This window comes from Bombina bombina, chromosome 2 (assembly GCF_027579735.1).
Source record: "Bombina bombina isolate aBomBom1 chromosome 2, aBomBom1.pri, whole genome shotgun sequence".
In the NCBI taxonomy this organism is placed as follows: Eukaryota; Metazoa; Chordata; class Amphibia; order Anura; family Bombinatoridae; genus Bombina; species Bombina bombina.
This window is the reverse complement of record NC_069500.1, coordinates 198,741,447-198,813,535: the sequence shown is the minus strand read 5'-3', so window position 1 is coordinate 198,813,535 and position 72,089 is coordinate 198,741,447. Positions and strand designations below refer to the sequence as shown.

The 72,089-nt window shown below is 37.7% G+C and overlaps 1 protein-coding gene across 1 annotated transcript; it reads left to right on the top strand.

The window, feature by feature from the left end:
- Positions 1 to 35,784: 35,784 nt before the first annotated feature.
- On the top strand, positions 35,785 to 61,636 carry TMEM171 (transmembrane protein 171). Its single transcript, XM_053700463.1, has 4 exons — positions 35,785 to 36,030; positions 39,436 to 40,112; positions 57,282 to 57,411; positions 61,298 to 61,636. The coding sequence occupies exons 2-4, from the start codon at positions 39,485 to 39,487 to the stop codon at positions 61,563 to 61,565; spliced, it is 1,026 nt and encodes a 341-aa protein (XP_053556438.1). The 5' UTR covers positions 35,785 to 36,030; positions 39,436 to 39,484; the 3' UTR covers positions 61,566 to 61,636.
- Positions 61,637 to 72,089: the final 10,453 nt, after the last annotated feature.

Here is a 72,089-nt window from a genome sequence, read left to right as displayed (position 1 = left end):
CACCCACCAACGATCGGTCCCACCGCTGTCCGATGCAGAGAGGGCCACAAAGTGGCCCTCTCTGCTTTGGTAACTCTGCAACTCTATTTCTGCATTGCCCCACTCGTGGGGCATGCAGAAATAGCGCAATCTCACAATTTTGAGCGAGATTGCGGCAGAGAGAAGCCCAGGGTACAGCGCTGGTCGTTAAGGGTTAACTAAGAGCACTTTTTAGGGTTGTGTAGCCAAACTTACAATGAAATATGCATTTGAGGAGGGCTCATTGGAGCCCCTAACTACATATTAAAGTTGAATGAATACAACCATAAGCCCTTATCTGTAAAAAGGATAAACCCCTCTTTGAAATTCAGGTACTATTGAGGGCCTTAAATGTAAATTAACCAGGTGTATAGGTGAACAGTAGGGATGGGGCGAATGTGTGAATTTCCGAATTCGAATGTTCGAACGAATGTTATTACCGAAATTCGAATTATAAATCCGAATGTTGATAGGAACGAATATTCTTAAAAATTCTATAATTGAATGCTATTTACAGTTTTCGAATGTCACTTTCGAATTCGAATGTTTATAAATATATTGAATGTCCACATTCGAAATTTTGAATTTAACATTCTATTTAACAAATACTATTCAGAAGTTCAATAGTTCATGTGGTAGGGAGGGAATCTGGTAAATTGATACATAATAGATACAAATATATCATTTTGAATGTTTCTATATAGAATATTGCATAATTTGAATATTAAATTTAAAGAAAGCATTAGAAATACTATTACAAACATATAAATTCGAATTTTTTCGAATTCGAATATTGCATAATTTGAATATTACATTTAAAGAAAGCAATAGAAATACTATTACATATATAAATTCGAATTTTTCAAAACAAATATTTTCTAATGTAATCGTAAAATTCGAAACCGAACATTAAGAAATCGAATGTTAGAATGTTATATAAACATTCGAAATTCGATTCGAACTAACGTGTTAAAATTTGTTTCATTTTTTGAATGTTGCGAAACATTCACCCATCCCTAGTGAACAGGGAGAGCCTGCCTCGATGTTAAATGGAAGATGCCTTCACAAGCTCTCGTCAGTTATAAGATATCCCCTATGGCTACAGAAGAAATACTTGGTGAACTCTTTTATAATTACTTATTTTATACATACAATTCTGTGTATTGAAATGTAACCAAAATATGATTTTTTTTTCCCTTTTGATTTTAAATTGTGTATTTCTATAGAAAAAAATATTCTCCATTTCTGCTTATTTCAAAAAGGTTACCTAATACAATAGAACCACAAAAGTTCTGCAAAATATGTTTTTTTCACACATTTTTTGTAGAAATCTTATGTCATGTTATATGCATAAAATAATGATTTGAATCTGCTGGGAAAAAAGAATATATAAATTGGTATGGGGAGTAAAGGGATTGTAAACACTTTTATATTTACATATACAATGTTTACTTATGCATAATGAAACAACTTTGCAGTATATTTGTATTATTTATTTATTTTGCCCCCTTTTCACATAGTTTGGCTCTGAAATATTTAGCAATTTCTAAAACTCTGCACTTGAAGTGCACCCTGCTGACTTTTCAAGGCTAATTGCAAATAAATGCATTTTATACTGTCCCTTTAAACATGACTTAAATATGAGTAGCATCTAAAAACACAAAACCAGCTTAGCACAGGGTTGTGAAATGGCTCAGCTAAAAAGGAGTTAATAAATGCAATATTGATGATTATGACTAATAATTATGTTTGAATGCATTTTTTCACTTAACCAGTAACTAATTCACGTGTGCAATTAATAATATCCTATAATCTTGATTAATTTAATAATAACGTAATTAACCTAGTAAAATTATTTTATTATTTTTTTTTTGTTGATGTTTAGATTTTTTTTCTTTATTGCACAATTATCAAAAGCTATTTTGTGGCTTAGTTTAATGCAAAATGTTATATTTTTACATTCGAATGTCTCTTTAAAAGGAACATAATACTCAAATGCTAAATCACTTGAAAGTGATGCAGCATAACTGTAAAAATCTGACATGAAAATATCACCTGAGCATCTCTATCAAAAAAATTGACGATATTTTACCTCAAAATGTATTTAGCTCACCAAAGTAAGTGTTCTTGTAACAAAAAATACTTCAACTACTGTCCAGCTACAAGTTGAAAAAAAAAACAAAAAAAACTAAAACAGTACCCAATCAGCATCGGCAGTGCTGCAGTTATGAATTACTTTGCTGTGATCTCATGAGATATCACTGAAATCTTGTGAGATTTAATTGTAAACATCTTTAAACTGAATAGGGAAATAACATGACTGTGCCTGCACATACCAGATGCCCACTACCTTGCAAGTCCTGGGACTAAATTCCCTTTACTATGGGATGTGAATAAATATCTTTCTTTTTTACATAGAGATGTTCAGGTGATATTTTCTAGTCAGCATTTTACAGCTATGTTGGATCACTCTCAAGTGCTTCAACATTTAGGTATCATGTCCCTTTAATTAGCTGTTTTTCAAATAGGGACATAATATTTTTTTCCCTGTTCTACTTTAATAATACAAAACCCAGACAATTAGAAGAGAATAGCAATGGCTACATAATGTTTCAAATCTTAATTGCTGCCATTCATCTGTTGTCAAGTTAGTCATAAAATGCGTAAGTTATAGAAGTGCCTAGACCTGCTGGTAACCATGTGGGAGTTATTGCATTAGTGGCCATAACATTAATTAAGAGATAGGAACGGCGTTGTACGTGCATTTAGGAAGACATCACTGAAGCGGCTAAAGGAAAACTCTAGCCAGCTACCGAAAGGCATTGCTGTATTCTATACGTGGTAAGGAGATAAACTTGTTTAGCAACATTGTATTATTTATGTTTAGGTTCTACATTGCCTATGTGGCTAATGGTACATACAATTTTTGCTGAATCAAATGACAGATAATTTAGTTGATTATTGATCTGAATTTTAGCTAATTCCACTTAACATATTTATTATGAACTTTGTTCTTTCTTTGGTTTTAATTTAAACCAAAGAGGTTGCACCAACAATTCATGTATTTTTGTGCTAAGATTTTTATATTGTTTGATTTGTTGTTTTTCTTTTAATTTCACATTTAACATGTCTAAACCTCCAAACACTTTATTGTAATCATAAATGTACACAAGTTATATTAATTTAACCCCTTCCTGCCAGGACTTATTTGACTACATCGGAACCAATTCCTGATGTAAACAAATAAGTAAAAATTGAAATTACGCAATCGTTCAGGCGATCGCGTGATTTCAAAGATGGGATCGGGTCTATGATGCTAGGCACGCCCTCCAGCCCTCAATCCCATTTAGGAAGCGGCTTTGGCTTCAGGACAGCCAAATGGCCAGGACGTTCCATGCCGCCCTAACGGCGCTAAAGCCCAGCGCAGTTAGGACGGCATGGAACATCCTAACGGCGGGAAAGGGTCAAATGTTTGTTTCATAGTTTAATGATATGTGTACTTGAACTTTAATTTCCAATTAAGCAAAAAAAAATCTAGTTTATCAATGTGTGATCTGTGCATGCGCAATAACCTACGCATTTCGAGAAGAAAAAAACGTGCAAAGAAACAAAAAAAAAGAAGGAAGAAAATATCTATATACAACATGTAATAGCGGGTGTGGAGCATAATGCACTGCTTTCTACATGAGATGGTTCTGTCCATCTGTTATTAATTTGTCAGATCAAACCTCTACATTATTGATCTCTATTCTAAACAGTGATATTTGTTTAACCATACAGCAAGTGCTGTTACACCAACCATTGAAAGGTAAATACATTTTAAGCAACAGTTTGTAAAGCAGAGTTTGCATTGTAAAAGTGTTCCACATTATTCTATCATTGAGGTTTTATTATTGGATAGCATACTTATCTGCTGATATATTGGATACCAGAGTCTTGCAGTCTCAGTCTGGGAATATTGGATTATATATGAAGACATGAGATGGAGGTAATATAGGATATAGTTTAGTTTGTGGTTACCTTTTTGCTATGTCTCTTTTAGATGGGAAATCCTAGTACTCTTTGAGTGTTTGACAGCGGTGGAGACCAGACAATACCTATTTTGGAGATTGATTTTGCACAACCTTTTCATTTACATGTTTATTTTTCTTTATTGATTGTTATTTTTTTAAGTGGTTCGATCTTTTTTTACTTTCTTTGTTTTATATTTTTTGCAACTGATGCTTCTTAAACATTTATAATTCTAGAGCAGTAAATGTGTACTTAAAGGGACCGTCTACACCAGAATGTTTATTGTTTTAAAAGATAGAGAATCCCTTTTTTACCCATTCCCTTGTTTTGCATAACCAACACAGTTATATAAATACACTTTGTACCTCTGTGATTACCTTGTATCTAAGCCTCTGCAAACTGCCCCCTTATTTCAGTTCTTTTGACAGACATCCATTTTAGCCAATCAGAGCTGGCTCCCTGGAACTCCACGTGCGTGAGAAAGTGTTATCTATATGACACACATGAACTAACACCCTCTAGTGGTGAGAAACTGTCAAAATGCCCTGAGAGGAGAGGCGGCCTTTAAGGGCTTAGAAATTAGCATATGAACCTCCTAGGTTTAGCTTTCAACTAAGAATACCAAGAGAACAAAGCAAAATTGGTGATAAAAGTAAATTAGAAAATTGTTTAACATTACATTCTCTATCTGAATCATGGAAGTTAATTTTGGACTAGACTGTCCCTTAATAGTCTAAAAATGATTACATGCTCTAATCTGTTTGAGCGTGTCATTTTAAGACCATCAACCCTAGACTACTGTGTGTTTAACCCCTGCCCAGGGTTTAACCACACAGTAGAAATAGTGCCCAGGAATTGCAGCGCTAGTCAAGCAACTCAATTGTGGAACTGCAGCTGCTGGTTGGGTCAGCAGCATTTTCTGCTCAAAGCCAGCAGTGCTCTGTGATTCTCGAATGGTAATTCTACTGTGTGTTTAACACCTTAAATAATAGTCTTAAAATGACTCTAATATATATGTCATTTTTTTCTATTAAGGTACTTTAATAGGTCCATACCTTTTTTTATTTTGAAAACCAACACATGAACTGAACTGCTAATGATTGATGAGACCACTTTGATATGTTTGGTGTCGTAAAACATTTTACAAAACAAATGCTGTAAAACTTTTTCAAAACAAAAAAAATATGAATAAACAGAGCAAAATGTGATTTCCTTTGGTCCAATATATACATTTGAAAAGTCAAAAAATAATTGACAGACTGCAGGAAAAGAGTTTTTTGATAGATTGGAACATCGTTGTTAGATTGTCCCCATTTAAGGGATGGGGAAGTTTTGGAATCACAAATGCTTTTCAAAAGTGATAGATGAATGGGCTTTTCCATTTTCTAATATTTTGGAATGGATTAGAATAAAAAAAAAAATTTTGGTTGGAATCCTATGTATCACTATATACATGTCTTAACCCGTTTGCCGCAAAGAAAATGCAGCACACCATTAAAGGGACATAAAACCCCAAAGTTTTCATTCATAATAAACAATTTTAAACAATTTTCTAGTTATCTTCTATTATAAAATGTCATTCTTCCTCTTGTTATACTTCCCCAAATGAGCAGCAATGCACTACTGGGAGCTAGCGGAACACATCTAAATGAGCCAATCACATAAAACAAATGTGTGCAGGCACCAATCACCAGCTAAATCCCAGTCGTGTAGGGTATGTACATATTCTTTTTTAACAACAGATACCAAGAGAACAAAGTACATTTGAATATAAAAGGGTCTTAAAATAACATTCTCTATTTAAATCATGCAAGTTTCATTTTTACTTTCCAATCCCTAAAGTGAAAAGTGTTACATTTTTACAGAAATAAACTATTTTGTCTTCTGAGTCTTTTCTTTAATAAAACAGGATTTACTGCATGGTGTTAGTAAATATGTTCAGTTGTCTTGTTTCTAAATATCTTTTATCCAGGTTTGCTATCTGTTGTAATTATGTTCTGAGTTCAGTCTCTGTTCAAGCTTTAATTATAAAAGTACAACTGTTACATTATTAAAACAAGCAGATTGTAAAAGGCTAAATGACCTTGGATACATGTTTTATGTTGACATTGCAAACCTCATTAAAATTATCAAAGCTTCATAAACAAATATTGTATCACTAACATTTTAAAGACAAGGGAAAGTACTGGGGAAAAAACTAGAGAGGAAAAATATTTACTTACAATGCACAAATTTTTATGAAAACTTTCACACACACACACAGTAGAAGCCAACTGACGCTATGGGTTAGATTTACCAATTTGTGGACGGATAGGGTTCACATGTTGTGAACCTGTCCGCATTCCATCACAAGTTGTGGGGTGCATTTGTTCCCCATATTTATTGTTCGCTCGTGCAATGCTGCCCCCTGCCCTTGCACAACTAACTGCGTGATAGCAGGGCTTGTTTGTCAATCACCCCCGGTCAAATGTGTCCGGGTGATTTTCATCCGCCAACTGGTTTAGGAACAGCATTTTAAACCTTTGGGCTCCATTTATTAAGCAGCCTGAAACGGAAGTTAAAGTGAAAGTAAATTTTGCAATATGCAAAGAACACTATGGATTTTATACTACTTAAATACAGTATAGTCACTAACTTTATTTTTCTCAAAATGTTCATAATTTGTAAAATTTTATATTTTATAATGCATACCTTTTGATCGATTCCTCCGCCCCCTTGCTGTCTTCCGTGTTTAATACTCCTACACATAAGAGTGGTCCCACCCGCTCTATACGTCTTTATCCGTGCTCGCTCTCGTGATGCTAATTTTCTGCGCATGCACAATATAAGATCGTTCTTTGAAGGCATTGACGTCACTATGAGCATTTCTTTTAGAAGTTATAATGCGCATGCGGCTATCATGAATGCGCATCGGATAATGGATGAACTTCGTGGATAGCCGCATGCGCATAGCAAAATATGGGCGTAAAAAGAACAGTGTTAGACGCACATGGGGGACCAATGAGATTAATACATAGCTAATTCGTCACAATGACATGAATTATTTTTTTTAATGCAGTTGGAGGTTCGGCAAAGAAGTCTGGCAGCTTTCATGGCCCTAAACAGCTTTATCAATTATTTAAAAGAAAATTATGAATGAAAGTCTTATTCATTTTAAAAGATTTATTTAAACGTATATAGCTGTCTAATCAAGTTTACTTTCACTTTAAGAAGCAGCGGTCATAAGACCGCTGCTCCTTAACCGATACGATGGGGATGATTGACAGCCCCTGCTAGCGGACAATTGGCAGCCAGTGAGCAGGGGGTGGCATTGCACAATCATTTCACCAGAAATGCTTGTGCAATGATAAATAAGTACATCGTATGCTGTCTGCATTTAGCAATGTTGAGCGGTCATGATTCACTATAGCTCGACATTTAATAGAACTACCCCAAAATCTTAAAGAATGTAATGATTTCTGCCTGTATCTGCATACTATACATAAAATTCTCAATATCCAAAGATTTAAACATACGATTTCTCTATTGTATAAGTATCTGAGCCCTTGAAAAATCCATATGTGTCAAAGTAGGACTAATCTCAAATCTAGACCATTAAAGGGACAGTCTAGCCGAAAATAAACTTTCATGATTCAGATAGGGCATGTAATTTTAAACAATTTTCCAATTTACTTTTATCATTAATTTTGCTTTTTTCTCTTGGTATTCTTATTTGAAAGCTAGACCTAGGAGGTTCATATGCTAATTTCTTAGACCTTGAAGGCCGCCTCTTCTCGCAGGGCATTTTGACAGTTTTTCACCACTAGAGAGTGTTAGTTCTTGTGTGTCATATAGATAACATTGAGCTCACACACGTGAAGTTCCAGGGAGCTAGCACTGATTGGCTAAAATGCAAGTCTGTCAAAAGAATGGAGATAAGGGGGCAGTTTGCGAGGCTTAGATACAAGATAATCACAGAGATAAAAAGTGCATTTATATAATTGTGTTGGTTATGAAAAACTAGGAAATGGGTAATAAAGGGATTATCTATTTTTTAAAACAATAAAAATTCTGGTGTAGACTGTCCTTTTAAATTAGAAATGAGGATTGGCATTTCAAAGATGATTTTAACTAACAAATTAAGAGTAGTTGACAGGTAGGTTATAAGCTGAAGCAACATGTAATATAAAATTAAAAAAGTGTAATTTTTAAGTCTGAATCTAAACTGTATAATAGTGAGCACAGTGTGTGAGTTAAGCACTTGAAAATGGTCAATTATATGAAGTAATCCTCTTGATCCAGTAGCAAACGGTCACAATGTAGAATTTGTGTGGTAATATTCTATTGAAATGCCAGAATGAACAAGTCAGAACTTTAAAAAGCAAGAGCTATTTAGAATCTCAACATATTCATGTTGTCACCTCTTAAAGACAAGGTATTACTGTTAAAACCGGTGAGGCAGCATTTACCAGTAACTTTTTTACATTAAAATTTTCAGTCATTTTAATAGTAGGAATGTGTTTGAGTCAGGAGATAATAGACTGATCCGGAATATGGGATGGTATTTTTCTGAGGTAAAAGATTGGAATCTGTTATTTGGAGTAAATAGTGTATACTGTGGAAGGCAAAATGAAAAAAAAAAACAACAACAAAAAAAGAAATCTTAATGCAGCTTTTAATTTTTTTTTTGTTCTAAACTTGAGTAATCAAAATCTGCATCTTATTGCTTTAGGCTAGACTTATATAAACCATCATTTGTTCCAGATTTTCATCTTTGGCAAATTACCCAATCTTACCACTGCATTAAAACAAACAGCAAAACCATTTGTTTTCTTCGCTTTGCATACAGCTTATATCCCAGGTAATAAATCTCAGCAACAAAGTTTTGTTCAGCTTTAAGGGACATACAAAGAAACATAATTCTGCCATTCCTGCTCCGTGACTTCCTTATGGCAATCCATGTCTGTAACAATGTTACAAACACTGCTACCATACAGTACGCAAGACACATGCACACTCCTACCTCAGTATGCTGTCATGGAAAAGAGCAATGATTCAAATAAAAGAGGAAGAGATAAATTTTATAACAGCAGTAAAATTGGAAAAGTTTTTCATTTTAGTTGTACGTTCTAAATTAAATTTTCATGATTTATGTTGACTTTCATGTCTCTTTAAATCTTTTAAAGATATTATTTGTGTTTACATGATCCTTCTATATTAGCTGTTAATTACCAGTATGCATCTGAATAAAAGACATACATTTACTATTTCCCATACCTCTCTAGATGTAATCCATTGAGAATAGCGAGAAGCCGAGAAGCATTTACCAATTCCTATTAAATTTATAGTCATTGAGTGTTTGACTATATAGATCACCCACCTGAAGTTGATGACATAATTGACCTGCACAAATATCCACAGGATTCTTTTTTTTTTTTTTTTGCATTTATTGATCTTATGGATAGGGCAATTTACACTAATATCAAGAAAACTCATGTTTCAGGGCGATTTATACCATCCCCTGTTGGCTATGAAATCTATAATTCATAACAGCTGATCTGATCAATGATCACTATTGGCAGACTCTCTCAAGCTTTGCAGGACAGAGGCGCCATGTATTTTTTTAAAGCTGTAGCCTTGGATGACACAAGACAATGCTGAAGCCCTACAGCAGCTATTAGCAGAAGATTACTTTAGCTATGTCATTAGGGGGGCAGATACTAGTCCAAGACTAGTAAGAGTAATATTGGACTAGTATCGCTAAGTATGTTAATAACTTTGCCTGCACTCAGCACACTGTAAAGCAGCTCAAGATTAGGATACAGACAATTTCTGTAAGGTACATATGCAACTGTTGTTAGCCCACATGCCGTATCTTTATCCGGAGAAGCAAAGCACGTCATATAGATGTGTCGCTCTGAATATGGGCCTGATGATCTAAAGGTCTCTATTCTTGCAAGATTATCTATGAAGTCCCATCAGTACCTCAAAGAATTTTAGAAAGGCAAATTTTAGCTTGTGGCACTCTGGATGTCAAGAAGACACATACATTGCTATATAATGCTCAAAAAAGACCCCAAGAGTTTGCCCGATTTCTTGACATGCTGGCAATTTTTTGATCATCGGATCCTATGTGTTTAACCTCCCAGAACATTTCTTTAAACTGAAAATTCTCTAATTAAATAGAACATTTCATTTTTATACTAAAATGTCCCTTTATTGTTTCACTTCAAGTGCCTGCAAAAGTTTAAATTAATTATGTATGTTTTGTTTTTGCATAATTTAATGTTAAAATAACTTGCCTGTGACAGCCTAGTAGGAGTTCATATCTACAGAACTACATAAAGCTATACAGGACATGCTCCTGATTACTGGTTAACAGCAGGATAAAAATAAGTGCAACCGTGCATGGTAGCGCCTCAGTCAGGACTACTGAGATATGCTGCTATACAAACACTACAGACTATCTTACTGAAGGCTATGGGTCTAAATCTGCAGAACCAAACCAAGTCAGTTTAAGAGTAACATGAAAACAAAGCATAAATGATTAGATTTTTTTTTTTTTAACAATTTAAGCATATCTACAGAATCTGGAAATGAGGCATTTGTATTCATTTAACTGCAACCGTTTGTTATTACAATTCTTAAAAATCAGCCATCATGTATATGTCTGGAAAAAAGGTTTACTGATATTCAGAATGAAAAGACAATGGAAATATAAGGCCTGACTTTAATTCATTTGCTTATCAAATGCATTCATGGTTGTATTGGTGTTGTCTCTAGAAATTAAATGTGTGTGTGGGGGGGGGGGTGGGGGTGGGGGGCACTTCCAGAAGGCCCATCTGTAATTTGTGGGAGGGTGGCACCAGGTGTGTCATGGGTACAGCCAGGTGGAGCTGGGACAAGAAAGCAATGAGCGACCACTGTCTGAGGACACGTGGTAGTGGTGGTGGGTGGTCAGCCATAATGCTCCTGGTGATGCCACTGGGTTTTTATAAATGGCAACAAAAGTACATATAGTACAAACAGAACTAATAAGCTGCCTACTGATCTGAACTTCATAAGGAGCCCAACATATCTTCCTAGTAAACAAAATAAATGGTTTTTACAAAAATAGATACATACAATATACACAGTGTACTCCTGTTGACAACAATATATAAAAAAAATAAATGTATGTGCTTATATATTTAAAAGGACACTAAAGTCAAAATTAAACACTCTCATTTACGCCTATTATCAATTTTTCTTTGTTCTCTTGGTATCTTTATTTGAAAAAGCAGGAATGTAAGCCTAAGAGCCGGTTGGTTCGGAACCTGGGTTGCACTTGTTATTGGTGGCTAAATGTAGCCATCCAATCAGAGGTGCTAGCCAGGGTTCTGAACCAAAAGTGGGCAGGCTCCTTAGCTTACATTCCTATTTTCAAATAAAGATACCAAGAGAATGAAGAAAATTTGATAATAGGAGTAAATTAGAAAGTTGCTTAAAATTGCATGCTCTATCTGAATCTTGAAAGAAAAAATTTGGATTTACTATCCCTTTAAAGTGATGGTAAACTCCCCTTTTTAAAATCAAATCTGTAATGTTAGTGATATTTTAAGATGGAGTTTTATTCATCAGTTAAAATGAAGTTGTGCTATAACTTACTTTTTAATATATATAAAAAATTTAAATACCCTGTGCTCCCCCCACTTCAAAAGTACATTTTTCTGTGAGCTAATGGTTTGACTTGTTCTCCAATCAGTGCTCTCCCCATGTGGCACTTTTGCTGTAGCTAGAGTGCTGATTGGAAAACAATTCAAACCTTTAGCTCACAGAAAAATTGACTTTTGATGTGATCGAGGGGTGTTTAAATTTCATTTCTTTATTCAAAAGCAAGTTATAGCGCATCTTCATTACATCTGATGAATTAAACTCTATCTAAAATATCACACTAATGTTCCAGATCTGATTTTAAAAAGGAGAGTTTATCATCACTTTTATAAATGTTTTCTAACAAAAAATTACTGTAAAAAAAATAATATATATATATATGTTTAATCCCATGGCTGCCAGCAAGAACTGCTTTGCATGGACTTCACAATTATAAAATAGTTACTGCAACCAATGATCACTCACTCACTTGACTTGTGAAGACTGGACCAACTTGCTTTCTCTCACTGTGGTATAATCATGACCCTACCCTACTGTAAATTCCAGCAAACTTTTATGTGAGCCTGTCTAATTATTTACAAAATGCAAAGACAAACAGGATATAAAATAAAAGCTAATGATAATTTACTGATTCCAAGGTCTGCTGAAAACTCATTTGTTATTGGTAACAAGGAGGAACAAGTATTTCCTGTTTTATAAATAATCATGTGGTTACAAATAAAAAACTAAGATGTATGAGATATAGGCTGGGGGTAAAGCCACCGACTAATCCTGGATTTACATGGCATCTTTCATTTGATTGGATGATCTAAACTCCATTGTAGAAGATCATTATGCCAGATCTATTTGACCTTACATTTTCTACACTATTACATTTTTTTGTAGAAACAAGTACAAAATATGTTGGCATATCCAGTACATAAATAGCTGATCCTAAGAATGATGTATACATTCTTATTTACAATCACGAGATAATGTATTCATGACTGCAATTATATAAGAATTTTTTTCTCTCAACCAGGACTTGTATATGGAACCCTTTGAAGTACACACATAGTTTGACCAGAATAGAGAATACGTTTAAAAAACAATGTTGAATCTGTTTTTTATGCCTCGTCAATTCTCTAAGTACATGTTGGGTTCAACTCTCTCCTCTCCAAAAAGGCTTTAGTTTGGCTACAAATTAATTTGAAGTCAGCAGGAAGAGTCCCTGTGATTCTGCTTAAAGGGATATTAATTCCCAAACAATTAATTCATGATTCAGATAGAGCATGCAATTTTAAACAACTTTCTAATTTATTTCTATTATTATTTTTTATTTGTTCTCTTTATATCTTTTGTTGAAAAGCAGGGATGTATGCTTATGAGCCAGACCATTTCTAGACCACTATATGGCAGCAGTTTTGCAAGAATGTTATCCATTTGCAAGAGCACTAAATGGCAGCACTATTTAATGCCTTGTAGTGCTCCGGGTGCCTACCTAGGTACAGTATCTCTTCAACACAGAATATCATGGGAATTAAGCAAAGAAGTAAATTGGAAACTTTTTAAAAATGGTTTGCTCTGTCTGAATCACAAAATATGTTTTTGTGGGTTTCATACCCCTTTAATCAACCAAGTAAATCTAGTTAGCCAGTTTTTATGAACACATCTTCACTAATATGAACAAAATGATACGATAGCCTCAAGGTCATAGCGATGTTTTGCACTACACTATTTACAGGTAGATTCCCAAAGATATGCTGCATATTTTCAAGCATATTTGCTACAATTAACGTCAAAGCACTTCAAGCCATAAACATATTTTCATGCCTTTTAAAAAAAGATATACAAAAGAATACATGTCCTTTATTTAAGTGAATGGGTGCGTATTGGTTACATTGTTATGTGTAGTATAGATCAATCAATCATATAAAAAAATCAAGCTAAACCTTATATTTGCTTCAGAACAAATTATTTGATGAAATACAAATACTTCTATATTTGCTTGTAAGGCATATGGCAGTTTATATGTTGTATTTCATCAAATAATTTGTAATTGCTGATGCAGGTGCCATAAGAATCTTTTTCTGTGTGTGCCGCTCTTTTTTGGTGTTGTCGTATTGCATGTAACAGAGTTCACAAGCAAGCAGATGGGGAACTTCAGCAGTGTGTTTTGAAACAAATTAGTCCAAGTGGAAAGCAATTTCATACAATATGTTTACTATATACCTAACAAAGGTTGGAAAAGGTGCCTATTGTTTTCTGCAACAATATAAGCACCTGGAAAAGAGTATATTTATAAATCAAGGTCAGGTATAGCAAAGGTCAGCAACAGATATCAGGCAGGTCAGTGTCCAGGAATCAAGGTCAGGTAAAGCCAAAGTCAGCAACAGATATTAGGATGGTCAGTGTTCAGGATTTAAGGTCAGGGGGTAGATTTACCAATGTTTGGGCAGACATCGATAAATGCCGATAGCATACGCTGTCGGCATTTATCATTACACTAGTATTTCTAGTGAAATGCTTGTGCAATGCCGCCCCCTGCACATTTGCATCGTATTTGATCGGGCTGATTGCTGTCCGCCGCCTCAGAGGTGGCAGATGAGTTAAGGAGCAGCAGTCTAATTACCGCTGCTTCTTAACTTACATTTCCGGCGAGATGGAAACTATGGGGGTAGATAGCAGCATCCGCTGCTTGGTAAATCTACCCCCAGATCTAGCCGAGGTCACCAATAGATATCAAGCAGGTCAGTGTCCAGGAATTAAGATCAAGTAAAGCCAAGGTTAGCAACAGGGAATAAACAAGCACAGAATCCAGTAATCAACGTTTCAGCTCACCCAGATTTTGCACAAATGACAAAACATATGGGTAATGAGTAAAGATGTACTATAATTGGTAAAACACCATAAAAGCCGCCATGCAAAAGCTGAGATGCACAAAACCCCAACACTAGGTAGTCCAATGGAAAAACAAGACTCTAAGAAAAATATTTGAAGAGATAGCACGCTAGACAAAGAGCACAGATAGTACTAAAGAAAAAGATGTTAGCGAGGAAAAACACAACACACACTGAAATACATAGCACATCCTGACATTACCCCCCTCAAAGCAGGTTTAGAGGCATGAAAACAAGAAATGAGTACAGTGACATGCACATCTTTCACAGGTTCTCAGTATCTGTAGCCCTTCCAATGGACTTAATACTGCAGTTGATGTCCTTTGCATTGAGAATCTAAAATCTTGGAGATTTCAAATTCAAGTTGACCTTAAATTCAACTTTAGGTTGAATGGTAGTATGGAAAAATATATTAACAATTTATGGCTTGATCATGGACTCATGAAACTCTGGAAAGATATGGAGGGAATTAGGAAATGCAAGCTTATACAAGACAGAGTTCATTTGTCGAAGGATTCAGGTTTCAGGCAAAAGTGCAGTGTAGACAGCCACACAAGATCACAAACATTGAAATTAGGATGAGTATGAATACAAAGATCAGAAAAACTTTTATACTTGCAAATTTAGGATAGCAAACAGAAAGGATAGACCACCAATGATGTTGAACACCCATCAACTGAGATTGTAGAGGGAAAACTTAAGGTTGATACCCTAAAATAGCCATTAAAGGAGAGCATCTTAGAGATGAATGCCAGGGAAGTTAAGAGCGGATTCAGCAAGCGGCAAAAGATCTACCCAATAGGATTGTTGAAGATTAGAAAAGCCATGAAGAAAATATCCCGATTAATCCTCTGAATTTGGCCATTGGTTTGATAGTAACTAGAACATACATGGATAGTAGTTCCCCGATGTTAACAAAGTACTTTCCAAAAATTAATAAATAGTTTGGGGCCACAGTCAGAAATGGTTTCTTTGGGAATGCCATGTAATCTTATGATATGGAAGATGAATAGGGGAGCAAGTTCATAAGTAGAAGGTAATTTGGCTAATGGGATAAAGTTAGCTTTTTTGAAAAATGATCCATGACCACTTAAATTACTGTACAATTATTGAATGGTGAAAGAAATTCTATTTGAAGCAGAGGCATGAACATAGTCTTTAACATCCTTGGCTATGGAAGGCTCCAAACATATTGCTGAAGTGATTGGTAAGTTCAGATGAATCCGGGATGACCCAATACTTGTGCCCAGAACACAACACAGAGAATGTGGAGATTTACAGGATGATGGTAAATACCACTGAGCAACTTGTAATGTCGTGAGAATAGATGTGGACAATTGTGCAATTATTTACAGGGAGGAACAATGGTTTGAGGTTATTCTGTAGAAGACAGTGAATCTATAGTGAATTGTCTAGAAATAGCATCTGCTTTGGTATGTAAAACACTAGTAAGTTAAGATGGGAGAAAAACAAAGCCTAGTGAGCCTGTCTAGCATTAAGTCGCTGTGCAGATTTTTTTGTGGTCAGTAAAATTAAGAATTGGGAAGGTTGTTAACTCCAATGAATCCCTTCACTCAGTAAGGGCCATTTGTATTTCTAAAAATTCTTATTCTCACCATAATTTACTTCTGTTGGTGAGAATTTCTTAGAGAAGAAAAATATATACACAGTTTTGAATTTGCTGGAACAATAAAGGGCCTTCCCCAAACTGTTGCCACAAAGATGGAAGCACCAAATTGACCTTTATCCCTCCTCCACCAAACTTTACTGTAGGCACTATGGGCCCGATCCGATATGCAGCGTCACCCGCAAAAGCCTGCGATGCTGAAATTTGCGCTGGTTTAGTATCACATATACGGCGTAACCTAGAAGTTACGCTCGTATATTTCTGCCTTCGCCCGTAGTTTTTTGGGCCATAGGCAGGTATACCAAACCAGCGCAGTTTGGTATCCAATATACAGCGTAAGGACTTACGTGGTGAAAATGGAGAAATCTTACTCCATTTTCACCTTGCCACAAAATGCAGCCGTAGTAAGCCTTACGCTGTCTATTGGAGCCCCGTAACTCCCTAAACTACCTGCAAAATAAACCTAACACCTAACGCATGCGCAATGTCTATCTACCTGTCAACTGCGATCCCCTGCCGCAATCCCTAATAAAGTATTTAACCCCTAAACCGCCGCCACCTACATTAAAAGTATAACCTCCTAATGTGATCCCCCTACACCGTCGCAAGATACATTACATACCCCCTAATGTGAGTCCCTTACACCGCCGCCATCTACCTTACCTACCCCCTAAAGTGAGCACCTACCCCGCTGCCATCTACCTTACCTACCCCCTAAAGTGAGCCCCTACCCCGCCTCCATCTACCTTACCTACCCCCTAAAGTGAGCCCCTTACACCGCCGCCATCTATTTTAAAAATATTAACCCCTAATTTAATCCCCCTACACCGCCACCAGCTATATTAACTAAATTAACCCTAATTATATTAGGGTTAATATAGTTAATATAGTTATTATATTATATATATTAACTATATCAACCCCAATTATATTAGGGTTAATATAGTTAATATCGTTATTATATTATATATATATATTAAGTATAATAACCCTATCTAACTCTAACATCCCTAACTAAATTCTTATTAAAATAGATCTAATTAATATTATTAATTAAAATATTCCTATTTAAATCTAAATACTTACCTATAAAATAAACCCTAAGATATCTACAATGTAATTAATAATTACATTGTAGCTATTTTAGGGTTTATATTTATTTTACAGGTAACTTGGTATTTATTTTAACTAGGTATTTATTTTAACACTGCAGCCTGTTATAGAGGTTGTGGGGTGAGAGGATCATATAGACATATGTGGTGGGATTACCCAAAAGTACGTCCTTTATGGACGAGACTTTCGAAATTACTCTGTGACACACTAGACGAGAACATTGAACTAACTATAACTCAGGGACTTCTGAATGAGAGGGTGAGACCACTGAATTCGGCAATTAACACCTTCATTAAAACCCTGTGTACATGTTTACGCATCTGTATAGCTAGACACTGGAAGGTGGGTGCACCAAGCTGGACGGATGTAATAGATAAAATAAAGGACACATTCACAATGTTAGAACTAGTAGCTTGGTCGCAAGGGAAAGTTGATCAATTTCAGAAGATTTGGTTCTATTGGGTTATGAGTGGGGAATCTGGCATTACTACCATCCAAGAGGGAGTGGAGAGAAGAGGAATAGAACAATAGGGTAGAGACCGAGAGTACGGCAATCAAACCTTCACATTGATTACCTGCATACCTAGATTTGAACGATATATTTAGCAATATTATGATAGACGACTGTTTAATTTACTGGAAGTAACATGAAGCTAGTGAAAACACCTGGTGTGGGGGGGGGGGGGGGCAGGTTAAAGAGGTTTATATTCTTTTTATTCTTTCTTCCTTTTTCTTTTTTCTTTTACTTTCCTTGATTGATATCGTCCTGTTTAATCCATTATCTACATATTCAACACATATGTTAATTTGAATTCTCATGGACGCTGTACTACATATAGCGAGTAGACGACATATGGACCAAAAAGCTTTTATGTGAAGGTCCAAATGATATGTAATTGTATATTTGCCCATCTTTATTTGTATTGTAGACATTATGTTTTGGTTGTAAGAAAATCAATAAAGAGTATTTCAACTAAAAATAATACTCAATGACCGTAGGCATGACAAAGACTTTCTTTAGACCAACTTTTACAAATACAGTAGCTGAAAATAAGAAATCCATTATGGAAATCAACATTCCAAATATATCAGGGATATGTCTGACTATCAGAACAATCAGGTTTATATTTGGAATAGGAAGCAGTGTTCAGTATATAGAAACCAGCAATTAAAAAATGGCTCTAGAGGTAGATCCAAATGCAGACAGAAACACAGGTCCAATAATTCAAAAAAGATACACACAGATAGTGAAGTAGAGTCATTTGAGGAGCCAAACTACTCCAGTCGGGAGGATAATGACAAATCAGCTGAAAATGTAACTAGGCCACCCATAGATTTAACCTCACCTGCTACTGTTTAAATCATCAGATCCTCTAGTCAGAACTAAAACCATTTGCACAATTTACTACTCCCAGTATCAGATTGGAATCTGATAAAGCAAGTTTGGAAAAGGTTTTTCCCATAGTAACCATGCAATCAGAGGGAGAGGGCATACACGAATGACACAAGAAAGATATCCCTTAAGAGGCAATCACCCCTGCAATCTGTAAAAGTGCAGGAGACTTCAATATGACATGCGCCCCAGTAATTGATAGAGTTAGAGTTGGTAACATTCCTACAGGAAGAAAAACTGAAGAAAAGAATTATGGGACCTTTCATAACAAATTTAATCTCCATGATATATGGCGGATTAAAAATCCAGACAAAAGAGCCCTTACATGTGAATCAAAAACCCATAAAGTAATGTCCCGAATCGATCTCTTTTTAATAAATGAACCAATGTTGTCCCTAGATCTATACCCAATGATCCAGGATATAGTGATTTCCGACCATGCGACAATAGGTATATCCTTAAGGGGGTTAGACAAAGGAAGGATAAGGTTAATACCTTTTACTTCCTTAAATATCTCATACAAGATATTAATTTTGATAGATTTTTAGTACAAAAATGGAAACAATACTTTATAGATATTAAAAATGATCACTATAAGGTTGAATTTTTTTGGGAAGCTGCTAAAGCAATCTTGTGCGGTGAGATCAAAGCTTATTTAGGTAAATGGAAAAGGAAACTTATAGCTAAAGAGACATTTAATTGGCTAACCAAATATGAAATAACTATAAACTTTATATCAATAATCCCAATGATAATACATGGACCAGATATGTAAAAGTCAAGACAGAAAAAGACATGTTTCTAAAAATAAAAATGGCAAAAAAAGATATGAGAATGAAAGTCATCTTGGGAGGTCAGCTAAATTTTTATCAAAACTAATTAAGGCAGGAAAGGGTGAAAATAAAAATATAATTAGTATTAAAAAAGGAGATACAAGATTCACAACGCAAGCGAGATTAGAAGGGTAATTTATGAATATTCTCAGGGAATTTATACTTTAGGGCCCTGCAATAAGAATGCTAAAGAGAAATTTTGGAATAAAGTGTCCCTTCCCCACTTATCATCGGAGGATTGTACAGATCTAAATAAAGGGGAGATAAAGAGACAATTAAATTATACACACGGATAAGTAGGATTTGATCTTCCCAAGCAACACTTTTTTGGATACTTACAGGTTACACAATTTCTTAACTATTTTATACAAAACCAATCTTATAGATTAGACCTGGGAATAGTTGAAGAAGGTATACAGATATACTAGGCAGGACACCACGCAATATCAATTTGGTATAAAATGATCATAAATATGCTGGGCGAAGCACAAATAGAAACATCCTATATAATAAATGGCCAAGTACGTTTGTCAGATGCAGTCATGCGCAGTAGAGACTGCACGTGACAAACATACCTGGCCGTTTGGATCCTGACACTCAGCACTCAGCACAGAGCAAGGCTGAAGCGGAGTGTCAGGGGGCGTGGCCAACGGGATCACTGCGATGGGGGCGTGACCGGGTGTGACGAGGGGCGTGGCCGGACGCGGCAATGGGGTGTGGCGGGCAAGGGCGTGGTTGTGTGGGTGACATCGTGATGGGGCGTGGCCGGGGGGCCCACGATGGGGGCGTGGTCAGAGAGGCAAAGGAACGGGTTTGAAAGACAGAGCCAGAGAGGGAGCAAGAGAGGGTAGGAGAAGGGCCAAAGAGGGTGGGAGAAAGCCAAATAGAGGGGGGAGAGAGCCAAAGGGGGGGAGAGAGAGCCAAAGAGGGGGAAGAGAGAGAGCAAAAGTGGAAAGCGAGCAAAAGAGGAAAGAGAGCAAAAGAGGGGAGAGATCCAAAGAGGGGGGGGGGAGCCAAAGAGGGGGGAGAGAGAGCAAAAGAGGGGGGGAGAGCCAAAGAGGGGGGGAGAACAAAAGAGGGGGCAGAGAGAGCAAAAGAAAGGGGGGAGAGAGCCAAAGAGGTGAGAGAGCGCAAAGGAGAGGGGGAGAGAGCGCAAAAGAGAGGGGGGAGAGAAAGCAAAAGAGAGGGGGAGAGAAAGCAAAAGAGAGGGGGAGAGAGAGTAAAAGAGAGGGGGAGAGAGCAAGGGGTGGGACCGCTGTACTGCAAAAAATGGCCCGTGTACACGGGCTTTAGTACTAGTTTACCAATAAATGGCATAAATTATTCCCAGATGTTTTAAGCCCAAGCTATTAAACAAAGCATTTCGATGGTTGGGTATAAGAATACATCTTGAAAATAAACCCATATTTATCTTGTTAATTTATCATACATTACCCCCACATTGCTTGCTAAGTGGGATAAAAAATTCTAAGGGAGAATGCTATCATTGTCGTGCCCCAAATGCAGATATTCTCCATTGTTTTTGGTATTGCTCAAAGATCTTTCAGTTCTGGAAAATGGTCTCCTTCTGGCTCAACAAGTTTTTGAGACAGAGGGTGACCTGCTAGTATTTTACTTTTTATTTTTCCAAGACAATTTGTAATGGAAGATTACCCGCTAATAATCACTGCAAGACAGGGAAATCCTGTATAGACACACAAAGGGAAATACTCAAACCTTTTGAAAAAGCAGGATGCTATCTCCTATAACATAAGAGAGCCTCCAATATTATGTCAATGTTTTAGAGACTTACCTAGCTGGGGAGGAGGAGAGTGTTTGTTGTGGTTTTTTTTTATTTGTTTTTTTATTATTTCACAAAGAACCAGATCATAGTAGAAATATAAGATAAGCTAAATGCAATTTTTTTTTGTATTTATAATAGACAAAATGTAAATTGTACTTTATGTTCTTGTATATGGTTTGAACCAATGGAAAGTATTCTATATATTGTCATGATATTAATATGATATTATATTCTGTTGTAATCGAATTAATCTACAATAAAAGATGAAATAAGGGGCAATCGCCTGCATGACTTGTTACAAACCCACGCAGTAATGAATTGTCTAGTCAACCTTTGATGGACTCACAGGTTGCAGTTTTGAGTCTATGGCTCAATTATGCACCTACAATGAACTTTAATTTGTTTAAAACCATTGTTGACATAAACAAATTAATATGCAATCTCACTTTACGTAACCTTTTTTAAGGACTTAGGATCCACCCAGGTTGTGGAAGACAACCAGTCTGCAGCACACATGACAAACTTTACCCCCTGTAATCTTTCATTAGGGGAAACTTGTGATCTGGTAACTCTAGATCAATTGGCCCATGAGAGTATGAGAGTAATATGGTACGCATTAAGTGCAATAGGTCAATTAACTTTAAACATAAATCTTGTTTTTATCCCATACACAGTAAGAGTCCCATTTTGGAACTGTTTTTCAGTAGAATTGAGAAAGATTTGGTACAACTAAAAAACACACATAATAAAGTACCTCAGAATCCAACAAAAATAGAATGACAAGCTATCTTGGAATTGCAATCCAACACAGGGTTGGTTATAAGTGCCAAAGATAAAGGTGTCATTATAATGGTTCTTGATAGGGACACCTATGTGACTGAAGCCCTACGCCAATTTCATGATCCTGCCTCTTACACTATATTACAAACAGACCTTACAATTAGGTTCCAAAGGGAACTAAAAGATCTACTAGATGATGGAGTGGATCTTGTTCATATTGATGTGGAAACCATGAAATGTCTTTATGTTGAGCATCCAAAGACACCCATCTTCCATTATTTGCCCAAGGTACACAAATCCCTAACAGAAGTAAAGGACAGGCCTATAGTGAGCGGGATAGTATCTCTTCTAGGACATTTCTCCCTTTAGCTAGATGCCTTTTTGGAACCATTGGTAATTTCTTTGTACAGTTACATACACGATACTAAACACGTCTTAGATCTAATGAGTACAGTTACATGGGAGGTCAGTTTTTGATGGCTTACAGTAGATGCTGTAAGCCATACAATTCTTCCTCATCCATTATTCTGACTTTTCTGAAACATTTTGTAGCTACATACTCAGTCACCTCGTTTTTGTTAACACATATTTTTTTCCAGTTTGAGGGCACTTTCTACCTTCAGAGATGTGGGACGGCCAAGTTTGCTCCGTCTTATGCCAATCTGTTTTTGGGTTTGTGGGAGCTGTCCCACATCTTTGACAGTGGAAATCCCTTTAGACAATCTCTTTACAAGCGCTATATCGATGACTTGATCTTTATTTGGAAAGGGTCTCAACAGGAAGCCATAATGTTTGTTGATTGGCTGAATAGTAATGAGTTGGGTTTGTGTTTTACCATGGAATGCCGAAAAGAATCTACCAATTTTTTGGATGTTACTCTGTATAGATCCATTGGACAAGAAATAACATTGATGGTTTGCCGCAAACCCATCTCAGGAAATTCTTTTTTTTACATGTTAACAGATGTCACCCTAGGCATGTCCCTTATGCTGTGGCAAAGGGACAATTTATAAGATTATAAGATTGAAACGCAATTGTACCAGGTATGATGATATATAAACTAGAAGCAGAACAACTTACACATAGGCTAAAAGAGCGAGGATACTCTAAGACCACTATGTATAAGGCAAGAAAAGAAGTTGAGAAATTAGATAGAAAGTTACTTTAAAAGTCTGCTAAAAGAAATGAAAACAGTTCTGCGCATAGAGGAGTTAATTTTGTAACCACCTATAAAGCACAATATGATGACATAGTGCGTAAATATTTTTCAGTTCTAATGGCTGATGATGGACTGGAGGGAAAATGTGAGGGAGGGTCTTAGATGTTCCACAAAAAATGTAAGACTATTGGCAATATGGTTTCACCATCACAGTTGCCCCCAACTATTCATCCTAAAAAACTCATGGCTAAAGTTTAAGGGTATGTTCAAATGCGGCCATAATAAATGCAGACCTCGTAATTATGTACAACATTATTTTTTTAATTATTATACTTTATTTATGAAGCGTCAACATATTCTGCAGCGCTGTCCATGGATACAACTCATTTAAATAAAACAATGATATAAAACTTGTACGAGACAGGACAAAATGTTACAAACACATACAGAAGGAATTGAGGTCCCTATTTCCATGGGAACTTACAATCTAGAAGGGTAGGAGGTTGAGAAACAGGAGGTGAGGACTGCAAGATTGAGAAAGATGTTAATGCAGAGTTATGTAAGTGAAATTAATTTATTATTGAGTTGACTGGTAGGCTTCTCTGAACAAAAAAGTCTTCAAGGAGCATTTAAAGGAAGAAAGATTAAGGCAAAGCCTGACAGCACAAGGGAGAATGTTTCAGAGGGTATGTGCTGCACGACAGAAATCTTGCAATCTAGCATGGGAGGAGGTGATAGTCGAAGATGCAAGAAGCGGGTCATTGTTGGATCTTAGTGGGCGGGTTGGTGTATACTTGTTTATTAGAGAGGATAGGTAGTGGGAAGCATTATTGGTGAGAGCTTTGTATGTAAAGGGTGAGAATTTTGAATTTAATTCTGATGTGAATGGGGAGCCAATGAAGGGACTCGCAGAGAGGTGCAGCAGATACAGAGCGACGGGAAAGGTGGATTAGCCTGGCAGAGGCATTTAGGATGGATTAAAGGGGGTAGAGGAAGGAAATAGGAAGGCCAGTAAGTAGGTTATTGCAGTAGTCAAGTCGGGAAATAACAAGGGAGTGGATTATTTGCTTTGTGGTGCAAAAAATCATGCAAAGAAATTAGGGGTGCGCTTATCCGGAAAACAAGATACTTGGGGATTTAACTGAGAAAAAAAGGGGTTCAATTATTATGAATGTATCCCTAACTGCCTGCAAGTTTAACAAGAGGGCTTATACAAACAAAAGGATCCAGTCGCAATAAGATATTTTGGAGTTTGTTACATATCAACGTTAAAGTCTTCTGACAATTTTTTTAAAAACTTTTGGATACAATATTATAGAAAGCAATATCTTGTAGCCATTTTTATTTTAGCAGCATGTTTATTTTAGTAGCATTTTAACTTTTTATTGTTTTTTTTCAGATATTTTTTAAGACCACTGGTGGCTCTTTGATGTTTGATTGTATTACCACTGCATTTCATAATGTTTTAGTGTCTATTTGCAGATATTAATATATTAATTATATTAAACAAATTAACTTTATATAAGTGTTAACCTGTGTAGCTGACTTTTTATAGGCGCACCCTTAATTTCTTTGCAGGTCTGGGATTAACCTTTTAAAAGGGGAGCAACGCTACACTAGAAGACGTTGTTTTTTTATGTACAACAAACAGATTCTTTTACCTCTACTATTATCCCACAAAGTTTTCAACATTGATGGTTGTTTAAATTGCTCATCAACCATTGTTGTTTATTTGATAACATGAACCTCATGTGGGGTACAGTACGTTGGATTTATCACGAGAGACGTGAGATCCAGAATACAAGAGCACTTTTCAACCATCAATGTGGGCACATCATATAAACTAAATACTCATAAAAAGTTCTTATAAGGATATGTGTGTGATTTTCGGAATCTTCAATCTTCTATTTTCTTTTGATCCTCATATAAAAAGAGAGAAAGAGATGCCACATAGCGTGATTCTGTGATTATTCAGAATGCAGAATGCGTGTTTACAAATGCTTACTCACATGAGATGGAGCTATAGCCTAGCTCAGGTTTATGCGCACACCCGATATTATACTGTTGGGTAAACAGTTGCTTGAACCGGATTTTAGTAAAAAAGATTTATTAAAATACAAGTGTAAAAAGCGTCACAAGAGCTGCAAGGAACACCAAATATACATAGGGTTGGCAATACAATTAAGTAGTTGCTCGCATTGAGCTTATACACAGTACTAGAAACCTTGGTAAGGAGTGCAGAAACTTAACCACACAACCTTTCCATTCAGAGTCCAGCATATGTTGCTCTCCTTACTGGTGTGCAGATTCTTGGAAAGACGCCAAGGGTAAGAAACAATGTATCCGACGTACGTTTCGCAAAGGAGCTTTTTCAAGGAATGCTCCTTGAAAAAGCTCCTTTGCGAAACGTACGTCGGATACATTGTTTCTTACCCTTGGCGTCTTTCCAAGAATCTGCACACCAGTAAGGAGAGCAACATATGCTGGACTCTGAATGGAAAGGTTGTGTGGTTAAGTTTCTGCACTCCTTACCAAGGTTTCTAGTACTGTGTATAAGCTCAATGCGAGCAACTACTTAATTGTATTGCCAACCCTATGTATATTTGGTGTTCCTTGCAGCTCTTGTGACGCTTTTTACACTTGTATTTTAATAAATCTTTTTTACTAAAATCCGGTTCAAGCAACTGTTTACCCAACAGTATAATATCGGGTGTGCGCATAAACCTGAGCTAGGCTATAGCTCCATCTCATGTGAGTAAGCATTTGTAAACACGCATTCTGCATTCTGAATAATCACAGAATCACGCTATGTGGCATCTCTTTCTCTCTTTTTATATGAGGATCAAAAGAAAATAGAAGATTGAAGATTCCGAAAATCACACACATATCCTTATAAGAACTTTTTATGAGTATTTAGTTTATATTATAGTACACTTTGTTAGTCTTCATCCTTTGTTTATTATTTTATCACATTTATTTCACATTTGCTTCATTTTTGTGATATCATGGTATTTATTCTCACTCAATGTGGGCACATCATCTAATCCCTTAGTGAGACACATTGTGAAAAAACATCAAGGACACTTAAATACTTTTAGTTGGTATGCTATTAACCCCTAAGCGTGGGGGAGAAAAACCTCATATAATGATTCCAGTATTCAAAGAAACGCCGATATGCATGGGCAATCAATAGACCAATGGTGTCATGATTACCTCCGTTCATCGCCGTGTCGCCGCGGCTCCCGGAACTTCTCTGTGTGTCTGACGTCATGTTGCTTAGCAACATGACGCTTTCTCGACACACCCCTCTGATGACGGTTACGCTCCTGCCTTTAAACCACGGCGGGAGATCTGAATCGGGGCCCGTTTGTTTGTTTTCCTTTGGAGTGTGAGTACCGTATCAATTCTGTTCTTTTGTGTACCGACTTCTGCCTGCCTGACCAAGCCTCATGCCTAAACCCTACTTTCTGATATTTGGATGTTGACTTCTGCCTGCCTGACCTTGCCTGTAGCCTTTACCCTTTTGCTGATACTTGGATGCCGACTTCTGCTTGCCTGACCTTGTCTTTTGCCTCTACCTTTTGCTGATATTTGGATGCCGACTTCTGCCTGCCTGACCTTGCTTTTGCCTTTATCTTTAAACCTTTTCTTTGATAAATAAAACCTGCTTAAAGGGACATTTTACTTTTACAAGCTGCAAAAGAGAACTTTGCCTTTCTGTCTGTTATAAACCTGCTTAAAGGGACATTTTACTTTTACAAGCTGCAAAAGAGAACTTTGCCTTTCTGTCTGTTATAAACCTGCTTAAAGGGACATTTTTACTTTTACAAGCTGTACAAGAAAACTTTGCCATTCTGTTTGTTCTAAACCTGCTAAAAAGGGACATTTACTTTTACAAGCTGCAAAAGAGAACTTTGCCTTTCTGTTTGTTATACACCTGCTTAAAAGGGACTTTTACTTTTACAAGCTGCAAAAGAGAACTTTTCCTTTGTTTTACAAGCCTGCTAAAGAGGACCTTTTTTCAGAAGCTTCAAGTAAGAGCATTTCCTTTTTGTTCTTTGTACTGCTTAAAAGGGACGTTTTATCCTTTGTGGCTTTCCTGCATTCTGGAACAATATTCATTTTAGTTATCTTCTAATCTGCTTCCTGAGTGGGTCACGTCCTGGATATTTCTCAGTGTGCTAGCGTGTGCTTTCAATTCACGCTAGCAGTTGGGTTACATCCCGGATTGATTCCAGAGCGGCTGACATTACAAACGGGCCATAAAAATGGACCCCACTGAATTATCTATGGCCGTGGCTCACCAGGGACAGCTCTTGGGTTCTCATGCCACTCACTTGCAGTCTCTGGACACTAAACTTGATCAAATTACTGCTCTATTACAAAATTTGGTTGCTACCGCACCTCCCAATCCTAATCCCAATCCAAATCCGATTGAGGCATTACCTCCTTCGATTCCTAACAATCAGTCTCAGGTACAACTAAGTCCCAGGATACCTCTTCCGGATAAATATGATGGGAATCCTGAAGAATGTAGAGGCTTTCTGAATCAATGCCGCCTTCATTTCCGAAATAGCCCTACTCTTTTTGCTACTCCCTCTTCTAGAATCACATTTCTTATTTCCTTAATGAAAGGAAAAGCCTTGGCTTGGGTATCACCTTTGCTAGAAAAGAATGATCCTATACTGTTGGATGTTGATACATTTCTATCTACGTTCTCAAACGTATTCGATAAACCTGGAAGGTCATCCGCTGCTGAAGCTACTCTCCTGGATTTACGTCAAGGAAATCAACCAGTCTCTCAATATGCTATTGAGTTCCGCACCCTTGCCTCTGAAACCACTTGGAATCAGGGAGCACTCAGAGCCGCTTTCCGTAAAGGACTTTCTGAGCGTCTCAAGGATGAATTGGTGTATCGTGAACTTCCAGAGTCCTTAGAAGCCTTAATAAATCTCTGTATCAGTCTCGACGCCAGGTTTCGTGAACGCCAACAAGAAAAGGATAGAACACAGAGGACTTCAACTCGAACTCCTTTTCGTTTGGCTCCTCGTTTTTCTAATCCAGTCACTCCAGTCTCTCCTACTACTGATCAGGCTGAACCCATGGAAGTAGGAAGTATAAAATTAACTGAGACTGAACGCTTGAGAAGACGGACTCTTGGCTTATGTCTGTACTGTGGCCTTAAAGGGCATTTATTAAGGGATTGTCCTACTAGGCCAGTAAAAGCCAGGGCTTAACTCTAGTCCAGGGAACTGAGTTAAGCCAAAATAGTGGTCATTCCCTATACAAGAAACTCTTTGTTCCAGTAACTCTTCTAATTGGACATAAGAAGATCTATACCCAAGCTCTAATTGATTCTGGTGCTGGAGGAGTGTTCATTGACTCTACATTTGTCTCTACTCATTCTATACCCTTACTAAAGAAGGAGTATTCCATTTCAGTCTCTACGGTCAGTGGAGATCCTTTGGGTTCTGGATACATTCAGTTTTCTACTCAACCCTTACTCCTCACCGTAGGAATACTTCATTCCGAGACAATTTGTTTTGATGTCATTCCCACTCCGCAATTTCCCATTATCTTGGGATTACCCTGGCTCCAGATTCACAATCCCATTTTTTCTTGGACTTTCGGTGAACTCACTTCCTGGGGATCTACATGCCAGACTAAATGTCTTCAAAAGATTACTAAGTTACCACTCACTATTGCTCTCACAGTTGAAACTCCGGAATCCTTACCTATGCATTATCATGACTTTGTGGATGTTTTCTCCAAAAAAGAAGCTGAACGTCTTCCTCCTCATCGCCCTTTTGATTGTCCCATTGATCTCCTTCCTGGGGCTGCCTATCCTCGAGGCAAAACATATCCACTTTCTAAACCAGAAAACATGGCTCTGGAAGAATATATAAAAGACAATCTGGCTAGAGGATTTATTCGGCCCTCCTCTTCCCCTGTAGGGGCTGGTTTCTTTTTTGTGGGAAAAAAGGATGGCGGATTAAGACCCTGTATTGATTATCGAGGATTGAATCAGATTACCATCAAGAACAGTTATCCTCTGCCCCTTATTCCTGAACTTTTTACTTATCTTCAGGGAGCCACCATTTTCACCAAACTCGACCTACGTGGTGCATACAACTTGATCCGTATACGCAAAGGAGATGAGTGGAAGACTGCCTTTAACACTCGATTTGGGCATTATGAATATTTGGTCATGCCCTTCGGGCTATGCAATGCTCCGGCGGTTTTCCAGCATTTTGTAAACGAGATCTTTCGTGATTTTTTGAATATCTTTGTTATCATATACCTGGACGATATCTTAATTTTTTCTCAGAACCACCAAGATCATGTGCACCACGTCAAGAAAGTACTTCAACGTCTAAGAGAATTCCATCTGTTTGCTAAACTGGAGAAATGTTCGTTCCATCAAAAATCCATACCCTTTCTGGGTTATGTAATATCGGCATCTGGATTCGAAATGGACCCTACTAAACTTTCTGCCATTTTGGATTGGCCTAGACCTGATTCTTTGAAGGCTTTACAACGTTTCCTAGGCTTCGCCAATTATTACAGAAAGTTCATCAAGAATTTTGCTACTATTACTTCTCCTCTTACTTCTCTCACTAGAAAAGGACAAAACTGTAAAGTATGGCCGTCTGAGGCTATAGAAGCTTTTGAATCTCTCAAAGAAGCTTTTTCCTCAGCTCCTATCCTTCGTCATCCAAATCCTGAGTTTCAATTTATTCTGGAGGTGGATGCTTCCTCTGTTGCTGCTGGAGCTGTTCTGTCTCAACGAATACCAGAGACTGGAAGGATTCATCCTGTTGCTTTTTTCTCTAAAAAATTCACTCCTTCCGAATTTAACTATGACGTAGGGAATAAAGAGTTGCTTGCCATCAAAATGGCATTGGATGAATGGAGACATTGGCTGGAAGGTACTTCTTTGCCATTTACTATACTTACTGATCATAAGAACCTTCTGTATCTCCAAACAGCCAAACGATTAAATTCCAGGCAAGCACGCTGGTCATTATTCTTCTCTCGGTTTCACTATAATTTGTCTTACATACCTGGTTCAAAAAATATTAAAGCAGACGCCCTTTCCAGACAATTTCAAGATACCCCAGTTCCTGAGGCTGGTACCATTCTCCAACCTCATGAAGTCATTGCCCAGTTAACAACTTCTTGGTTACAAGAATTACAGTCCGCTCAAGAGCATCTTCCTTTGTCCTGTAAACCTCCCGATGGTTTACTCTTTGTTCCTGAACGCCTTCGTTCCAAGATTTTATTTTGGGCTCATGATAGTCCCCTTTCTGGACATCCTGGCATCAGTATTACCACTCGAAACCTCAAACAACATGTCTGGTGGCCTACACTCTCTCAAGATGTGAAGGATTACGTCTCAGTATGCACACAATGTGCCATGAACAAAACTCCACGCCAACTTCCTTCAGGATTACTCCAACCATTGCCTATACCTCACCAGCCTTGGACTCATGTATCCATGGACTTTATTACCGATCTTCCCTTGTCCACTGGGAACAATACTATCTGGGTGGTGGTCGACAGGTTCACTAAGACTGCTCATTTTGTACCCTTGCCAGGATTACCATCTGCCAAAAGACTCTCTGAACTTTTTATTTTACATATTGTAAGAATCCATGGATTTCCTCTAGATATTGTTTCAGATAGAGGGGTACAATTTGTTTCTCGATTTTGGAGGTCACTTTGTAAACATTTTGGAACTACTATATCTCTCTCTACTTCTCACCACCCACAATCGAACGGTCAGACTGAAAGAGTAAACCAGTGTCTTGAAACATATCTTAGACATTATGTGGATCATTATCACTCTAACTGGACTTCTTACCTTCCTTTGGCTGAATTGGCTCATAATGCCCGGTACAATTCCTCCCTTCAGACTTCTCCTTTTCATGCAGCTTACGGATATCAGCCTAGAACATTCCCTTTGCATACTTCCTCCACAGTGAATCCTGCTTCTGATCTTACAGCCCGAAGATTAACTCGACATTGGCAGAAGATACATCGTATTCTTTCTGTAACTTCTAGACGTTACAAGTTCTTTTCAGACCTTCGACGGAAGAAGGCTCCCAAATATCGCCCTGGTGATAAAGTTTGGATTTCCTCTCGATTTCTTCGCCTGAAACAACCTTCTAACAAATTGGGACCACGATATGTGGGTCCTTTCCGAATACTGGGTCAGGTGTGTTCCACTGCTTATCGGGTGGCTTTACCCAAGTCTCTCAAAGTCCATCCGGTATTCCATGTTTCTCTTTTAAAACCTGTGATGATTAACAGGTATTCTAAGCCTTTTTCCAAACCTCCACCGTTATTGGTGCATGGACACCCTGAGTTTGAGATCAGCCATATTCTAGATTCCAAGTTGCGGGGCAAGAAATTGTATTATCTCATTCATTGGAAGGGTTATCCAGTCACGGAACGTTCTTGGGAACCTGCTCATCAAGTAAATGCTCCTATTTTGGTCAAGACCTTCCACAAGACTCATCCTGATAGACCTGGTCCTGTCCCCCGGAGGGGTCCTTGAGGAGGGGGGTGCTGTCATGATTACCTCCGTTCATCGCCGTGTCGCCGCGGCTCCCGGAACTTCTCTGTGTGTCTGACGTCATGTTGCTTAGCAACATGACGCTTTCTCGACACACCCCTCTGATGACGGTTACGCTCCTGCCTTTAAACCACGGCGGGAGATCTGAATCGGGGCCCGTTTGTTTGTTTTCCTTTGGAGTGTGAGTACCGTATCAATTCTGTTCTTTTGTGTACCGACTTCTGCCTGCCTGACCAAGCCTCATGCCTAAACCCTACTTGCTGATATTTGGATGTTGACTTCTGCCTGCCTGACCTTGCCTGTAGCCTTTACCCTTTTGCTGATACTTGGATGCCGACTTCTGCTTGCCTGACCTTGTCTTTTGCCTCTACCTTTTGCTGATATTTGGATGCCGACTTCTGCCTGCCTGACCTTGCTTTTGCCTTTATCTTTAAACCTTTTCTTTGATAAATAAAACCTGCTTAAAGGGACATTTTACTTTTACAAGCTGCAAAAGAGAACTTTGCCTTTCTGTCTGTTATAAACCTGCTTAAAGGGACATTTTACTTTTACAAGCTGCAAAAGAGAACTTTGCCTTTCTGTCTGTTATAAACCTGCTTAAAGGGACATTTTTACTTTTACAAGCTGTACAAGAAAACTTTGCCATTCTGTTTGTTCTAAACCTGCTAAAAAGGGACATTTACTTTTACAAGCTGCAAAAGAGAACTTTGCCTTTCTGTTTGTTATACACCTGCTTAAAAGGGACTTTTACTTTTACAAGCTGCAAAAGAGAACTTTTCCTTTGTTTTACAAGCCTGCTAAAGAGGACCTTTTTTCAGAAGCTTCAAGTAAGAGCATTTCCTTTTTGTTCTTTGTACTGCTTAAAGGGACGTTTTATCCTTTGTGGCTTTCCTGCATTCTGGAACAATATTCATTTTAGTTATCTTCTAATCTGCTTCCTGAGTGGGTCACGTCCTGGATATTTCTCAGTGTGCTAGCGTGTGCTTTCAATTCACGCTAGCAGTTGGGTTACATCCCGGATTGATTCCAGAGCGGCTGACAAATGGATCACATGAGGACTTCAACAATACTGTCTCCAAACATAAAATACGCAGCAAGATAGGGTTAAAAGGTTTAATTAAAACACAATTAAAACCTGAGGAAACAGTGCTGTGACACAGAGAAACGCGTTGCTGTATGGTGTTAACTGTGTTTTAATAACACAGAAGATCCGGCTTGCCTGTTGACCAAGTATTAGTGCTTTTCTACATGTGAATATGTCTGATTACCCCCTCACCCCTGCTCTGTACTTTGCTGATCAATACCATGAGGCGCATTCTACTTTTTTGTATTATAGTGCTTTTGGAATTATCTGGCAGGACATTATAGAAGAGCTTCTGGTATTTCACTATCTGCTGGAGAACTCTCTCTTTTCCCCACCGGCCTTGGGAGAGATCTGGTGAATAACTGGACTGTATAAGTTTGTATGTGTGTGTGCACCATCACACACATTGTTTCTCATTGTTTATTATTACTTTGTATGCACTTTGGACTTATATGTTGCTATTGATTGTATCACTTTTAATTTTGTAATTTTTATTCCGATTTTATTTTCTATCCCTTTGATACATTCAATATTTAGGTGGGCGCCTCTTAAAGCTATAGTTCAGGGTATAGGGATGGCTGTGACCTGACATATCTGTTTTTAACCATTAAAAGTGCTGTTCTAACAGTTTATGCAGTATAGATTTTTTTTGCTTACCTCTTACTAAATATAGGTAGCACTTTAGTATTATTAGCTTTTGCTGACATCAATAGAAACTGATAGATGATAATTTGTATCACGTTTTATACTGCACAAAATATTGTTTAATGCTAAACTTTGACCAACAATGACATCTAACACAAGTAAGGCATAAAGGTAGAGGAAAATTGTGTGCAAAAATGAAAAATGTTAGCAAGATAAAAAAAAATTGGCAGAATAAAAAATGACATATTAAACCTCTGACATTTCACACTTTAAAAAGATTTTTTTACACTATATTAAAGTGCAAATAATCAGAAAAAATGGCCAAAAAGTAAACAGTATTTTTCTTTAAATTAACAAAAATAAATATATAAGTAATGCATTTACACGTCTCTCATATAAAGATATACACATGTGGTCTAAGTTTATATATAGCTACCACTATTCAAAGCCATACTCCTCACCTGTTTCTATCTAAAAGATTTGATCACAATAAAAGGTCACATGTTCAAAAAACTGTTTATATAAAGTTTTTTTTTATATAAAGTAGCCTTTTTCCTGAAAAAACGAGTAAAGGCTTGTTTCCACTGAGCTGTAACTTGGTTTGTGTGAGGTTGCAAACCGATAAATATGCTGTTGTAAGCGATTTCGTTTATCGACTTCTTCTGATGGCACGTTATGCCACAATGTCCCATAGAAAGTATTAGAAGCCATTAAAAGCTAATTTACACCAGATTTCCAATGAAAGCGTAAACCGTGAATACACTGTTGGAGGCTGTCGATACATTAAAAAAAAATTACATCAACTAGGTGTAAAGGAGGAAAAATTAGCTTTTTGAGACCTAGATCCCATTGAAATTTTAAAACTTACAAATTATGCAAGTGTTTCAATGTAGAAAAAAATTGTTATATGCAACATTTATTGTTGTCCCATGAATAGGAATAGTTGCACTTATGTTCCTATGGAAATATCAGTATGTATACATATAAAAATATATGCAAGCACATATCTACAAATTTCAAACTAGATCTATGCCTAGGGCAACAATAAATATAACATACTTTAAAGTGATGGTAAATCCTAGCGTTTGGGAAACGCTAGTATTTACCATTGGAACAAATAAAGGGGACTTTCATTTATAAAGTATAAAATAATTCACACTAAAAGCTCCTTTATTTGTTTGCAGCAATCACCCCATTAAGCTGCTAAGGCAGCCCACGGCAGAATGCTAATTGGCTTAATGAATGACAGTCTCCATTATTTGTTCCAATGGTAAATTCTAGCATTTGTGAAATCACTTTAATAAAGAAGAAAATGTAATTATAATTAAAAGTAGTATTTGCTTATAGTTTAAAAATATGTATTATAAATAAGTGTAACTTTGTTTTTGTTTCCCTTTAGAGGTGATAACAGGTATGGAGGATCAGGCCTAGCAGGTTTAGTTCCTAATTTATGTATGTATAATTATGTATGCAAATGTATGCTAATGAGCATAGCTGTTATTGTTTGCCAGCAAGGTGGCAATCCTAGTTACGACCTGCTGAGTTTTTTGCACGTCGGTAAAATGGAATGCTGAAGTATGTGGTGTAAGGTTCCTTTAAATGAACACAAAAAGGAACAAAACCTTTTTTGTTAACTTCTACTTCACCTTGAATGCAGCATAAAAAAGTAATTCAGTCTTCGCTTCACTGATGTGAATGCGTGCGTTTATTCATTCAAGTAGCTCATCTAATATAATACAACTTTAATTTGATTGGCTATTCATTAAAACGCCTGTGTGAATATTACAGTGTAATGCATATGACTCAATGTATTGAGACACAGAGGAAAATTTTCAGTACCTCTAATACAACTGGCATCTTCCCTTCTTTGCTTTTTCTATCGTGTGAAGTTTTAACTTTCCTCGATTTTCCAGGGTGGGCGTGGCTACTGGCTTGGTGTAGAATAGCTCCTGATTCGGGACAATTCTGGGATTTGTTAATCTTTGAAACTCAGTTCAAGGTCGCTACATTCCACGTGACGTCACTGCTTGTAAAAGCTGCTGCAGCGCCCATATAGAATCATGGGCAATCCAGAAATACGGGATTCGTTTTAGTTGGGTTCATTTGCAAGGTGTCATCAGCACCAGAGAAACAATACTGTATTAGTAGCCACTACTTTACAAGATGCAACAAGTTAGCCTGTCTACTCTATGTTTTGCTTAGACTCCTTTGCCTTTTTACCCCTATATTTTCCATTTGGCCACTACCATTTAGCAAGTTAAACTATTTTCCTATTTATTTTTTGTAATAATTCCACTTGTCATTGCTATTGGCATAAGAGAGGCGGGGAGCTGTGATAAGGCAGATAAGGGCGCTCCTTAGACACGCCCTATATTACCTGGCTCAGATTAGATGCATTTTTCAGGAGCCGCCCAATGTGCAAGTAACTCACAAGCAGTCTGGTGTCACACCTGCTAAACTCTGCAATGATGAGGTAGAGACAGACGAAACCTGCTGTAAGTTTTCTAACTCTTTCAGTAGCTAATAAAAGCGTATAATGTATGTATACGTTTTACAGGCACATGTTCCTTTTATAAGGATTCATCATTGTAATGTATTTTATGCAGCTGTTATGATATTCAACCATATTTTTTAAATTAGAAATTAACTTTAATAAATATTAAAATGTGTTTGCTCACAAATACAGGTTATTGATCACTTGAAGCCAACAGCTGTTCGATTCTGTATTTTATTTTTATTTTTCTGGGTGTATTACCATAAACACATGGATATTGAATGATTGTTGTATTACTGGGGTAAGAAGGATTCCTTTTTTCATATCTGTTCCTCATCAAAATTGTGATATTCAGGAATTCTGCCTGCAAAAAAGCAAATTCAATAAATGGTAAATGCCTTTTTATTTGCACTAAAAATGACTTGCATCTAAAACATTTTCCATAATAGCAAGGGTGGAATAAAAGCAGATATGTAATATACTAATAGCTTAAACTTTGCTCTTTATTGGACTTCCTGAGTGGAATAAACAGGGCAATAAAATTGGTTAATAATGTGATAGCAATGGATGACCAGTACTTTTAAGTTTGTATTTTTTTTTTTTTTTTTTTTAAATCTGATTTCTATGTTCTATCCTTAAATAATATTGGACACACAACAATGTATTATTATTTGTGTGCCCACACCCACCCTTAGTCATTATAGGCAATAAAATCCTATATTGCAAATGATTTGCATTAAAAATAAAATGTTTAAATGTCTTTTTTTTTTTGTAGTCCAGGAACCTAACCATTGAAATGTATTTTAAAAGGACAGTCTACTTGAAATGTGTTATTCATTAAAAAGAATACAGTGCTTTTTACAAACTGGCATTTTAGCCAATTATTTTTGGTTCATGCATAATCCCATGGGAGTGAGCACAATGTTTATCTATATGGCATACATGAACTAGCTATGTCTAGTTGTGAAAAGCTAATAAAATGCACTGAGAAAAGAGGCTTCCTCCCACATCTCACATCAAAGTTTTAGATTATTCTTTGTATTATATTTGTTCAGGAGGTTATAAGGGTGGCATGGAAAGAAGGAAGAGAGGTGATTGGCTCCCTACAGATGCTCCATCACTTGGGGACACCAACTTTTTGCAGATATGTGCTTTTAATAGTGCACGTATGTTCAGATAATATTTTCAGTTGTGTATGTCAATACAGTCATTGTAGCTCATGTAAATGTCTATATGCTGGTTAATAGGAAATTATTTTAATGCCCTTTTAAAGGGATATTCCAATGTAATGCATGATTTATCTATGTTCAGTAATGCAAAAATAAGATGCACTAATATTAGAGTAAGCAGGTCACTTTTGCATTAAAACATTCCTTTGACAAGTTTACTAAAGGTGTTGGTTCTGTCTAGCTACAGTGACTTTAAAATTCAGGGCTAATATTTTGAAATACTTTTAGTGTCAAATATTTGCTGTATTTTTACTGGTGTATATATTGTTGTTTGTTCGTATTTATTTATTTTTTGTCTTTTGTCCTGTTCCTGCTAAACTTAAGAGTCCCACACTTGTCCAGTGATTTGCATATACAGACAGTCATAGAGCACAATTAAACAATAAGGAAGTGCTTGGCTGTTCCATAATAAGCAGAATGACTCACGTCGATTTTAACTGACGTATTCAATTATAATTTTCTGAATATGATTGTTATTATTCTGATCTACATGAGTAATAAATACACACAAAGCACAACATATTTAGTGACTGAGACATTGTTCAGACAACAGAATTCATTCTGTTAGTTCCCTAGACTCACTAATATCTATTGGAAAATTACTTGGCTTATCTTCACTAAATTTTCCTATGTTCACTATAAGAACTGTGGTGGGGTTTTTTTGTAGTGGTGGTTTTTTTTTTTTTTTTTTTTTTTTTTTTATGTCTTAAAGGCTTCCTTTTTTGCTTGAGGTTTGTCTCTGTCAAAATATAGTAGTAGGGCTCTTTCACATCAGTGATAGAATTCTCTGTACCTTTTTTAATAGGACACACAAGTGACAATAATACTTTCATGATCCTGATAGAGCAGGAAATTCTTAGATACTTTTCAAATGTACTTCTTTTGTCACGTTTACTTTGTTCTATTTGGTATCCTTTTGTTGAAGAGTAGTGCACTGCTTCTCTGGAGCTGAATTTTTACTATGTTAAACCCCTATGCAGGGATGTAACAGTTATATGCCAGCAAGCTGTAGTGCAATATTACAATGCTCTAATACAGAACATTTTTATTTTGCTATGTTATGGATGTGTTATAGTGAAAATATGGCCGACTCAGAGGCTTAGTCATATTCTGAAGATAATATGGCTGTTACTTGTAAGTAGTGTTTTTTTTTTTTTTTTTTTTGTCTAGTCAAAATAATCTCATAGTATTCGAGGTAGGTGCATTCAGAGTTAAACAAAAGGGGAAAATGGTGGCATTTTGGCTATTTTCAGAGCTGGATTTCTTCTTATAAAGTGTCACACTGAGATCTGTGTGTGTGTTGCACATTTTACACAAAGAAATTTCGACTCCATAAGTAGCTGAATGCCCCCAGCTGGTTGCCATCTTCCCCATTCAATTAAAGGGACAATCTAGGCCAAAATAAACTCTCATGATTCAGATAGAGCATGTCATTTTAAACAATTTTCCAATTTACTTTTATCACCAATTTTGCTTTGTTCTCTTGGTATTCTTAGTTGAAAGCTTAACCTAGGAGGTTCATATGCTAATTTCTTAGACCTTGAAGCCCACCTCTTTCAGGTTGCATTTTAACAGTTTTTCACCACTAGATGGTGTTAGTTCACGTATTTCATATAGATAACACTGTGTGCTCGTGAAGTTATCTGGGAGCAGGCACTGATTGGCTAGACTGAAAGTGAAATAAAGGGGCAGTTCGCAGAGGCTTAGATACAAGATAATCACAGAGGTTAAAAGTATATAAATATAACTGTTGGTTATGCAAAACTGGGGAATGGGTAATTAAGGGATTATCTATCTTTTAAAACCATACAAATTCTGGTGTAGACTGTCCCTTTAATTCAGAACCATCCGAATGCACCTGCCTAGTAATCAAAACAAATACCCCCCTGTGTATTTTATATACTCCTTGAAGAATTTAGAGGTATTAAAGAAATGGTGTCTTCATGTTAGAGATGACATTTTGTAATGTATTACAATGATTCTTTTTTTTGTCTCTGTGTAAAACCAATATTGTACACATGCAATTTCTGTTCAGCTTAATGTAACTATTTTATTTCTAACGTCTTGCGGTTTGTACTTTCTTTCCCCCCCCCCCCCACTCAGTGGGACTAAAATAACAAACTGCTTACTATGCAAAAGTTGATTATTGTGTTTAATTTATTTTCTTTGTCTCCTAGGTACTGAAGTACATTCATACTGGACATTGGCACTAACTCCACGTGTACAATGCAGGCCTTTTTCTTTTCCCTACCCTTTGGTTCTGAGAATCCAGGACGAACCAGCAAGTTTATATTCTTCCTTTTTGTGTTTGGCGTTGTCCTGTTTTGCGGTGGGTTCCTGCTTTCCATCTTTGGTTTCCAGACTTGCCAGTCCAATAGCATCACTCATTGCAGCTTATCTTTTAAAATAGTAGGACCTTCACTTGCCGTGATTGGACTGGCATCTGTCTTGCTGGCAAGATCAAGAGCCAGATTGGAACTTAGAAGACGAGAGTTAGAAGGAGACCAAACCGATCCTGACAGCTTTTTTCTTTGTGGCGAAAGTCGCCAGTTTATCCAATTTCTAATATTTGGCTTCTTGTTTGTAACAAGTGGGATTCTTATTAGTGTGTTAGGGGTTTGGATACCTGGATGCAATGCAGGGGGGCACAACCAACCAGTTAACGGGACTGTCACTCCATACAGAAACTGTGGCTTTCTATCTCTGCAAATAATGGGGCCTTTAATTGTCCTGGTTGGGTTGTGCTGCTTTGTGGTGGCTCATATTAAGAAAAAACATAATCTAAATGAAAGTAGTGAATCTTCTATTGATGATGAACAGCAGCCATCTGATGAACCCTATCATATCACAGTTGGTAAGTAATTACCTTGATCGTTAGCTACATTGTCATAAGTGTTTTTGCCCTGTTTTACTAAGACAAAGCCTCATAATGTTTAGAATATACTTATATCCTTTTATTCCTCTAGTTATACTTTCTAAATAATACTTAATAAAAGCTTAGGAGCTGCCCCATTTTAGGTTCAGTACCCTGGATAGCACTTGCTTATTGGCTACATTTAGCAAGAGAACGGAGAAAAATCGGAGTGAATTAGAAAGTTTTAAAATTGCATGCTCTATATGAATCATTAAAGAGAAAATTTGGGTTTAGTATCTCTTTTAAAGGGACACTAAACCCATTTTTTTTTTCTTTCATGATTCAGATAGAGCATGCATCTTTATAATTTACTCCTATTATTTTTTTTTGTTTGTTCTCTTGCTATATTTATTTAAAAAAGCAGAAGTGTGATGCATAGAAGCCGGCCCATTTTTGGTTGAGAACCTGGGTTATTCTTGCTTATTGGTGGGTAAATAGCCTTGCTTATTGGCGGCGTAAATATTTATAGGGATGTACTGTGATAAATAGGGAGTAAATGCCGTTTCCAACAGGCGAAATTTATCATTATTACGCCCCAGCTCGCCTGCACAAAGTTACCTCTATTTTTATGATAAATTCCGGAGACGAGCTGGGGCGCAGTTACAGGCGAAGCACATAGTTTGCCTAGCCTTTGATAAATCTAGCCCTTAGTCTGAAATTCAAATGAGTTTAAGGTTTTTTTTTTTTTAAAATAAATTGCAAAGTTCTGTCTATTTCCACTCCCCCTGTATCAAGTGACAGCCATCAGCCAATCACAAATGCATATACGTATATGCTGCGAACTCTTGCACATGCTCAGTAGGAGCTGGTGACTCAAAGTGTAAATTTTAAAAGCCTATATACATTGGAAAGTTGTTTAAAATTGCATGCTGTATCTGAATTGTGAAGTTTAATTTTGACTTGAGTGTCCCTTTAAAGGGATATGAAACCCAAGGTTGTGGTGTGTGTTTTTCTTTTTTTTTCTTTTTTTTTTTTTTTTTTTTTTGTTACCCCCCCCCCCACCACCATTCATGATTCAAATAGTGCATGCAACTTTCCAAATTATTCCTATTTATATTTTTTTTTTCTTCGTTCTCTTGGTATCTTTATTAGAGCTGCAACAACTAATCGGTAAGATTGATCACAAAAATAGTTGTCAAAGAATCTCATCAATTAGGTGGTCAGCAATTAGTTGGTTAATTGCACAGCACCAGCTGCTTCAATCCGATGAACTCCTGCACATGGTATTGTGCAAACATTTTTTTTTCTATCAGATTAATTTGATGATTATTGTCCGATTTAATCGGCGAGGGAAAAAGATTGTGCAAAAAAAATTTAATTTATTTTTTTAATTTTAGTTGCAGTAGATCATCAGATTAAAGCAGCTAGCGCTGACCACCTAATTGATAATGAGATTTGTTGACGACTATTTTTATGATCAAACTTACCGATTATCTGTTGCAGCCCTAATTTTTATTTGAAAAAGCAGGCATGTAAGCTTAGGAGCTGGCCCAGTTTTGGTTTAGCACCCTGGGTAGAGCTTGCTGATTGGCTGCCCACTGGTCTGAACCAAATATACAGGATCCTAAGATAACATTCCTGCTTTTTTAAATATAGATACAACGAAATATTAATAGGGCTAAATTGGGAAGTTGCTGAAAATTGCATACTCTCAATCATGAGACAAAAATTTGTGTTTCATATCCCTTTAAGATTTTCAGTCACAGACATGGGGCAATGGAAGTAAATTTCCATTATGGTTCTTTGAAGTTAAATAAAACCGTTCTATGGATCTGTTCAGGTGTCTCTGCTTGGAGGCAGACTCCAAATTCACTGACATTTGGGTAATACATGGTTTTGGGGTTTTTTTTTTTTTTTTTGGTTTTTTTTTTCCTTGGTATATCGCTACTCCCAAGGGATTCACTGAAATTGTGGTTGTATTTCAGTTCATACAAAACCTTTAAGTAAAATGTACCATTCTCTCAGTTCAATATCTTTGTTCCATTGCACAACTTTTTTTTCAGTTAGGTTAAAGAGATTTAAATTTTAAAGGGCCCTTGAGCCCACTAAATAAGTTTCTATGTTCAGGTCTTGCTTTTATCCTAATTTCCAAAGAATGCTTAAAGGGACAGGCAACACCAGAATTTGTGTTGTCCTAAAAAGAAAGATAATCCATTTGTTACCAATTCCCAAGTTTTGCATAACCAACAGTTATATAAATACATCCCCCCCCCCCCCCCCCCGGATTACCTTGTATCTAAGCCTTTGCAAACTGCCCCCTTATTTTAGTTCTTTTGACAGACTTGCTTTTTAGCTAATCTGTGCTCACTCCAGGGTAACTTCATGTGCTTGAGCTCAATGTTATCTATATGAAACACATTAACTAATGCCCTCTAGTGGTCAAAATGCATTCAGATTAGAGGCAGTCTTCAAGGTCTAAGAAATTTAGCATATGAACCTCATAGAATTAGCTTTCAACTAAGAATACCAAGAGAGCAAAGTAAATAGAAAAGTTGTTTAAAATTGATTTCCTATTTAGTTGAAATGGTTTTCATTGAGTGCAAAAATATCATAACAAAATGAACATACATAGAGTAAACCTGGGCCACCAATGACCCAGCCCACACCGGGCACAACAATGTGGTATGACATATAAAGGCTTGTGAGAAAAAGAAAAGATTGAAGGACCCAGTCCGGAGCTGGGTCTCCAGCACCCCAGTTGCACTTTTTCTTTTTTGATGAGAACAATACAAACATAATAAAAGGTATACATGAAGAAAATCATATATAAATTGAACATTAATAACAATAAACCTGTCAGAATGCTGAATGTCTACTTTCGGCCTCTTATCTCTGGATGTCGCAGCTATATCCCTGACTGTGCTATGGTTTGTGTCTACAATTACCTCTCAGTCTCTCTCTATTATGTGATTTAACAGGGGTTGGTATTGGCTCCCCCCATTATCCAGTAGAACCAGATTTTCCCAAAAGAGTCCATCCTATTTTGTAGGTGGGCAGCTGTCTCATGCATACATTCCGGCAAGTTTGTTAGCAATCTCCGACCAAGTCGGTACTCCTGTCTTCCAATGTTTGGCTATTAAGGTCCTAACTGTGGTGAAGATTATTCTAAGAAAGGTGTTTATGTGGGAGTTGTAACCCTGGGTTCTAGCATTTAATAAGGCCTGTGAGGCACTAATGTTTATACGGTCTCCAATCAAGTTGGACAAGAAGTCTGAGGTCTGGTCCCATATATTCTTAACCTTGGGGCACTCCCACCACGTATGTATGTACCCCTGGTCCCGCACCCTCTATAACAGAGACCGGAGCCCCCCTTGACAGAGTGCGCCAGTCTCTCGGGTGTCAAGTACCAACGAAACACTGACTTCAAGCTATTTTCTCTGAGATCTGCACTCAATAAACCCTTATTTGCGTCAAATGTTATAGTGTGCCATTCCTCTGTTAAATCAATATTCAAGTCTCTCTCCCACCTATTGACAATGGGTGGCTTATTCTTTATGCTGGCTGATTGTATCGCGTGGTACATATGTGAAATAGCTTGTTTGGGTCTGTGATGTGCGCTGCACTGTTTCCCAAGTGTTGTGGATTGATTTCTCCTCCCCCCAAGAGTGTAAGAATGGACAGCTGAGGAGATCTGCAAATACACAAACCACTGTAGGGGCAATTGATCTAATTTTCTTTGTAATTGTGTAAATGTGATCATAGAACCTTGTTGTATAAAATCTGCCACCCTGTACAGGCCCTTATTTTCCCATTTGTCTATATGTATATGACAGTCTCCCGGGAGTATGTATTTTAATGGCCTTTCGAGAGTATATTGTGATACTAACTTATGAGAATTTATTGATTTATGCAATTGTCTGCAAAAGGTCAGTAATGCGTGTGGTTTAAAACCCTTTATGGTCTTCAGCGTCTCCTTCCTCCATAGTACTTCGTCTGGTGAGCTAAGTCCCCCCATAGCAGCTTCTAAAGCAGGCCATACAATATCGCAGTCTCGTCTCCCCAGTATCGCAGCCTGGTAGTAGTCCCTTAAATTGGGGAGCCCCACCCCCCTAATTGTCTGTGTCTCGTGAGTATTATTTCGGGGATTCTGGCATGTTTACCTCCTCTTAGATAAGAAATTAGTTTGGACTGGATAATATCTAAATCTTTGTTGGGGACCTCAATTGGTAGTGTCCTAAAGAGGTAAAGGAGTCTAGGCAAAATGTTCATTTTGATCGACGATAGTCGCCCATACCACGAAAAGCAACACTGTTGCCACTTCGTGATGTCCTGTTTTATAGATTTGTACAAAGGAGGATAGTTGGCTTGGTAGAGTCTATCAAAATCAGGTGTCAGCTTGACCCCCAAATATTTCACATGGTCATATACCCAGGAAAAATCAAAATTAATCTCTAGTAGTTTGATAGTGGACCTTGGGATAGCGATGGGGAGGGCTTCGCACTTGTCCACATTGATCTTATATCCCGAGATTGTGGAAAATCTATCCAGGATGTCATAGACAATGGGCAGGGAGCTAGTCGGCCTAGTCAGGGTCAAGAGGACATCGTCCGCGAATAGTGTTAATTTATGGGACTTCCCCCTATCTCAAGACCCCAGCCTCCCCCCGAATGTATTCTGCTAGTGGCTCTATGCAAATGGCGAAAAGCAGAGGAGACAATGGGCACCCCTGTCGTGTGCCGTTTAGAATGTTGAAAGTGTGAGATTGGTGACCGATCGCTCTCACATACGCTGTTGGGTTGGAGTATAATGTGTTTATTGCAGAGATAAAGGATCCCCCGAACCCCATTTCTTTTAGTACCGCCATCATATATCCCCAATCCACCCTGTCGAATGCCTTCTCCGCGTCCAGAGAAAGGAGCAGAGAAGGCACTCCATGACTCCCAAGATAGTCTATCACCGACACCATCCTTCTTATGTTATCTGGGGCTTCCCTATCCTTAATGAAACCAACTTGATCTGGGTGTATTATAGTGGGAAGAATGTGTTTTAGTCTGTTAGCTAGGATTTTTGTGATAATTTTGACATCCTGATTGATGAGGGATATTGGCCTATAGCTGGCGCAGTATTTTGGGTTTTTCCCTGGCTTGGGGATAACTACTATTCTAGCCTGAAGTAGGTCCTTGGGTAGCTCCCTGCCCTCCAGCATGTGGTTTGCTAATTGTGTAAGGTGTGGGATTAATAGGCCTGCAAACATCTTATAGTATTCACTCGGTAAGCCATCAGGTCCAGAAGCCTTGCCTGGCTTAAGTTCTTTGATGACTTGTGCCACCTCCATCGCAGTGATTTTAGCATTCAAGGAGTCCATATCTGCCTCTGATTTTCCTCAAATTTGCTTTGGTAACAAAATCATTAAGTGAGGTTTTAGTGGATGTGCTCTGGGAAACTTTTTTGCCATTGTACAGCTCTTGATAGAATGAGGCGAAGGCATCCACAATCTCCTGCGGCTGCCCAGTCTCGCCACCATAGTCCCTACATATAAGGGGTATAGACACCGCCGCATAATTATCCCTGATCTTTTTAGCTAGTATTTATCAGGTTTGTTGGCGTAAAGGAAGTATTGTGTCTTCAGTCTGTGGGCATATTTTATCGACTGATTATTAAGGCTCTCGTTAAGCTGGCTACGCTTTTGGTTTAGTTGTTTTAGGGTAGACCTGGTCAAGGTTAGTTTGTTCCCTCTCCAGACTCTCAATATCCTTAGTCAATCTCTCTAAAGTCAAAATTGCTGTCTTTTTAAGCTGTGCTTTTTCTTTCATTAACAGGCCCCTAATTACAGTTTTATGGGCAGCCCAAACTGAGACTTGATTGTTGGTGGAGTCTTGATTAAAAGCCCAATATTCTTCCATTGCCTGTGTCAATTTCTCTTTTGTCAGTGGGTTTTGGAGGCAGGATGGGTCAAATGTCCAAGTCTGTGTTCTATTGGGGTTTTTTATACCTTGGAGTGATATCTGTGTAATGGAGTGGTCTGACCAGATGCACGGGTGGATTTTAGCTGACAACAGCAGTGGGCATAAAATCTGGCTGATAATTATGTAGTCTAGTTTGGAATAGCTATTGTGCGCTGTTGAATAGAATGTTGTGAGCCCATATAAAGAGTTCCAGGTATCCACCAAAGTATGTGGAGCTAGTGAATTTAAAACTGCGCCCGCTACGTTCTTTAGATGGTTTAGTTTTTTAGAGGAGTGTAGGGGCTTGGCATATTTGAGTGCTTGGAGGTCAATATTGAAATCCCCCGCTAAAACTATCCTGATTTGTGACCAACTCGTTAGTAGTCGTGTGATTTCCCTGAAAAACGCATCCTGCTTCTCATTTGGGGCATATATATTGCAAAACAGGACATCAACGCCTTGAATCTGGCCCCTCGCCAACAAGTACCTTCCTTCCCTGTCTACAGTCGTGTCAATGTGTGTAAAGTGTAATGATGTATGTAGTAGTATCGACACCCCTCCTTTTTTTTTTTTTTTTTTTTTTCCTCCCCTGCAGTGGAATGATAGTGTTGATAAAAGCCTCTGGACCAGTATTTGGGGAGTTGCCGTTTAATAAGATGGGTTTCCTGTAAAAAGATCACATTCGCCTGGAGGCGTTTGTAATGGTTAAATGCCGTGCGTCTCTTAGCGTCTGAGTTTAACCCTCTCACATTGTGTGAGACTAAATTAATCGTTGGTAAAGCCATTAGTATTTACAGGGATACATGTGTAACTAACACTTAAAGGCCATAGATGGTATCAGTGTGGGGGACGTATGAGCGGGGGCTCTAGGTCTAGGCAGGTGTCATCTACTGTGAGGTGAACGCAAGATAGGCTGGAGACATCTCTTCTATTGCATCCGACAGGTACATAAAAATAGGTTGGCAGTAAATAAAACAAAAACTTAACTCTAAATTGAACTAAAATAACATTCTGAACATTATAACAACTAAGCATAGATCTATAAATAACAATGGGTTGTGCAGTAGTTCTAATGGAAACATGTCTAGAACTTTCAGAGTACAGGTATGGATACCACTAGTATTTATTAGAAAAGTTATCCAAAGCGGGCTCTAAAACCCACTCATGGACAAGCAAAAGGTAGAATTTTTGACATTACCTAGCAGTCCAGTTCATTGTTTCACTTTTTTCTTTTTCGCCACTCTGGACCACCTAGGCCTACTCGCCGGGGTCCGTGGCTCTTTACCTGTGGAGTGTTGTGATGAGGCAGAGTCCTCAGGAAGTGCTGGTGTTTCTACATTTAGATATTGGCATATTTCTGGAATGTCCTGTGCTGATTTAAGGGTGAGCATCTTATGGTTGTGGGAGATATGCAAAGCAAAAGGATATCCCCACCTGTAAGGAATATTTTGCTTCCGTAGTAGAGATGTGAGGGGGCGCAGAGTATATCTTCTCTGCAGGGTGCGGGCACAAAGGTCCTGAAAGAATTGAATAATTTGTCCCTGAAACTTGAAGGGTTGGTGTCTCCTGGCCGCCGACATGATGCTTTCTCTGTCAGGGAAATGCAGCATCCTGACTATGACATCTCTGGGTGGAAGGCCCTCTTTTGGTTTTGGTTTCAGGGCCCTATGAGCTCTTTCCATCACAAAGTCTGATTCGCCTTCTCTGCCTGTGACAGCTTTAAAAAGGCGTAGCAGGTATGAGGATAGATCTGTGGCTTCTACAGTTTCTGGAATCCCTTTTAGCCTGATGATGTTCCTTCTGTTTTCTAGATCCTCCATTTTATCTTGGAGGTCTAGAAGCTGTTGTTGGTGGGATGCGATAGATTCAGCGTTGGTCGCTGTATTTTCAGCCAGAGTTTCATATTCAGACTCTACCGCCTCCACTCTATCCCCCAGCTCAGATAGATCTTGTTTTATCTCAGCCAAACTAGTCGTGACTGAGGAGTGTAGGCTATCAATTTTGTTCATCAGCTTTTCCAGACCCACTGCCATATCTTCTTTAGAGACAAGGGTGTGAAGATCCGCTTTTGTCATGCCCCCACTATTCTTTAATGTGTTCAATGTGGGTGTGTGGTGACCCTCATCTGACTCCTCACCCATCTCTTCTGTGACCAGCCCTCTAGTAGACCTTAAATAATGGTCTAATGCGGTGGATTTTAGGCTCTTGTCAGATTTGTTGGGTTTTCTAGCTGACATACTGGCACTGGCCTGGTAGATGTTACAGGGCCTTTACTGACGCAGTAGGTTTTAGGGTTATTGTGCAGGAGACATTCAAAGGCCCTAAAAAAAAAAAATGCAGCAGGCCTGATTTGTGTTAAGACTCCTCTGTACTCCTAGCAATAGGGAGTGTGATAACCCCGGTTCAAGCCCGTAGTGAAACTATTGAAAGTCCTTCCTGATATCTCAGGGTAATGAGTAAGATCCCCTAAGGTGTTATGTGTGACCTGGGTTTTGGTTTCTTAAAGTTACATACCGCGTCTGCAGGTCGTTATAACTACTGCTGCTGATGGAGCCCTTTTGTAGATCATTTGGTCTCCCCGCTGCGTGGAAGCTAGTTGCCTCCGTTTCACTCACCAGTGAATCAATTGAAACCTGATGGCGGCCGCGATATGGCCCTGTGCCAGGTATTACAGTGTGCTGCTCCGTTCTCCTGTCTTCCAGCTGCTTCTGAATATCATAGGAGAGATCCCGGCTACCTCTCGATAACCGGTCCTCACAGAGTAGGCAAAGGGACCTCAGTCAGGCCACAACTAGTCTCCCTGTCGATCCGTCTGTAATGGCGCGTGTGCTTCTGCGCGGCAAAGGAGAAATGTGCGCAGCGGCTCTCGGTCCAGTCTGTGGTGTTCTCCGCCGTTGCTGCTGAGATTACTCTGCAAAGAATGTCCGCTTACTTTGTAGATACTTTTAGATTTCAAATAAAGCCTCTAGACATGCTTTTCTGCTAGATAGCTGTTATTACTGCTCAGAGCTGCCATCTTAGAGCTTGGTTAGACTCCGCCCCCTCTGATTTCCTATTTAAAGGGACATAATACTCATATGCTAAATCACTTCAAACTGATGCAGTACAGCTGTAAAAAGCTGACAGGAAAATATCACCTGAGCATCTCTATGTATAAAAGGAAGATATTTTACCTCACAATGTCCTCAGCTCAGCAGAGTAAGTTCTGTGTAAAAAAGTTATACTCGGCTACTCCCAGCTGCAGGTAAAAAAAATAAATTAAAAAAAAATGAAGAAATGAACAGCAGCCAATCAGCAGTGCTGAGGTCATGAACACTTTTACTGTGATCTCATGAGATTTCATAGTAAGCTGAATAGGGAAATAATATGAGAGTGCACGAGGCTCATCCCCTTAGCTTTACCAGGACAGACATACTAAAATGCTTCTTAGAAATCCTTTACAATGTGATATGGCTACTGAGGAACTTTTGAGGTAAAATATCTTTCTTTTTTTACATAGATGTTTAGGTGATATTTTCTAGTCGGCTTTTTACAGCTATGCTGCATCACTTTTTATTTATTTTTTTTTAAAACTTGACTGTCCCTTTTTTTAAAAGTTAATTTTGTGCACATTTCTAGGCTCTTTGGGTATGTGTAGATCAGAAACAATTCTAGACAAAGAGGACATTTTCTTTTCATGTCTTGGCAAAGGAATTTAATTTTAGATTTGACATGTTCCAATCTGCTGCTTTTTTTAGCACAAAAAAAAAATAAATGTAATTTTAGATAAGTATTTTTTGCAGTATAATCTTATATTTTGTATTTTTATCACACCCAGCTTATGTTGTGTATTGCTTTTTCGTTAGTAAAAAATTACCAAGGAATGCCAAGATAACTAGTAATTAACACCAAAATATAAGCGATTTATATATCTTGGCCTGTCGCCATGGGTAATACTTACCAGGCCCTAACACTTTTTTTTTTCTAGTCAACCTTTTTAACTGGACATCTCAAAGAAGGGGAGGTGCTTGAGGGTTACCTTTTATAGGTAATCGAGGAAGTGGGCAGTTCTGTTCTTTGGGGGGAGGAGCTGCACTGAGGTCAGTATTACCCTGGTGGGAGGGGCTTCACTTTGGTCAGTATTACCCGGGATATAGGCCACGATATAGAAATTGCTTATATTTTGGTGTTCTAGTTTTTCCGTGCGTTAACCACCTTAGATACTGCAGCATCATCTTGTTCAAAAAGACATTAAAGAAAAAATGTAGATGTTCATGCAATTTTAAAGGGACATTAAACACTTAAATAAATGCTACATAGACTAATCTTTTCTTTGAATGCTTCATTCTAATAATATGAAGATGCATTTGGTGTGTGTTTTTTTTTTTTTTTTTTTTTTAAAGATTCTTTTTATATATCTTCTATTATCAAAATTACGTTCTTTTTGTATAATTTGTTAAAAAGCATACCCAAGTGGGTTCAGAAGCAGCAATGCACTACTGGAGATTGGTGGCTAAATCTCCTCTTGTTCCAGTATAACATTATTGATTTGAAGCTGACAGCAAGGTTAGAAAATCCAGATGGGCCACCAACTGGCCGGCAGAGGCTGCTCAGACAGCTGCAGTGGAGGAGAGAGAGCGCAGCAAGCAACTTAGCACAGTTGAGTTGTGTGAGGGAGCGCAGCGGCAGTCTGAGCCGCCAGCAGCACTACACTGCACACAGACTGACAGCCTCAGCCGCCGCAGTCACTGTCAGTAATCACAGTGCTCAGCTGACACAGCATAGATAGGCCCGCCCAGGGGAGCTCTTGGCCCGGAATAAGAGATGGGGCTAGACTCGGTGTGGGAGGAGGCCAGTCGAGGCAAGGAGGAGATTTGCACGCTCAGTCAGACTCAAACAGCAAAGAGTACTGCCCAGGCTGTGGGATCCACACCAACCTATTTCAGTCTGTGTGAGTGCTCCTCAAAGGTAAAATTATTTACCAGAATTGCACTGTGCTTGATAACAAGGGCCTAGGCTAGTACTGTAGTGTTACTGTCTACTTAGAACTAAAAAAAAATCTGTGGTTGTAACTCACTAAATGTATGTATAAAACCAGGGGTGGGGTTGGGCTGGAGGGGGTGGAGCTGGGCCGGTCTATACAAATTTCCAGGGCCAGTCTGATTTCCCAGTCCGGCCCTGGCTGACGGGGATTAAACTCTTTTATGATTTCAAGATCTCCGCTCAGTTGAGATTATGTAACAAGTCTCGTCATTACTCTGAGGTCTCTCAAACCATTTTTTATTTTTTTTAAAGGCAAATTTTTGCTTGATAGCTTTTATCTTGCTATGGAGGGTTCTAGATGTAAAGGTGAGACACATTAGCTTACAATATAATGCTCAAAATAAATGCGTGATTTCTCTCATTGCTTTTGCTCGTTGGACCCACAGAAGTATTTTTGTGTTACAATGTTGCTTGCATAAAACACTTTCTTTTTTTGTACTTTTTTATATCCCTTTTTAAGATGTAAACAAAACCAAGTTTTAAGGACATGAATGTGAAAAGTTGGTGTGTGCCCCCCCCATGCGTGCCTAGATAGCCTTCGGAGCATGCATGTATTGAGCACTATTTGGCAGTTCTGCTTGCAAAAATGTTTGTTACAATGTTATCTGTGTAGTGTCCAAGAAGTGTGTGCCCTCGTGGAAAGGAGCTAAGCTTTTAGCAAAAGGATACCGGCAGGAGGAGGTAATAAAGTGTGTCCTTTTTGTTTAAAAGCATACCTTGATAGGACATAGCAACTGATCAGTGGCTGCACATATATGCCTCTTGTGATTGGCTTACCAGTGTGTTCTGTCCACACTTTTTGTATTGCTCCTCCTCTAACAAAGGATAATGGAATCAAACTGGAAAGTTGATTTAAAAAAATTCATGTTCTGTCTGAATCATGAAAATAAACATTTTGGGTTTTGTGCCCCTTTAAAGGGCCACAATGCAACCATATAAGGTTCTAGTCGATCAAACTTACTAGCAAAGCACAGGTTATAACAAGGAGTATGCCTTAAAGGGATATTAAAGTCTTATTTTGTTGTAATAAAGGCATTAAGCAGGGTTATATACTTAAAACCTTAAAGGGCTATGAAACCCACTTTTTTTTTTTTCCCTTTCTTTCATGATTTAGGAAGAGCATTTAATTTTAATCAACTTTCTAATTTACTATGTAATTTGCTTCATTCTATTTGTTGAAAAGTATATCTAGATAGTTGTCAATCATCATCCTTCCCTCCGCCCCCCCATGACTGCGCTATGAAACAAACTAGTGACGTGTAGCACAGCCCCACCTGCTCCAAACCTCACCCACTACGTGTAAAGCGCTCCTAAGCAGCAGTGGATAGTGGCATGCACAATGCGGCCTTTGACACTAGCAAAGTAAACCGAGAATCATGAGATAAAGAAGCGCTGCAAGAGTAATCGTCTGCTGTTTCAAAACAAGCAATTTAAATATCAAAATTTGTGGAAGTTTTATAAGAAAATATGAACTTTATAGTTTAACATTTATTGTATGTTAGTGTTTGATACTTCAATCTACTACAGTTGTTTCTACACCATGTCCCTCACTAGATCTTTAGCCTTTTAAAGTTACAATTCAGTGTTTACTTTGCGGTCATTTGGACTCCCCCTTTTCAACATTACGTCTGTGCTAGATTAACATGAATGCACATGGCGATGGGGGCTGAATCGGCACCAATATGCATGCACTGTATATTCCCATTGGAAATGGTGAGCTGTACGGCTATGCTTGTTATTGGACGGAGAACAAAACATAATAGGGAAATGAGTGTGGGTTGGGGGTTGTCGTCACTGCAAGGAAACTATAAGGCTATTTAAATTTACAGGTCATAAAAATATATATGTACTTCTGATTAGCATCACTTTCAACTACAATGGAAAGGTTATAGAATGTTTGGAAGAAGTGGCATTTATCTCCACAATCGTTGTTCCATACTGTGATTTCAGTGTTTTGTGGTCAGGTTCTCTATTGTTAAAGGGACATGAAACCCCAAATATTTCTTTCATGATGCAGAAAGAGAAAATTATTTTTAAAAAGTTTCCAATTTACTTTTTTACTATTTTTATCATCTTACTCTTTAAGAGATACCTTGGTAGGTAGTGTGCACATGTCTGGAACACGGAAATTTGTTTAAAATTTTATTTTCTCTCGTGGTGTGTGTGTTTTTTTTTTTTTTTTTTTAATATATATTCTCTGTTTAAATGTAGAGCCAGTATAGTTCTGTAACATAACAAAACTTTGATTTGCACATTAATTTTAGCAGAGCTTGTTGCATTAAATAGGATACAGAACACGCTCATTGACCATATTTAAAATACCTGCACCACAATCTCCAATAATGTCCTTTTGTATTCAGGCTGCATCTGTTGTACTCGTTAGTGACACCAAATTAAAGCTCTGAACTTCTCTGGTTTCATCTCTACAGCACATATAGGAATTTTCCACCCCGGCATTTCTCCATAAGCCATTTTTCTCAAATGCATGTTAAATCCTATTGCGTAAATTAACTTTTGTCTATTGAATCCACACTATCTCTAATTAATCATAAAGAGGGGCACTTTCATTCATAAAAATAGAAGTTTCATTCTTAAATTAATTACCATTTAGTGATGGTAAACATTGCGCTGTTCCTCCACCCGCATCTCATACTTGATTTTTGTCTGACGAATCCGGCTTCAACCAATCGTTGTGTGCCCCATGAGCTGTATGCCAAATGGGGCACACAACGATTGGCTGAAGCCAGATACTTTATTTTTGTGTTTGATTAAGTATGAGATGCGGGTGGAGGATCAGTGCGATGTTTATGATCACTAAATGGGTAATTATTGTAAGAATGAAGCGTTTTTAATGTATTTTTATGAATGAAAGTGCCCCTCTTTATATTTATATTTATATATATATATATATATATAATTTTTTTTTTTTTTTTTTCTCTCCTTCAATTAATTCTAATTCAACTAAATAAGTGTGTGTACTTAAAAGGACATAATACATTATATTTTTCTTTGCATAAATGTTTTGTAGATCAATTTATATAGCCCATACGTGGTGTGTGTGTGTTTTTTTTTTTTTTTTTTTTTTTTTTTTTTTTTTTTTTTTTAAATGGATAGTTTTGCTTATTTTTAAATAACATTGCTCTGATTTTTAGACTCCTAACCAAGCCCCAAAGTTTTTGGAGAATACTGACTCATACCTACTCCAGCTTGCTTCTGTTTGTGTAAAGGGTCTTTACATATGCAAAGAAAGAGGGGGGGGGGGAGGCTCTGCTATTTCCCACTTGCAGTGGGTGTTACAATAACCTTTTTAAACAGAGCAAAACTGGAAGCTTTAGATTATTTTTTTTTTTACGGTTTTATACTGGATTTTTATATCAGTATCCATGTATATTGTAGTAGTAGTAGTGTCTATTACATGCAGTTATATGAAAAATTGGCGTATACTGTCCCTTTAAGCTTTCTCACTAATTCCTGGAATATCCTAGACAGCTGAGAGGTGCTTTTGTAAAGTACAGAAACCCGTTTCACAGGAATAAAAATATTGAACAAAGTACATTTGATCATTGAGTCATTTTAAAAAGTAAATTTCCTTTTTGCTTTGCCTTGAAAAAGCAAGCGTTACCACCTTAGGGCATTTCACGTATCCACTTTCTTTATCCGCATTCTTAATTTGATGCTCAAATGTTAATGCATTGTGCCATCATAATTATTATTATACTAAATAGAAATTCAATTGGTCCATTGTTTTCAAACATTCCAGTGGGGCACACCTAGTGCTTATTTATAATAATCTCCTAAAAAAGAAAACCCTATGCTATCCCTATTTACTGCAGCACAATAGAAAAGTATTTTGCTAACTAACTTTTTCATAAAAGTATCTTCTTTTTTTTTTTTTTTTCTTCTCTCGACACTTGCTGAGCATACACATTACCCTATGTCTCTGTCTCCTAGGGTACAGAGAGAAAGTTGAATCCGGTACTGTCCAGGTCAATTTTGGATAGGTGGAAACCCTAAAAGTTAAAGTGACAGTAATGTCAGACATTTACGATTTTAGCCAGAGCATGCCATTTTAAACTACTTTTACAGTGCCTGGCTGGACATCAGTGAAAACTAATGGAGGAGTTAAATTACAATCTCCCTACGCACGTTGCATAGTACTGCACAACCTACATAGCTAGATTGTATTTTTACTGCGCGCTGCTCAGAGAAAGATGTTTCCATTCTAAAGCCAGCAGAGGTTGGTATAGTCTTGTCTTTAAACAGTGGACTTAAAGAATATAAAAAAACTGCCTCTTTGTAGTAGTTTTCCGAATTCCTTCAGATGGACTTGCATTGCTGTCTTCGTCCCTTCCATCTTTATTTTTTTATTAAATATTATTTTCATTTTAATTTTCCCGCACACAAAGCCATTCCACCTGAATTCCAGTAATTGCCATCCAGCAGATCAGCCATATCCCACTAGTATTATAGTAATTGCCAGTAACATCAGTCGTGGTTAGCTCACATCCATATTGAGATCTTTCTGATATAAACTTAATTTATAACTCCAATTTCTCTCCATGATCATAAGTAGTTTTGAATAATTCCTAACTGGGGAGATAACTTGGAAGTCTTATCGTCCTTTTTAAATATAATTCTTTTTTCCTCCCACTTTCTTCCTCTTTGTTTCCAGCTCAAAAGTTGGCACTCAACCTTCATCTGTCATTTGGAATTATTCTCTCAGTTCTGTCATTCAGTTAGTAACAAAAATAATTCTTAAAAATGTGTAAATATATACAAAATGTAAACTTAGCTATGGTTATACTAGTTATATACAGTGTGTGTATATGTATATAATCTATATCATTCATGTTGGTGGTCCACGGGATTCAAAATTGTGAGGTTAGTGGTCCTTGAGTTCCGAAAGGTTGGCAACCCCTGATCTAGGGAGTCTTGCCAGTGCTGTAAGGTCCTTCAAATACTTTTAGAAAGGCAAATTTTAGCTTGCAAACTACGCAAGGTTCTTATTTGAAGGAAACACCTGCAATATCATTTAATGCTCAAATAATCTCAAAACTTTTTTTTTTTTTGTGTGTGTGATTTTTCTCTCCATGATCACAAGGACCATAGAGTGGAGACTGAAGTCAATATAACTGATGTAGCTAAAGAGCCAAACGTATGTGTTACTTGCCAAAATAAATAAAAATTGGGCATCTAAGTAGAATGTTGAGTTGTGGCCCTTGGATTTGTCAAGCCATCAGTTTTATAATATATGAGCAAACTTGCATCTAGATTTCTAATGCTGATGGGGTTTTTTTGTTTTTTTTTGTCCCCCCCCCCTTTCTTTTGCACCTTTTTCCAGTGTATCACATTCAGTTGTACACTCTTGCAACTTGTTTAATGAAAATAGTGTGTGTGACTGGTCTTTACAAAAGTGAGCATTTAGTTTTAATTATGTGTTGGTTTTGTTGGTGTTTTTGTTGTCATCTTCAGAGATGTGGCAGGCAAATAGAAACTGCAAGTAGATAAGTTTGTAATTCTCAGATTTCATTCATCAATATTTGCTTAAAGGATCATTATAGGCAAATGTTGCATGCTGTCATTTTAATACCCTTTATTGACCCTGCGCTACTGTGTGTTTAACCCTCAAAAGGGGGTTGAAATTCACAGTGGAAATACTACTTGGGAATCGGGATTTGCAGAGCATTGCTGGTCTCAAGCTGGAAACTGCTGATCCAATCAGCAGTGTTTTCAGCTGGTCACCAGCAATACTCTGTGAGCCCCGAATGGTATTTCTAATGTGTGTTTAATCCCTTAGCAGGGGTTAAACTCACAGTAGTTTAGGGTTGATGGTCATAAAATTACATGCCCTAACAGATTAGAGCATGCAATGGCACTTTTTAAAAGTGTGTTCACAGAAATATTGCTTCAAGAAACCTTAGACTTGAGAAAATATTCTAGATTTGAGGCTTGTAGTAATAATTCAGATGCTAAAATAAGTGTTGAATACAGTACAGTGAAACCTTTTGTTTAAAAATCAGGATTTGTTACATTCTAGATAAAAAAAAAATATTTTTTTTTTTTTTAATATTTTTTTTTTTTTTTTTTAATGCAGAAAAGACCACATGAACAAAGCTATAAGACGAAGTCAATATAGATTGTAAGATCTTTCTGAATAAACACTAATTTGATATCTTTAAATCTGTTTCCCCCCCCCCCCCAGGTGATGCTGTTATTATGTTTCCACCACCCCCACCACCTTATTTTTCCGATCCATTATCTCAAGGTGTGAATCATGGAGTTAATGCTTTGCCCGATCACCCACCTTCCTACAATAGTATTTTTAATAGAAGGTAAGATGTGTTTTTTTTTTTTTTTTTTTTTTTTAAATATTTTGCTACATGTTTTTTTTGAAATGCATAAATAAAATTAGCTTTTTGGTCTTGCTTAGAATGTGTATGTATGTATATATAGTTATATATTTTCTCTCTGCGGTGGCTGCCTGACAGATTTTAGGTCTAAAATATAAATATCAGAGCTAAGCGGTTTGTGCCCTAAAGGTGAACCTAAATGAACAATTTACCATATTTTAAACTCTGCAGATGGTGTAACAAGTAAACGGAAACACATTAAAGGAAAACAATTTAAAAGGATGCTGTCCCTTAAGTATTAGCTTAGTTTCAGTCAATTCAGTTCATATTTTTTGTTTATTAGATGCACATTCATATTTAATGGAACTATTTAGTACATGTTCTCGTATGTCTCATACAGAAGATTAGAACTTTTAATTTGCTTTGTCATATATCCTTATGACGGGTGTTGCTATACAAGGTATTAAAGGGACAGTCCACACCAGAATTTGTTCTTTAAAAAGAAAGATAATCCCTTTATTACCCATTCCCCAGTTTTACGTAACCAACACTGTTATAGAAATACACTTTTTACCTCTGTGATTACCTTGTATCTAAGCCTCTGCAAACTGCCCCCTTGTTTCTGTTATTTTGACAGAATTGCATTTTAGCCAATCAGTGCTCACTCCAGGGAAACTTCACGTGCATGAGCACAATGTTATCTATATGAAACACATGAACTAATGCCCTCTAGTGGTCAAAATGCATTCAGATTAGTCTTCAAGGTCTAAGAAATTAGCACATGGACCTTCTAGGTTTAGCTTTCAATTAAGAATACTAAGAACAAAGCAAAATTGGTGATAAAAGTAAAATGGAATGTTTAAAATTACATTTCTTATTTAAATCATGAAAGTGTTTTTTTGGACTTAAATGTCCCTTTAAAGGACCAGTAAACCCAGTAGATTTGCATAATCAACAAATGCAAGATGACAATACAATAGCATTTACTCTGAATTTCAAATAAGTAGTAGACTTTTTTTTTTTTTTTTCTAGCAAATTTCAAAGTTATGTATATTTCCCCTCCCCCTGTACCATGTGATAGCAATCAGCCAATGACAAATGCATATACGTATAGTCAGTGAATTCTTGCACATGCTCAGTAGGAGCTGGTGACTCAAAAAGTGTAAATATAAAAGAATGTGCACTTTTTTTTTTTTTTTTTTTTTTTATGGAAGTAAATTGGAAAGTTGTTTAAAATTACATGCTGTATCTGAATCATGAAAATTTAACTTGACTTGAGTGTCCCTTTAAGCAAGCATGTCTGGTCAGATTGTTGTCTGTTAGCTGGTGGTAGGATGACCATATCAAGTGTTGCTCTGGTCATCCTAAATGTAAAATAGAATTGGCTATCTTTATGTAAAACTGAATATATAATATCTCCAAGCAACAAGCTCATTCACATATTCTTAAAGGGACATGAAACCCCAATTTTTTTTTTCCAGATAGAGCATTCATTTTAGAACTTTTCAATTTACTTCTATTATCAATTTTGCTTCTACAATGCACTTCTGTGAGCTAGCTGAGCACATTGGTTAACCAATGACTATATCTATCCTTGTATATCTCTACAAATCCGCAGCCAGCTCCTGAGCCTACCTGGGTATGGTTTTCAGCAAATGATACCAAGATAACTAAGCAAATTAGATAATAGAAGTAAATCGGAAAGTTGTTTAAAATGATGCGCTATCTGAATCAAGAAAAAATTGTTTCATGTCCCTTTTAAGTAAAGCTTAAGCTGATCTGCAATGAGAATACAATTTGGATTTTTTTTTTTTTTTTTTTTTTTTTTTTAGAAGAATTTTAAAAGCTCTGTCACAGACTGATATGAGTCGCAGCTTTTGTTCCTGTCCTAACTTTGTTAGAAATGTCTGGAGTAGTCTTGTAGATGGGAATATGAGGAGGTAACAAGAGAGGAGGAGAGGTCATGAGCAGAGCGAAGAGGACGGGAGGGTCTGGAGACTAGGTTGGAGTTATAGGGTGGAGCAGTGTTATTGAGTGCTTTAAAAGTTAGTCAAGATTTTGTTTCATTCTGAAAGTTAGAGGAACCAGTGAAGGGACTGGTTAAGAAGTGCAGCAGATGAGGAGTGACGTGTAAAAGATTAGTTTGGCAGAGGCATTTATTATGGACTGTAAGGGAGAAAGACGGCAGTTAGGGAGGCTGGAGAGGATGGTGTTGCAATAGTCAAGGCGGGAAATGAGGAGAAAGTGGATTAAACTTTTAGTTGTGTCTTGTGAGAGAAAGTGGCAAACTTTGGCATTGGATTTTTAAAGTGGAGGCGGCAGGAATTGGCCAAAAACTGGATGTGGGGAGTTAAAGCGATCTGAGTCAAGTATGACCCCAAGACATCGGGCATGCAGAGTTGGGGTAATGTCAGAAAGTTGGAGGGTAGATATTTTGAAAGAAGCGGGAATAAGGAGCTCAGTTTTGGAGAGATTTAGCTTAAAGGGACAGTCAAGTCCAAAAAAACTTTCATGTTTCAAATAGGGTATGTAATTTTAAACCACTTTCCAATTTACTTTTATCACCAATTTTACATTATTCTCTTGGTATTTTTAGTTGAAAGCTAAACCTAGGAGGTTCATAATGCTAATTTCTTAGACCTTGAAGGCCGCATGTAATCTAAATGCATTTTGATAGTTTTTCACCACTGTAGGGCATTAGTTCACGTGTTTCATATAGAAAACATTGAGCTCATGCACGTGAATTTACCATGGAGACAGCTCTGATTGGCTAAAATGCAAATCTGTCCAAAGAACTGAAATAAGGGGGCAGTCTAAGGCTTAGATACAAGGTAATTACAGAGGTAAAACGTGTATATTTATAACTGTGTTGGTTATGCAAAACTGGTAGATAAGGGATTATCTTTTAAAACAAAACAAATTCTGGTGTTGACTGTCCCTTTAAGGTAGTGAGAGGATATCCAGGTTGAAATATTTGAAAGACAGTTGGTGACCCGCGTTAGTAAGGAAAGGAATAGGTCTGATGCAGAGATGTAGATTTGGGTATCAGCATACTGGTATTGAAACCTCTGGGACTGCATTAAGGAACCTTAGGATGATGTATAAATTAAAAGAAGGGGACCAAGAGCCTTGTGGTACCCCAACAGAAAGTGTTAAAAGGTCAGAGGATGTGCCAGAGAAGGTAACGCTAAAGGTCCACTTAGACAGGTAAGAGGAGAGCTACAAGAGTGCTGTGTCAGATGCCGAAGGATTGGAGGGTTTGGAGCAAGAGTGTGGTCAACATTGTAAAAGGCTGCAGACGGCTCAAGAAGGATTAACAAAGAAAAGTGGCCTTTTGATTTTGCAGTTATTTGAATTTTGCCCACAACACTCTGCAGAAACTACAATCATTAAGTTACTAATGACCTGATTGCAATAGATCAAGGAGGGAGTTTAATGTGAGGAAATGTGATAAACCTCTATATACAAGCCTTTTCAGAAGTTTGAGGTGAGGGGAGTAGGGAAATAGGGTGGTAGTTGGATGGGGATGATAAATCAAGAGAAGTTGTTGTTTTTTTTGTATGTTTGAGGATAGGTGTGATGAGGGAAATATACCAGTGCTGAGTGAGAGATTGTGTGAGGATAAGAGTAGGAGAGAGGGAGGGCAGTAAATATAATGGGATCAAGGGGAGAGGTAGTGAGGTGAGAGGAGGATATAAGGGCAGAAACTTATTTTTCCTCAGTAGCGGGAGCAAAAAAGCTGAGTCTGGTTCTTTTTATCTCCACTGATCACAATGAATGTGCACAGACCATAACAAATATGTTGCCTGTGTCTCTGGTACTGCTTACAAATGCCCCAGATATGACTGACTACATTTTCTCATTGCAGGGCACAGCATAGTGGTCAAGGCAGTTTAAGAGAGCGAGAGGATATATACACCATCGGTCTCCAAAGTCATTCTTCAGAGACTTATAGCAATCCTTATTTTTCTTTGGATCCGCCTCCAAAATATGAAGAAAAAGATCCTTCTCTTCCTGATCCAGCACAAACATCCTCTCCAACACCATGTTCATCCTCCACTGAGTCATCTTTACCAAATCTGGCACCTCAGCAACCTCCCCAGAACCATCCTCCCCAACCTCACCAGGACCATTAACTTGTTTTAATAAAGAAAATGTCTCTTAATGTAATATATTTTAAATGTATTAAAATATTTTTATTATAAAATATTCTGGTTTTGTCTGATTCACAAAGTTGAGATTTCTTTACCTCCGAGAGCGCACATTCCAGTAATGATATGGTTGGTAAAGGGTAAATCAACAGTGTAGAGTAGCAAATTTGCATGGGATACTCACCTTGTGGTTGAAGTATTTTTCTATTTAATCTTTTATTGAGGTTTTGCATTAAGCCAAAAAGCAAACGACAAATGTCACAACATAAATGACAATTTTTCATAAGTCACATTACCATCAGATAAATAAAAAAAAGAAAAACAAAATGAATACTAGACTGAGCTATTGAAACCTCCATTTTATATTTTGAAAAGCTTCTGTGGACGACTAATTAGTTGGCCTGTTATGGGCCCTTTTAATATAAGATATCCTAAAGAGATATGATAGTCGTATTAGCAAACTCATTGAATCTAACGAGATAAAATTCAACTGGTAAGCACCGCTTGGGGTAATACAATACAAAACAAACAGGTTGTGTTACTTCCTTGTGGTCCTCTAGGAGCTGCTTAAGAACACACTTTTACATAAATTACATATAGAGAAGCATCAATGCTACCTACAGTCACTCTTGGATTAATGAATGAAATATAAACGTAGGACTTACCAAGGGATTAGTGGGGTGAAATATACTAAACAGCTGACCAACTGAGTAGCATAAAAGTTAACTGTCAGGGTGGAGGTTAATCTTATAGAATTATAGTGTGTAGGAACATATGATGGATCATTCTTCCATGACGTATCTCAAACATTGGGCGCTTATTTAAAGGGCCACTGTAAGTAAATATTTTCTATGCCTGTTACTAACTAACTACTCCAAATACGCTTTTTATCAATAGCATTTCATTAACATATCTCTACCGTATATCAGAAATCTTGTCTGCAAATTTAATTGTTTTCCAAACCCACTCCGTGGGTATCCTTTGCTCTGTACCAATCCGTTTACAATACCTAGGTTTCAAAATGGCGCTTTAAACACAAAGTTATTGGTTTAAGTATTTTGAACACTCAGTGTTGAAAATAGTGGGCAGGATAATGTGACGTCGGCGAATAAAAGATATAACTTTTAGAACGTTATGAAACTTCGTTTTGGATAAAATATAGGTCAGATCCCAATAAAAATGGATAGGGGGGCCGAGATATAAGGCATTTTTAGTAGGACGGCACATATAAACGTAACTGAGGTTTTGGGTAGTTCACATAGTTTCCAAAACGAGGTAGACTAACAGTATTTGCTAATAAATGCATGTGTTTCTCTGACATAGATATCTACCTGGGTGTTTGAATTAAAAAAAAAAAACTAAACAAAAAACAGTAGATCTAACAGCAAATAAACATGTAATTGTGTACATAGTCTATAAACTTAACTATTGGGAATAAGCATGAATAAGTCACTGTTGCAGGACTGTAGATTGTCTGTATAGCTAACATATGAGAGGGCAAAACTTAATATTAATTGTGCTAAGCTAGTTGGTGTTTGAGGCAAGCAGGCAACCAAGTACCTTCTAATATAATGCTGCTAGAGACCGTCTACCCCACTCTTGCATAGCTGATCCAGACTAGGTAGATAACAGAGGAGGGGACTGGACAGATTATAGGGAAGCCACTTGTCAGAAAAGTTCCTGCCACACGGTAGCCAGTAGCGTAAAGGAGTATGTTGCCCATATGTAGCAACACTTCTTGTAAGATACCGAGCCTCCTTTTGAGTTGCGGTGAGCCGTGTTATTTTGCTCCATTTTGTCAACAAGAGCACCCTCACGCACCAGGAGGCCGGCCACTCCATCACGAGTTGGGACTGAGGGACACTCCCCATGGAGACTGTTTGTAAAAGCAAAGGTGTGAGGTCCTAACTTGACTTGGGGAGTTCCAGGGTTCATCCCTGATCCTGACTATCGCTAGCTATTAAAGTTTCATGGATAATTTTCAACGCTCTTGCTGTTAGCCACATTAAGCATGCCATTAGCCTCCATTTCCCCTTGGGCTCTCACTATGTAAGATCCTCAAAGTTGCAACGCATCCGGTGCTCTATATCCTTCAGTAGTGCTTGTACCTGTGAATGGAAATCTTCCTCCATATTTAATTCGATGTATTGTAAGCTCTTCCGGGATTGCTTGACTTTAATGTATGTGCCATAGAGTAACACTGCTCTACCTCCACCCGGCCAATCCTTCAATCGGGAGGGGGGTTGATGGTACAGGGAAACAGGCAGCGGCCTTCTGTTTCAAATGGTCTGACTCCGGTCTCCTACTTAGAAGTTATCAACGAGAATAGCATCATCTGACTCAGAAATGACTCCTTAGTAAGCAGTCAGAAAGTAGTGTGCCGTATATATGACAAGATAATTTAGTAGTAAAGTTGAGATCATAGCTAAAGATTTATGCAACTTGTCATGGCCCGCGGCTTAGTCATGCCCCTCTTGCAAATCTGTAAATAATTGTAAACCTGATTTCCAGTTGGGTAAAGATTAATTTGAGATGTGTGGAATTTTCTTAATGCATATGATGCAAGATTTTATATCCTGATGTTGCCATTTCTAGTTACTGGTTCCCAAATATTTAATGTGCAATATTGGTTGTTTGTGTTTGACATTCTTTATTGAATTTAATATGATCAGGGTCAGATTTCTAATAAGGCAGAGTAGGCATGAGCCAACAGGCGCCCTCCATAGAAGGGCGCCTGTGTCTGCCTATTATAAATACCCGTAACCTTAAATAAGATGGCTGCCGGCAGTGAAATAACAGCACTGTGCATGCATGGTGGCCGTCTTTGTTAAGGCCAGGCACGTGTCAGTAGAGGGGTGACAAGGGGCATAGTGCATTTGCCAGTCAGGGGTGGCAGGTGCATTAGTCATGATAACGCTGTGTACGAGCTCTACTCTCCCGCTGACCCCCAAACCCAGATAGACAAGCATTGTCTGCAGTAATGGGTCTCACTGCATGGACACACAGTTAAGAGGGGACAAGATGGCACCAGCCTAGGCCAACTGGGGCAGGTTGATGTTACGAAATGGTGCGGTGCAGGGAGAGAGGGGCCTGTGGAGCCTATGTGTGGTGATGTGTTTATTATACAGTGATGTGTTATATGCTGGTTTGGCACTGGGTGTAATCTACACATATGTGTTATATCCAGAGATGCATTTAAAAAAACCGATATGGCACTGGGTGTAATATGCAGGGATGTGTGTAATATATAGAGATGGCAATGGGTGTAATATGTAGAGCTGTGTCTAATATATAGAGATGACACTGGGTGTAATATACAGAGATTTTGTGTTATATGCAAGGATGGTACTGTGTGTTTTATGCAGAGATTTGTGTAATATACAGAGATGGCACTGGGTGTAATATGCAGATATGCAGAGGTGTGTGTTATATAAAGACATGGGACTGTGTGCTATTTGCAGAGATGTGTGTAATATACTGTACATTGATGGCGCTGGGTGTAATATGCAGAGGTCTGTATGTAATATTCAGAACTGGGTGTAATATGCCAGCAGCCATTTTAGTTAAAGGGACACTGTACCCAAATTTTTTCTTTCGTGATTCAGATTGAGCATGAAATTTTAAGCAACTTTCTAATTTACTCCTATTATCAAATTTTCTTCATTCTCTTGGTAACTTTATTTGAAACGCAAGAATGTAAGTTTAGATGCCGGCCCATTTTTGGTGAACAACCTGGGTTGTCCTTGCTGATTGGTGGATAAATTCATCCACCAATAAAAAAAGTGCTGTCCAGAGTACTGAAACAAAAAAAAGCTTAGATGCCTTCTTTTTCAAATAATGATAGCAAGAGAACGAAGAAAAATTGATAATAGGAGTAAATTAGAAAGTTGCTTAAAATTACATGCTCTTTCTGAATTACAAAAGAAAAAAATTGGGTTCAGTGTCCCATTAAGGTAGCTGGCAAATCAGGGGGAGGCGCTTCAGCTTTTGGTGCCTACAGGCACCTTGGATGTAAATATGGCCCTGAATATGATCTGTGGATCAGAATGCAGAAACTGTCCAAATCCTTGTTAGTTGTTGAGTTTTTTGTTTTTTTAGCCAACTTCCCATAAATTTTGTGTTTATAGTAATCCATGTTAAATTGCTACTATGGCTGAGTTTGTTCATATTTACTGAACAAATGTCTAAAAGATAGAGGAAACTAACTTTTTATTTTTTTAAATGACCTGCTGTATTTAATATAATTCAAATGACTTTATGCTTGGTTATTTTTTATTTCCTAAGATGAGAGTCCATAGCTGTCCATAACATATGGGATATATTTCCTGCCACTAGGAGGAGGTCAAGAACCCTCACAAGAGATTGAGGGAGGTGCTCTGCAAGTAAGATTTTAATATTTTTATTGGGAGCTCATACCTGACTTGAGACCCAGTACCCCTCTTTCATCTTTGCTCTGGGAAGCAGGGGTAATAGAATACATCAGTTATGGCATGCCATACCCTCTCACGGGTAAAACTCATAATTGCTCTCAGGCTTCATGGGGACCCTGTCCCTTAGTCTCCACCTGATGGGTTGCAGGTATATCCGCTAGTATCCTCTGCAGTATATTTACTTGCACTAGATGGGCTCTCTACTGGATCAGCATTCTGTGAGGGAGAAACGCCTAGCAAGCTGGTAAGATACAGTGGAGGGGTGCTGCAGTCCAGTTAAGTCACTCACACTAAACACAGCCCTAGAACTATATCATTTTTTGACGCTCAATTGTTACTATTTACTATGTTAATTTAATGAATTGCAGCCTCTCATAATTAGAATTTTGAATGTCCTAAAAGACATGAAAAAAAGAGGAGCTCTTGGTGCAGCAGGTTCCAATCAGCACAACAACCAGTTATCCGAAAAGTTGGTATAATACTCACAAACAAATATGCACATGCAGTGCAATAGTGGGCGGACCGAAACTTCAGAGCCGTTTGGCTGACTCCCCAGTAGCAACTCTGCCAGGCGACGGTACAACACTAGATTGTGGATGCAGGAATCCGATCCTCCGTGACACACAGGGGTGATCAGCTGGGGAATAAGCGTGAAGTCCACAGACTGCTATAGGTAACAAATGATTCTCCAGAGCAAGGAAGAGTGGTAAAAATTCTGTTTTATTAAAAACACTTAAGTTGCTTTGCAACGCGTTTCTCGGCTAGCAATGCCGTTTCATCAAGCTACATAGTTGTTACACTTTACCTTGCTACCTTTTATTACACACAAGACCAATCAGCAGTCCGTGTCTCGGTGAACACCTACATCACTGCAGACAAATCAAATGCCCTGTAATCCACACACCCCTAAAGTTCACATCTGTGCTCGTTAGAACCTTTGGAGTTGTTAAGTGTGCGGAAAGCAAAGCCTTTTGCTAAGACTGGAGTGAGTCCTTTCTTAAAGATATAGAAACAAATCCAAATACAAGCAGAAGGGTATGCGAAAAACTAGATTCTCATTCTTTTGACAATGTGTAATACTAATCGGAGTATACAATGAAAGTGATTGTACAGCTTAATCTAAATAAACAGTTACCCACCAATACCGTAAAGTTAAAAAAGATATTCATCTAATATGCACTAATCGGTATATACAATAAGAGTGATTGTACAGCTTATTCTAAATAGTCGCCCAACAATACCGTAAAGCGAACTGTTAGTTGATTCAGATACATATTCATAGTTCAAAAGATAAATAACCGTATTCAATACGGTTATTTATCATATTATATCATCACACCACAGGGCACATCTTAACACAATTAGCCTAAATTATTTTCACAAATTAACATATTTCTGTTAGGTTATTTACCTGACTATGTATTATATTCTCACTATTGACACTTATAGGTGGTCCTCAGTTAGTCTAGATCACACTCCTCTATGTCACTTATTACAACAAATGACATTCATTGATATCATTGTTTATACACATCCATATTAGCACACATGTCCTACCCACTAGTTTCTTCAGCATTTATCATTATCAGTAGGACATATCAACACTATATCTTCACCATCACTTAATAAAACACAACTCAATATTACACATTATCATAGCAAGCTCACGTTTCATATTGACCACCAGGAGTTTATCACTATATATCACGTCACATATAACATATATTGACTTACAACTTACACAATTTTAATTCGCACACGGGAACACATATACGTTCAAGCATTTTTAAGCCTATATTTATTTAACCATTAGATTTGGGGTTCGTTTAGGATATCAACTTTATCACATTCACAGGTTTATATATTTGTTGGTTATATATCGTATAAAGGTACACACATTAGGACTTAAGATAAACTGTAGTTATTGATTTTTATAGACACTTCACAAGGGTATATTATTTAACTATTGAATGCAATATTCCTATACCATCATATGGAGTGACTAATAAAGAAATCACCAATGTTTAGCAATGACAATTTAGTTATTCTGCATTTACCATTATGTTTAAAATTTGAATAATTAATTGTTTGTGTCACTAATGTGCATATTGGATGAATATGCTTTTGAACTATGAATATGTATCTGAATCAACTAACAGTTCGCTTTACGGTATTGTTGGGTGACTATTTAGAATAAGCTGTACAATCACTCTTATTGTATACACCGATTAGTGCATATTAGATGAATATGTTTTGGAACTTTACGGTATTGGTGGGTAACTGTTTATTTAGATTAAGCTGTACAATCACTTTCATTGTATACTCCGATTAGTATTACACATTGTCAAAAGAATGAGAATCTAGTTTTTCGCATACCCTTCTGCTTGTATTTGGATTTGTTTCTATATCTTTAAGAAAGGACTCACTCCAGTCTTAGCAAAAGGCTTTGCTTTCCGCACACTTAACAACTCCAAAGATTCTAACGAGCACAGATGTGAACTTTAGGGGTGTGTGGATTACAGGGCATTTGATTCGTCTGCAGTGATGTAGGTGTTCACCGAGACACGGACTGCTGATTGGTCTTGTGTGTAATAAAAGGTAGCAAAGTAAAGTGTAACAACTATGTAGCCTGATGAAACGGCATTGCTAGCCGAGAAACGTGTTGCAAAGCAACTTTTAAGTGTTTTTAATAAAACAGAATTTTTACCACTCTTCCTTGCTCTGGAGAATCGTTTGTTACCTATAGCAGTCTGTGGACTTCATGCTTATTCCCCAGCTGATCACCCCTGGGCGTCACGGAGGATCGGATTCCTGCATCCACGATCTAGTGTTGTACTGTCGCCTGGCAGAGTTGCTACTGGGGAGTCAGCTGAACGGCTCTGAAGTTTCGGTCCGCCCACTATTGCACTGCATGTGCATATTTGTTTGTGAGTATTATACCAACTTTTCGGATAACTGGTTGTTGTGCTAATTGGAACTTGCTGCACCAAGAGCGCCTCTTTTTTTCTTGTCTTTTAGGACATTCAAAATTCCTGCATACATCTTGGAGACAGCTGCTTATCACTCGGTTGATGGACTTTATCCATATTGACTAATATCGGTCAGAGTATCTATCAGAGGGATTTTTTACAAGTATTGTGACTCCCCCTCTTTCTTACTTTGTGGAAATTACCTCTATTATTACAATATATCAATATCTCTTTAATCATATTCTATCGAGTGTAATTAGTGTTGATATCTGCATTCATAGGTTCATTATTATCATTTGTGGTTTTGTCGATAGGCGCACCTCTGTTTTCTCTCTGGTTAGCACAGAAGTTGTACTGTGCTTGAACCATATGTGTTCTCTCATAATTAGCCTTATCACAGTGCTATTTAAGTCTCAATGAGACACTGTGCAGACATCTACGATTAAGGCGCGTCAGATGAAAGGCTGACAGCACTGCTTGTCGTGCAGTTTTTATTTTACTGTTATTTCTAATGGAAGTCTAATAAAGGATTTATACCTTTTCCTGGAGGCTCGCTGGTTTTCTTTATGCCCTGGAACTATCCCTAGTAAATTATTAATTTTTTTTTTTTTTTTTTTGTACTACATGCAGTAGTTCTGGGTTCACAGCCTTTACCTATTTGTTTTTAACACCAACATTTCTGGAATTCAGACTCAAAATCCCTCTTATTTAAGTCCCCTGATAGCTTTTAGCAGCTCCTACTATGTTTTTGGCTTGGGTTCCCTTTTTATCCTCATAGAAAAGCAGAACATCACTGTCTCAGAAGCGGACTAAGTTGCCTGATGTTCAAACTTTTGTGCAAGCCTTGATGAGAATTCACCTTGTTATTAGGCTCATTTCTCCCTATTTGAATCTTGTTGTTTCTGTTCTGCAAGGTCCCCCCTTTGAACCTATGCATACTCTGGACCTAAAGTTTCGTCATGGAATGTTCTCTTCTAGCCATTTCTTCCATTAGATTTTTTTTTGAATTTTCAGCTCTGACTGGCGATCATCCATTCATAATTTTTTTTCCCCATCAGGTTAAAGTGGTCCTGACTAAATATGATTTTGTTCAGAAAATATTAATCAGGAAATTGTTGTTCATTTGCTGTGTCCAAATACTTCTTCCTCTAAGGAACACCTACTACACAATTTGGATGTGGTCTAAACCTTAAAGGGATACCGAACTCAATTTTTTTCTTTCACGATTCAGAGAGAGCTTGCAATTTTAAGCAACTTTCTAATTTACTCCTATTATGAATCTTTCTTTGTTCTCTTGATATCTTTAAAAAAACAAGAATGTAAGATTACGAGCCAGACTATTTTTGGTTCAGAACTCTGGATAGCGCTTGCTGATTGGTGGCTGCATTTAGAAGTCATTGGTTTAATGTACAGTAGTCATCAAAAGCATGTTGTCAGTATACATTTTATACTTTAATTGTATTAATGTGTTAAAAAATTAAACAAGCTGTGTATAATAGAATTGAAATTGGAGATTCCGGTCGGTGGAGCTTGCACAGTTCGTGTTGGTGGAGATAGCGCCCTTCTAACGTCTCACTCACGCAGATGTTCCTTAGCCACCGAGAGTCGGCATGTTCGAAAGCTTTTCCTCCCAGTCGGCGAGAAGTTGTTGAACCTCTATCTTTAGGCTTCTTTGGCTCAATTGCCCGGCCGAACGTGGAAGCGAGTTTGCTGCATATTCCTGTACAGTTCTGGTACTCCCCCGGCCGGGATATACCCCACCGCCTTCGCACTTTAGGGAAAGGTGGAACAGGGGGTAACGGTGAGACGCCGTCTTGGAGTTGCGATCAAAAGCTGGTGATCCTGTCGAAGTAGGAGTGCAGCCAGTCTCGTCTTCGCCGTTCCGTGTCATATGCTCACCTAAGGAGCGCTGCTGTTTACTCCAGTCCCAGCAATCTCTAGGCAAATTGCGGGTATCTCACATATTTTTTCGGTTATCTACCTGTATCAAGCAGGCTGTATCTTGATGGGTACACACAATACTTGTCTAAATATGTGAGTCAAGCAAAACTCTATTGGACCCTCCAGGCTTATGCTGTTATGCTCAAATTAAATGGTGCTTGGTCAAGTTTGGTCTAATCCCATTGTTAACCCCTGGTAGTGAATCGGGAGCAAAGCCAAGATCTGGCCTTAAATTATAACATGCCTTAAAACCACCTGGGGAGATATTTAAAAATGAAGCAAAAGAGCTGAAATCTCCAGGAAATGAAGCAGGAGTTTTACCTTATCAGATTTGAGCCCCACTTTTCATTTTCTTTTTTTGTCTGCATGTATATCTAAGGCCATTATTACCAACCGAAGGGTCTTACCTACACTATAATCTGACCTTCTTGTTTGCTACCAGACTGTAAGCTAAAGGCTAACAACGGTGTGGGATTTCTTGTCAACTTGGACAGTTATACATACCTAACTTTTTCCTCAGCTCTGGTTAAGGGGCAATTGGATGTGACTTTTTTTTTCTGTTTTATTTTTTTCTTCATTTTGTCCTGTTTTGTGCCATGTAGTTCACCATATACTGACTATTCTAGGGACTCAAGAAGCTTGGTTAATACCATCTGTCCTAACTATTTGACAGTAAAATAGGATCATGAAACCTTTTTCTCATGATAAATATGAGAATCACTGATCCATGATCCTCCTCTATCTTATTTAGGAACCTATTGCACAGTATATATTATAATACTATGCGCTAGCTTGTCAAGTAGCTATAGTTGTTTATCTATAAAGCCACAGTTAACCTCTAATATCAAGCTTGCAAAATAATATCTTGACTTCCAGTGGGCGGGACTTGTTAGTTGAAGCAACTATATGGAGCTCTGACTTCAGACTCGAGTAAATGTCTTTACTGTCGGATCAGGCATCGACTGAGCGCACGACTATCCACTCCACCACCGGGAAAACTAGACTGGAGCAAGATACACACCAGCCGAGGTGCGGCCTAGCGAGGAAAAAGTGTACAACGCCCTAACAGCCTGTGGCGACGCAGCAACATATAGCAAGTGCTGGTGAGGTCTAACTGCTCCCACGACTACACAGCACTAGACCTGCTAAAACAACACCCTTACAGGACT

Coding starts and splice junctions, on each gene's coding strand:
- TMEM171 (XM_053700463.1), top strand. CDS start 39,485: ATGCAGGCCTTTTTCTTTTCCCTACCCTTTGGTTCTGAGAATCCAGGA. Junction 40,113..57,281: donor ACCCTATCATATCACAGTTG/GTAAGTAATTAC, acceptor CCCCCCCCCCAG/GTGATGCTGTTATTATGTTT. Junction 57,412..61,297: donor AATAGTATTTTTAATAGAAG/GTAAGATGTGTT, acceptor TTCTCATTGCAG/GGCACAGCATAGTGGTCAAG.